Source organism: Lotus japonicus, chromosome 3 (assembly GCF_012489685.1).
Source record: "Lotus japonicus ecotype B-129 chromosome 3, LjGifu_v1.2".
NCBI lineage: Eukaryota > Viridiplantae > Streptophyta > Magnoliopsida > Fabales > Fabaceae > Lotus > Lotus japonicus.
Window position 1 is genome coordinate 16265874 of NC_080043.1, and position 69989 is coordinate 16335862.

At 36.4% G+C, this 69989-nt stretch overlaps 9 protein-coding genes across 10 annotated transcripts in view; 3 read left to right on the forward strand and 6 right to left on the reverse strand.

Moving 5' to 3' along the window:
- The first annotated feature begins 237 nt into the window (after window positions 1-237).
- LOC130748573 (uncharacterized) lies at window positions 238-6893 on the forward strand. 2 transcript variants are annotated; one of them, XM_057601797.1, is made up of 22 exons: window positions 238-593; window positions 991-1126; window positions 1584-1663; window positions 1905-1991; window positions 2083-2133; window positions 2227-2344; window positions 2434-2490; window positions 2603-2667; window positions 2999-3082; window positions 3175-3225; window positions 3312-3374; window positions 3559-3605; window positions 3781-3850; window positions 3954-4016; window positions 4299-4388; window positions 4473-4511; window positions 4665-4892; window positions 4977-5062; window positions 5267-5315; window positions 5398-5478; window positions 5570-5663; window positions 6171-6893. In XM_057601797.1, the coding sequence occupies exons 2-22, from the start codon at window positions 1009-1011 to the stop codon at window positions 6374-6376; spliced, it is 1827 nt and encodes a 608-aa protein (XP_057457780.1). In that variant the 5' UTR covers window positions 238-593; window positions 991-1008; the 3' UTR covers window positions 6377-6893. The 2 variants fall into 2 exon arrangements, with proteins under 2 accessions (XP_057457780.1, XP_057457781.1); XM_057601798.1 differs by lacking the exon at window positions 238-593 and adding an exon at window positions 748-896.
- A 1087-nt stretch (window positions 6894-7980) lies between these two features.
- Window positions 7981-19473, reverse strand: LOC130748572 (ABC transporter D family member 2, chloroplastic). Its single transcript, XM_057601796.1, has 10 exons — window positions 19011-19473; window positions 18532-18763; window positions 18167-18234; window positions 17234-17560; window positions 16939-17103; window positions 13005-13233; window positions 11848-12086; window positions 9886-10207; window positions 8863-9131; window positions 7981-8353 (listed from the first exon to the last, which is right to left on the reverse strand). Exons 1-10 carry the CDS (start codon window positions 19254-19256, stop codon window positions 8180-8182), a joined length of 2271 nt encoding a protein of 756 aa, XP_057457779.1. The 5' UTR covers window positions 19257-19473; the 3' UTR covers window positions 7981-8179.
- Window positions 19474-19953: 480 nt separating this feature from the next.
- On the forward strand, window positions 19954-20394 carry LOC130743680 (uncharacterized). Its single transcript, XM_057595911.1, has one exon. It carries the CDS (start codon window positions 19954-19956, stop codon window positions 20392-20394), a length of 441 nt encoding a protein of 146 aa, XP_057451894.1.
- Window positions 20395-22130: 1736 nt separating this feature from the next.
- On the reverse strand, window positions 22131-22633 carry LOC130748924 (uncharacterized). The gene has a single exon (XM_057602174.1). It carries the CDS (start codon window positions 22569-22571, stop codon window positions 22335-22337), a length of 237 nt encoding a protein of 78 aa, XP_057458157.1. The 5' UTR covers window positions 22572-22633; the 3' UTR covers window positions 22131-22334.
- A 1403-nt stretch (window positions 22634-24036) lies between these two features.
- LOC130749535 (uncharacterized) lies at window positions 24037-27761 on the reverse strand. Its single transcript, XM_057602910.1, has 5 exons — window positions 27536-27761; window positions 27240-27374; window positions 27083-27120; window positions 26920-26986; window positions 24037-24678 (listed from the first exon to the last, which is right to left on the reverse strand). The coding sequence occupies exons 1-5, from the start codon at window positions 27725-27727 to the stop codon at window positions 24277-24279; spliced, it is 834 nt and encodes a 277-aa protein (XP_057458893.1). The 5' UTR covers window positions 27728-27761; the 3' UTR covers window positions 24037-24276.
- A 16195-nt stretch (window positions 27762-43956) lies between these two features.
- LOC130745287 (isocitrate dehydrogenase [NADP]-like) lies at window positions 43957-50415 on the forward strand. Its single transcript, XM_057597460.1, has 15 exons — window positions 43957-44204; window positions 45271-45314; window positions 45391-45500; window positions 47096-47133; window positions 47273-47350; window positions 47443-47496; window positions 47580-47681; window positions 47858-47949; window positions 48049-48152; window positions 48389-48457; window positions 48542-48657; window positions 48816-48850; window positions 48960-49102; window positions 49879-50001; window positions 50102-50415. Exons 1-15 carry the CDS (start codon window positions 44156-44158, stop codon window positions 50193-50195), a joined length of 1251 nt encoding a protein of 416 aa, XP_057453443.1. The 5' UTR covers window positions 43957-44155; the 3' UTR covers window positions 50196-50415.
- An 899-nt stretch (window positions 50416-51314) lies between these two features.
- Window positions 51315-54710, reverse strand: LOC130745286 (serine/threonine-protein kinase RHS3). The gene is made up of 5 exons (XM_057597458.1): window positions 54503-54710; window positions 54095-54173; window positions 53263-53747; window positions 52730-53065; window positions 51315-52367 (listed from the first exon to the last, which is right to left on the reverse strand). Exons 2-5 carry the CDS (start codon window positions 54134-54136, stop codon window positions 51485-51487), a joined length of 1746 nt encoding a protein of 581 aa, XP_057453441.1. The 5' UTR covers window positions 54137-54173; window positions 54503-54710; the 3' UTR covers window positions 51315-51484.
- Window positions 54711-57592: 2882 nt separating this feature from the next.
- LOC130743681 (uncharacterized mitochondrial protein AtMg00810-like) lies at window positions 57593-58618 on the reverse strand. The gene has a single exon (XM_057595912.1). The coding sequence runs from the start codon at window positions 58616-58618 to the stop codon at window positions 57593-57595; it is 1026 nt and encodes a 341-aa protein (XP_057451895.1).
- A 10147-nt stretch (window positions 58619-68765) lies between these two features.
- The window catches only part of LOC130749203 (ATP-citrate synthase alpha chain protein 2-like), a 4236-nt gene continuing 3012 nt past the window's right edge, over window positions 68766-69989 (reverse strand). The window contains exons 11-13 of the mRNA XM_057602524.1: window positions 69729-69845; window positions 69517-69633; window positions 68766-69122 (exon numbers count right to left, since the gene is read on the reverse strand). Coding sequence (XP_057458507.1) covers window positions 69051-69122; window positions 69517-69633; window positions 69729-69845 — 306 coding nt within the window. The 3' untranslated portion in view covers window positions 68766-69050. The remainder of the gene's footprint in view (window positions 69123-69516; window positions 69634-69728; window positions 69846-69989) is intronic.

Below are 69989 nucleotides of genomic sequence, written 5' to 3' on the forward strand. Positions count from 1 at the left end.
ACTTCTGGGGACCGCGAGCCTAATTAAATTCATCCAGGGACGATTCTGAAGTCGGTGGAAACTTCCAAGGACCAATGTGACCATTTACCCGAATTTATATATTTTTTCATTTCATTGACCTAATCCAACAACAACTAACCATAAAAGAAGGAGGGTATTTTTAATTTCCATTTTATACATATATTTTTTTTTTTTTGTGTTATGAATTTTGGTTCTTTTTAAAGTTGAAAGATGAAGCCATTTTCTTCCATGTTCACCCGCCGCCTGTAAGAACAAGAGGGACAAGGTTAGAGAGAGAGAGAGAGAGAGTGAAGAAGAAGAAGTTGCATTCTTTTCACCAAACCAAAAGCCATAATCTTCATCATCTTCATTCAAAGATTTTCTCTTCTCTTGTTGTTACAAACAAACACAATCCTAATCTTATTGTCTCCATTTGATTGAACCATTTCTAGACCAAGCAAGAGGGTACTTTTCTCAACTTGTTGAAGGGTCTATAAAAAGAAAAACCCTTTTGAGGCTAGACAAAGAGCTCCAAAGGGTACCCAGAAAAGCAGTAAAGGAAGAACCTTGTAAACCCCGTCATTGTGAACAAGGTTCCTCATTATCCCCTCCCTTTGTGGTGTGGTGGGGTACTAGAAAGTTCCCACTTTTTTCTGTTATTTTGCTAATTTTTTTTCTCTCTTATGATATCTATGTAATGTCTGTTATTACTTACTGTCATTCACAACCTATCTGGCTATATCTGTCTACCTATCTTATCCAAACCACTCTCTATTTTTCTGTTTCTTACTAGAAACCGTCACTCTCTACTGTGTTTTTGGACTGTTGTTGTCATCATTCATAGTTTTATCAGAGCATAAAAACGTGTTGTGGGTCTTATTACAAGTACTTAAGTGGTGTGTGTGCTGTTTTTATGGTACTAGGTTGTGTTGTTGTTGTTGTTTTCGCTTAGTACTCACAGCTGTGGTTTGTGCATTTTGTCTGGGACAGACTAGCAGCAAAGAAGAAATGAAGTATGTGTTGGTGACTGGTGGTGTTGTCAGTGGACTTGGCAAAGGAGTCACTGCAAGTAGTATTGGACTACTCCTTCAGGCCTGTGGTCTTCGAGTTACTTCTATCAAGATTGGTATTTTACTTCTTCTTTGGATTCAAGTCTCACCCTTTCAATCTCATTTTCCCTTTATGAGAATGCATTTTTATGCAATTTTATTGGTATTAATAAATTACCACTCCATCTCTTTCAGCCCTTTATGGGAATGCATTTTTATTGATTATGTAAGGTTTCATTTTAATGTAAATCTTCTTATTGAACAAGAAAAAAAGGGGGTTTTTCATGTATGATATACACTGGACTTGTTTGCTCTTTTTATTTAATTTATTCTTTCTTTGATTTTTCTTGACTGATTTTGGAGGATTCCTGATCCACGTGCATTTTGTTCATTTCTCATCAATGTTTTCTTCTTTTTTATTGATACAAAAAGGAGCAGTTCCAATTTTGTGCTCAGTATTTCTCTTCCAATCTAATGAGCAATCCAAATTCTGTCTTTCTATTTGTTTTAATTGTGTTTACCTATCATTTACAGATCCTTACCTGAATACTGATGCCGGTACAATGTCTCCATTTGAGCACGGGGAGGTGTTTGTCTTAGATGATGGCGGTGAGGTAAAAAGATTAGTTTTTCTACCATGTAGATGTTGTCTTTCACACTTTTTGGTGACATGCCATCAACCATGTTATGGACCTGCTTATGTTTTATTTTATCCCTCCTTTTCAATTTTTTTTCCATTTTACTTGAAAGTACTGCGAAATATATCTTTTGTTTGTTCAGAGTTGAATAACTGCAATCTTTTAATCTAAGTTCTAGTTTGTAAATTATATTTTATTTTATTTTTCTGTGTTGAAGGTTGACCTTGATCTTGGAAACTATGAGCGTTTCTTGGACCTCAAATTAACTCGTGACAATAATATCACTACTGGAAAAATATATCAGGTGAACAAACTGCCTTTACATGTATACTTTGTTTTTTTTTCCTAGCCATGCCTCACGTTTCTTACTAGATTTTTATTATGAATGCTTTTAGTTTGTCATTGAGAAGGAGAGAAGAGGAGATTATCTTGGAAAGACTGTTCAGGTATGTCTAATCATTCTGATTTATCTTCTTTCAAAGGCATTTGTAATTGGAGTTGGTGCCTTGGTTTTTATTTTGTCTTTGCTTTTTTTGTAGGTTGTTCCACACATAACAGATGCCATCCAAGAGTGGATAGAGCGCGTAGCCAAGATACCAGTTGATGGAAAAGAAGGACCAGCTGATGTTTGTGTCATTGAATTGGGTGGGACTATAGGTAAGTTAATTTTGATATGATCTGAACTCTGGAACTCTATAACTTCTAAAATGTAAATCCTTTATTTAAATTGGTTCTTCTTAATGCAGGGGATATTGAGTCCATGCCTTTTATTGAAGCGCTAGGCCAATTTTCATACCGCGTAGGTAATGCTCGTATGCTTTTCGGCTTTCAAACTTCGTACCTTTGTAACTTATACAAACCAATTCAATAATTGGTAGTAAATCAATCTTGCTAATCATATATTTTTTTTTGTAGGCTCTGGCAACTTCTGTTTGGTTCATGTCAGCCTGGTTCCTATTCTCAATGTTGTTGGTGAACCGGTATATTCAAGAACATGTCATCAGTACAACATTTCTATTGTATTTTCTTATTAGAAATAAATTAGAAACATAATTTATTCAAGCAATGCAAATATAAAAATCAACTTATGTCTCTTTTAATTGGACCAGACTAAATAAACTTGTTGAGAAGTCCCACATGGACTAGAAATATGGCCAAGATAACCTATATATGGGAAAGCAATCCTCACCTCTAAAGCTAGCTTTTGGGGTAGAGTTAGGTTTCCCAAATTCTAATAAAATTGAATGGAGTGCTATTGTTGCGCCTTTGCTTGCAGTATGATCATTACTGATTTGAAGTTTTAACCTGCAGAAAACAAAACCAACTCAGCACAGTGTTCGTCAACTTAGAGGATTAGGTTTGGTCCCTAATCTTCTTGCTTGTCGCTGTTCAAAGGTTTGTCTGTTTTGTTTTTTTACTTTTTGATATTCTGTTTGTTCCATGTAATAATGATAAATAATCCATGTTTTACTCATCTTTTTCACCAGGAACTTGATGACAATGTTAAGGCAAAACTTTCTCAATTTTGCCATGTGCCGGTAATATGCCATTAAGTTTACTACTTTGACTTTGCTTATTACAAAATCCTTACATATATTCTTAAAACAAACTTTTGTATCTGCAGTTGTCAAACATTCTTACTCTTCATGATGTTCCAAATATTTGGCACATTCCTTTGCTTTTGAAAGTAAGTAATTCTTCAGTATTTTTGAAACTCCATTCTATGAATGTCTTCTAGGATTGCTCGAACCTTATTATGACGTTCAATTTATTTAATTGTTCAATTTTCTGTAACTTTTCATGAAAACTTGAATTGCATGCTTTTCCATGAAGTGGTTTGTAAGATCCTGATTTTTTTCTTTAACAAATAGGACCAGAAGGGGCATGAGGCGATCCTGAAAGCATTAGACCTGATAGGGTTTGTTTGACAAACTTATTCTTATTTTTATTTGGTGCATAACCCTCTCCATTTCCCATGAAAACCCTGATTTATTAAGGTTTCATGTGCTGAAAATGTATTATTGGTTATGTTATAACTTATAGGTGTTAGCTCACAAGTTTCTATCTTTAAGCTAGTGCCTTGTTTTTTGCAGTGTTGCTAAAGAGCCTAGTTTGAAGGAATGGACCGCCAGGACAAAAGTTTATGACAAATGTCATGAAAGTGTGAGTACACAGATCTAAAGAAATAAAAATCATGTTATGGATTGATACTGATATCTCTGTATAGTGGCAAGAGTTGAGCTTACAACTGTTATTCGTTTCACAGGTTAGAATTGCGATGGTAGGAAAATACACTGGCCTTTCAGATGCATATCTTTCTGTTCTGAAGGTAACACACTCTTAAGTTAGTGTTGCATAATAATTTGCAATTACTCTGCATTTTCTGCCACTGCCACAGTTGCACCCCTAATGTCTGAATCTGTTAAAAAAAGGCATTTTGAACTCTCTGATCAAAATATTAATATCTGATCCCCCAACATATACCACAGGCCAGTGTTATCAAATATCAGCCATGGCAGGTTCTTATTGCGGCTTTTTGGCCCACCGCCATGGCTGATATCCCGCCATTAACAACCTTGCCGCCGGTTAATATATTTGTTTTTTCATATAGGCACTTCTGCATGCTGCGGTTGCTCACAATCGTAAACTTATTGTGGACTGGGTTCCAGCTGGGGATCTTGAAGATGCTACTAACAAAGAGGTGGATCTTTCAGCGTACTGCATATGTTAGTTAACTTTCAGGTTTTAATTTATGTCAACCCCCTAACAAATAGTGTAACTGCAGGATCCTAACGCACATAAAACTGCTTGGAGTCTTTTGAAGGTATTTTTCTTACTCTAGGGTCTGAATGTCTTTCTTCAATTTTCCTTTTGTGATGCTAATATATATATATATATATATATATATATATATATATATAACTGTATTAAATGCGAGATTTTTAACTGGTGTTCCGTAAATGGACTCTCCTTGCAGGGTGCAAATGGGGTTCTAGTTCCAGGAGGTTTTGGTGATAGAGGAGTGCAAGGGAAAATCCTTGCAGCTAAGTATGCTCGAGAACATAATGTTCCATATCTGGGCATTTGCTTGGGGATGCAAATTGCTGTGATTGAGTTTGCTCGATCTGTTCTGGGTCTGCACGATGCTACTAGCACAGAATTTGATCCCGAAACGAAGACCCCTTGTGTCATATTTATGCCAGAAGTATGTTCTATGCTCGTGGACTGTATGAGTTAATTATATTGTTCCTTTAGAGAACCTAGTTAAATTGGTTTGTATTATATGTAGGGCTCAAAGACACATATGGGAGGAACTATGCGTCTTGGTTCAAGGAGAACTTACTTCCAAGTTGCTAGCTGCAAATCTGCTAAATTGTAAGAATCTTAACCAAGCTCAAGCTTGCTTACACATAAACCTGCTTGTACACTTGGATTTGTTTCATTGAAGATATGAATCTTTACGGAACCTTTTTTTTTTATCATATGTATAATACAATTTTAATTCAAAATGTTAACTTATGTATCTCCATTGCACATTATATTGCTTACCTTTGATCTATCATTTGGAATTCCTGATAGGTATGGTAATGTAAGCTTTGTTGATGAGCGACATCGGCACAGATATGAGGTAAATTGAGTTTGTATGCAGGAACTTTCTCTAGGGTAGAGATGCAACCATAGTCACTAACAGTTATTTTTATGCTGTACAGGTTAATCCTGACATGATATCAGAGCTAGAGAGTGCCGGTCTATCTTTTGTTGGAAAAGATGAAACTGAGCGGCGGATGGAGGTGTGTATTAACTTGAAACTGCAATGGCTTGAATGTTAATATTTATCTGAAATTGATGATTATAATTTGGTAATCATGGGCATGTGTGCAGATAATAGAACTGCCTAGCCATCCCTTTTTTATTGGCGTTCAGTTTCACCCTGAGTTCAAGTCTAGACCAGGGAAACCTTCTCCACTCTTTTCAGGTATTTTTTTTCTTGACAGTCATTACCCATCTTTTTCAATTCAAATTCATTTATTAATGTTGTCATTGCTATCACAAAATCTAATGATTGGTATTGATTAACCTTTTTCTGTGGGATGAACTATTATACTTTGCCCTTCAAATTTGTGACTGGGTTCCTGTTGGCATGAAATTCGCTGCATTGGCCGACCCTCTTTCCTTCTCTCTATCAGAAATCAGAATAAGTCATTATTGCATGATTAAGTGCATCACTTTTACAGCACGAGAACTAATGCGTAATGCAGTTTTAAATGACAAATTTTGCTTTTCTCTTTCCTCTCTGAATGATTAGAATTATCAACAAAATGTGTCCAGAAGATTCTATCTGTGTAACTTAGAATCATCTTTTGATTTAGCCAAAATGATGATGCAACAAATGTAGAAAGTATTGAGTCCTTTTGTGTTTAGAAAGTTATAACATTGCTCTCACTTTTACCCTAAATATATAATTGCCTCATTGACAAAACAGGATTAATAGCAGCAGCATGTGAAGAAAGGAGGACAGTTATGGTGCAGCCAAGTAATGGCCATGCCAAGTTAGCTAGTGGAATACGCAATGGTCACTCGCCAATTCGTAAAGCACATCAAAATGGAAATGGCTTCAAATCATCCAAAGGTTCTTTAAACAGTGTATATGCCAATGGCAATGGGGTGTACGTGGAAGGTAGTTGTTAGTCATCGTGCATGTTTGGGTACACGGTTGATTTTCACACTGGAAGGAGTAATGATTCTGTGAGAAGCTAGCAAAATTAATTCTGCAAAATCTGAACGTGATTCCAAACATGCTGCTAATCATCTATGTTCGCTGCGTAAGAATAATAGTGGTATGGTTATATCCAACTCCAAGGACATTCTTTGTTGTCCTCGGTTGCCCTGTACAGTTAGTGAGTGGCTAGGTCTTTTAGCTAGGGGTTGTTTGTCTCCAGCGTGAAACAAATTTTGAGTCTAACAACAGCTTTTGTGTTTCCTAGTACGGTTGTGCTAGCCATCACTAGTTTCACATTTGTCAAATGTTGGCCAAAACTATACTCACTTGCTCATGCCGAATATTTGGGCTTTGGTGGCTTTTTCTTGCTTTTTAGGATTTTTGTTTAAGTATACAGGTTGAAGGTGAAAATTTACTGGTTTATTTTCTGAGTGGCTGTCAATGTAAAACTCTTATGAACATTGAAGTTGAATTTTGTTTGGTGCATGTGTTTTGTTCTTGTTTATTTTGTACTTAAATGATTAATGAAGTTCCAGATAACACCCCCACCACCTAACTCCTCCCTTAACACTGGTTATGGGAAGAAAAAAAGTTCTAAAAAGAGAATATGAAAAGTGGGAAGGGAGAAGGAAGAAAATGTGGGTCTCATCCACTTGATTATGATTATATATTTTTTGGGTACCAAAGTAAAAATGGAATAAACTTTTTGTACTTAAGTAGAAAGGGAATTGGATTTTCCCATTTGATGTTTACTCTTCACCAAAGCAAGGAATAACGAGTTCAGACAAATGAAGTACATTATGGCGAGAAGCAACAGATAAATCAGATTTTTTGCAACGGTTTTACTACAAATAGGCTTTTCCCATCTTTAGCAAGAGAGACCAAATAGGGATGACCTCGACTTAATTGAAGATAAGTTGCAAAGGAAGCTGGCATTTTGGAAAATTGCACTTCTTAACAAACCAGCCCGGGTCACTAGTTATTTTTTGTGTTGCATGTTGTCAATATCCACATTCTGCGATAACATCAACTCCACTATCCCTAGTTTTATTTGGAAGAGAAGAATCACATGCGAGTATACGTCTAAAATGGGGTATGAGTGGCTGCTAGAGAGGCATATCATATGCCTCAAACCTCCAAATCCAATGACTCCACTGGAATTGGATTTTGCTTCCTTCTTTGGCTTGCAAACCATAAACCCCTTCATACGAATCATCTTAGACATAGAAGAGGTATGGCATAGTCAAATAAGTTCCCTTGCTATAATGAACATTCTGGTACAACTCCTCATTGACTTAAAGACTACATCCATGCTAAAAGAACTTGGCAACTTATGGGAACTGACACTGATACCTCATCTTTCAACTGCGACGACCATAGATTCACTGTGGCTTTAACAAATTCTGGCTAATTCAATTAATCTCCACCTTATAACTGGTGGATATGGAGAGCTTGAAATAATGAGTGCATGAAAAAATCATCTTCCCCAGAAACAAAGCTGGTAGCAAGAATCTTTTCACTATCTCAGGTTGTAAGGAGTTAGGACTACTCATAGAGGAGATGACCATACTCCTCAAACAAAATTATGCAAGCTAAATTAATACGAGATCTCTCAAAGATGTATGATTTCAAAATTTTAAGAAGTGAAAACTAGCCTCTGAACTTACAAAAGAAAAATATGTCAATAATTCTAACAACCTTTGTATAGAACTTATGTTATAGCAGCTAGTTGCAGTGGAAAATGTACAGATTGGCATCCACATACATCAAAACTATTTTAAAGAGGGTTCACGACTACTGGGTTCAATGCACCAATTTGGTCGTTCATCTTTAGAATCAAGTGTGGATATGCGTAGGACCTTGCTGTGGTAGTCATATAAGGTTGATCGATGGCCAACACTGATGTATGTTATGCCAGCTGCTGCAATCTTTTGGTACAAATGAACCTGTAAACAAAAGCACAAGAAAATGAACTTCAGCAACCACATGAATAGATATTTAATCATGACATTGATAAAAGTTCATGCAAGATTGCTAAGCTAAAGTACAAACCAGTGTTAAAAATATAATATAAAACCATTCATGTGTCGTCACCCAACAACTTAAGCTTTTGAAATAGTTGGTTAATGACATGGTATCAGAGTCTCTATAATCCCCATATTTTCTAATAAAAAGTTGAATTTCAAGCAAAGGGTAGGTGAACCTGCACATTGTCTAAACTTCAAGCCCAATACCGTTCATGTGTCAGAAATATAATATAAAACTATTCATTAGTCTTCACCCAACAACTTAACTTTTGGGATAGTTGGTTCATGGTAACCAGTATATCCCAAATGTCTACATTATTATAAGAAATAATAAACACCAGATTGGAGAAGCATGGTCAATTCAATTAAGACCTTCCATATATACATGACATTCAAACGTGAGATATGAGCTTGGAATTCAAGAATACCTCATTATCTTCATCAAGTGCACTTGTAGATTCATCCAATAAGATCAATTGAGGTTTTGACAGCAAAAGACGAGCAAATGCAAGGCGCTGCTGCTCTCCCAGAGAAAGAACACTGGACCATTCATGTGTTGAATCCAAGCTGAAACGAGCCAATAAATAGCCAAGACGAACATCCTCTAAGACCTTTATCAGCTCATCGGAAGTTGGCTTCATATGCACATCACTCATATTATCTGAGTTTGGATTGTTTGTCAAGAAAGGAAGCACATCTGCAGACCAATATTTTACACTCAATCAGTACATCTTACTACCCATAATTCCAGCCAATCACTAATAATATAACACGGATTAAATCAGGTAGAAAATTCTCAACCTAATCAGATAAAATAAGTTTTTATTTGACATAGTTACGTGGTTATTTCAGCTCTTCAATGATAATTTGGTAAGACAATACCCTTAAGAAAGAAGTTGCAACCTAAGTCAATACTCTGAATTGATCATTTTGATTGCATTTGTTCACTTGATTGTCTGAATTCTTTTCAAAGGGGAAGGGAGGGCGGGCATACATAAGAACATGTATTCATGTTGGACCTGGGTACTCGGCAACACAAGGAATCAATTTAATGCTAGTATGAACTATAACCAACCAAGATCTATATTTCATGCATAACAATCATATATTTTCATATTTCATGCATATAAATTATCTTTCTATTTAAGTGTTTCTTTTGATCAGATTTTTTTACCCTCATGCATGTCCAAGCATTATAAATCCACCAACAAAAAACTACAGAGCATTTCTGGCATTCTTGCAGGAAAAAAATATACTTCCTGATCATTTCAGTATCTCATATGTCAGACCTAAAATTTCAGTAGTACTATTGTCTCAACAATTGTAATATAGCAAATGAGTTGTCAATGGACAGCACAACAAATGACATCAGTATATAATTAAAAAAAAGGCGTGAGTTTGGATGAGAATTATAAACAGTATATGTGGAAAAGAAACTAGAAAACACATACTTTTTTCACTAGCACTGTCTGATACGGAAACTAAACCATCTGCCCAAGTTGGATAAAGTAATTGTTGACGGAGTGTGCCGAGAACCATATATGGCTTTTGAGGAAGGAAAAAAATACTAGACTTTCTGCTTATGGATTTTCCACGGTCATCATATGTGTCATTAGAAGTTTTTATGACAGGAGTATCCACATCTGAACAAATGGATTGCTCAGGATCTACTCCACCTTTTACATAGTACGTGACCTTTCCAGTTCCAGTTTTCCATAGACCAGCCATAGCTCTTAACAAAGAAGTCTTGCCACTTCCACTTGGTCCCATTACCTGCGTAAATTGGTTATATTTATAAATGCATTTACACAACTTACAGTCCTGTGAACTGAGTGATATAGAAGAACAAAAACTTACTTTTATTCAAGAATAGTAATGAAAGGGTTTGCCTATCATGTGCAAATGTTTTATTGTGTAAACTTTCACAACTAAAATTTCCCCTTAGCTGGTTTTTCTTTATTTTTAAAATTAAAAGAATACATTTTTACTTTTTCCACATCACTTTAAGATATTATAGTATGGTCCAATATTAATATTATTTGATTTAGGTCCCCTAATCAACCAAACCTTTCATCTTCATCCTTCTTCATCATCATCCTCCTTCTTTCTTCTTCTTCTTCTTCTTCTTCTTCTTCTTCTTTTTCTTCTTCTTCTTCTTCTTCTTCTTCAAACAATACCCTTAACCACCCTATCCTCCTCCAAAAACAACCTACAAATCAAACAACAGCACACCCAGAAAAAGTCAGATCCTGAGATCTGGGCAAAGGCTCGACGGTGATTTCCCTTCCCGGCGTGGGTCTGAACAATTCGATGGTGGCATCACCTTCAAACCCCATCATCATCAAAGAACCCAAACCTAGAACAACCTGCAGCCCACCTTCCTCTGCCAAACCACCATTGCCTTCACCAACAAGCAACAATGCCTGCTCCCTCGTCTTGGCCCATGTTCTCCAGCTTCTGCAGGATTACAACAAGCTTCTTCGATCTGGATGTTGGGGCTGTGATCGGGACGGCCAAATAATGGGGCCTCTATTGTGGCGTGATGTTGCTGGTTTGGTGAAGATGAAGCTCTCAGCCGCCACGAGGCACAGCACGGCGAGCACGGTTCTCGCCGCCGTCGCAGTCCACATCGATCCCTCCTTCTCGCGCTCCAACCGACACACCGCTGCAGCCACCGCGTGAAGCTTCTATGGATGTTGAATGTGGGTTTGCGTGTGGGTTTTGGTCTCTGTGTCTTTCTCGATCTGGAATTCTGGATGGATTTTTTCAGATATGGTTTTCTTTTGTTTCTCTTTCTTGATCTCTTGGAACTTTTCCTTCTCCTTTTCTCCCTTATTCGTTGTTCTGCTGGCTGATTTCTCCCATTGCTGGATCGTTTATGTTGGTGATAGAGGAGGAAGAAGAAGGGGAAAAGGGAGCTTGATTTAGATTCTGGATTTGGGGAGTTGGGATGGTGGTGTTGGATTTTGCATGGGAGAAGTTCTGAGTTTTTTTAGGGGTTGAGATTCTGGATTTTTCCTGGGAGATGAAGATGATGAAGTTGGTGATGAAGATGATGATGAGGATAAATGAGGAAGATGAATATTGACATGATGAAGTTGATTAGTTTATTAAGGAATTAGATTAATTTAGTTAATTAGGAAATTATCTCGGGGTACTTTACGTGATATTAGCTATGTTAGATTAAACCAGGGAAACCCACTACAAGGGGTCAGATCCTCTTTTTGTACATTTGCACAAAAGAAATTTGTGCAGGATAGGGGGACCTGTAATGAAACTACAATAAAAGTCAAAGAACTCTCAAACCAGTCATTAACTATTACTAACTGTTATGTTAACTAATCCTCACCAACAGTTACCTGTCATATGAACCTAAACTATTATACGTGAGTAGGGCACTGTGGACGTCTTACCAGTAAATTATCCTTTTCCTTGATTGACAATGACAAGTCTCTGATAAGTGTGGATTCGCTTGGTGTTTTCAGAATCAAATTTTCTATCTCCAGTAACGTTTCATATTTTTCTGGTGGAGTGGATCCATTAGACTCCAGTGTAGTTGAACTCCTGATATCTTTGTATGTAATCTCTATGTCTTCCAAAGTATCAGAGAGAGATTTGGAGTTGCTTCTGTCCAAAATATCATCAAACTCACCTGCATATCCAATACAGAAACAGAAAGATATCATAACACGGCAGAACATACTTACTTTCTGCAATACAAACTTCACCGCACATAAGGACAGATGATAGAGAAAGAAATTGGTATATAATAATACAAGAGAAAAAAGTAAGAGTTATCAATCTATTGAACTAGATCAAAAATAAAATGAAGAGATAGATTTTATTGTAGAAATAGCACTGATTAGTATCAATGTGATCCAGAAAGAGGCCAATAAGATACAACAGCACTCCCGCCATGCATAATTTCCATCCTATTCTTTATATACACTGTCCAATATTTTTTTAGAAAGCAAAATGTATATTGATTAAAGAAGGTACATGTACAAAGCCCTTCTCAAAAAGGAAGCATGTTCCAGCAAAACAATAACAGCCCAAAGACACTAGATTAGAACAGCCAAAACACGCAAAAATAAAGAGAGAAAGCAAGCCCCAATATACATTGTCCAATATAGTAAATAACGGTTTCCCCGTACACTGTCCACCGTAGTAAACTGTTGAACTTTCTGTTGACACAGTTGTCAACTTGTTGCATCTGTTCTAACTTCTAACTAGAAAATTATATTTCAGCAAAATACTTAATACAATCGAAGAAATTGACTATGCAAGTGCATACCATCTGATGTATCTAAAAAGGAGAAATTCAGGGTGGACATTATACATAGAAAAGGACAATTCTAGTTGTCTCACAAATAACCTCTTTATTACTATGTAACATCTTCTTTTCTTTTCTGGAATCTTTTATTAGTGTCTATGTAAACAAAACCACAAAATATCTTAAAATGGATCTCTTTTCTGCAGAGTAAAGCTTCATTAATTTATGCTCATATCTTTCATAAGATTCACATATATTAAAATGTAAAGGTAAGATGAAGAAACCAGAATGCTGTACCTAACCGATTAATAACAGCAGAAAAAGCACTTATAGCTTGAAACTGGTACACAATGAGGGAAAAGTCACTAAGGATATGATTAAAAGCAGAGACTGACTGATTGATGACACCAAACTCGATTTTTCCAGAGAAATACATGGGAGCAACAACAGCAGCAGGAAGAACTTGAATGCCATAGCGGTAGCCACTGGTGAAAAAGTCCAGATTTCTAGAAGAAATCAACAGTTTCTGTAAAGTAAGAAATAATCTGTTAACAACATTCATTATCATGTTACTGTAAGTCAGAGGATGAAACTACATTACATAAATAACAACAGTTGGCTATCGAATAAAGTTACTGATTCGCAAAACCTGGTCAGTCCACCTAGATATGCCTATAATATAATAATTGTTCTGAGCTTTCAAATGTAATATTCTGTCAACTACCTCAATATTGAAGTTAAGATAATTCATACTGATCCAGTTTTTTCAATCACAAAAGAGAAAACAGAGAGAACATCTTGGTTTTACATTAAATGCAGCTTACCGTATGACATTGATTAAGAGGGAGGGATATATGCAATTAGAGAAATACAAGAAACACATTCCTTCTTATTGGCTGAAATTCATGAGCATCATGATTTAATGAGACTCATGAATTTCATCCAACAATAATCGAAGAGTGTATTTCTCGCATACCTCATGCAATAAAAACTCAAGCAACCGAGTAAATTGGACTGAATATAAATAGGGTAACATCTTGTGTCAAAATTGTTTTAATCAAGAAAAAAGTAAACATAAATGTTAGAAATATAATGTAAAGCCATTCATGTGTTTGTTACTCGACAACGTAAGCTTTTGGAATAGTTGGTTCATGACATGGTATCAAAGCCTCTATGACACTTGAATTTGATGAAAAATATTAATCTGTATTTCATTGATTAATACTTGACTGAAAACTACAATATATATAGACTAACAAAGAGATAAAAACAAACTAAATCTATCTAAACCTATCTCTATTTAAATAGATATAATCTCTATTTAAATAGATACTAATCTAAGATAGAGAAACAAATCTAAACTATATCTCTATGAGATAACACTAATAATAAACTATATCTAAGAGATATTCAACATTCCCCCTCAAGCTAAAGCTTACTTAGCTTTAAGCTTGTAACAAATCTAACCCAAGAAGAAAATTATCTTAATAGATATCCCTTAATAATGACGGTCTTGGCGAATCTCTGAATTGAATAACCTTTCAAACTTCTAGTAAATCCATGGGCCGGCAAAAGACAACTTCTTATACTTCAAATTGAATCGTCTTTCGAACTTCTGCTAAATCCATGGGCAGGCAAAAGACAACTTCTCATACTTGATCTGGCTGAAATTGATGCAAGACAAAAAACCAATTCTTCTGGAATGTAGTAGGGTAGCTGAGCCAGCAAACAAGGGCGAAAAACCAGCAACAATACGCCCGAAAACAAAACAAGGCTGAAGCAACAACTCATCAACAATAACCACACAGAAATAAAACATACTTGAGGTCGATCGATTGATGGCTTCTAAGACAAACAATGGTGTCAACTTTGACACAGACAACTCTCAAACATTAGAGAGTGGGCCAGCGCAACTCACAGTTGAAGCCCTAAAACCAGAACCAATAACTCTCAACTAGAGAGTGGGCCAGCGCAACTTGCAGCTGAAGCCCTAAACCAGAAAACCTAACAACTAGAAAACCAAACAATCGAGACGAAACAAACGAAGGTGACATTGTCACCTTCAAAACCAAATTGCATAAAGTCAGCCAAGAGCAGTATAATAAGAGCATCTCGAACAATGAGACGCAAACAACAACTCAAGTCTCAAAAACCAATGCGGAACCTGAGCTTCAAAACAGAGTTAAAACTCTAAACCAAACCAAACCAAACTAAACCAAACCAAACCAAACCAAACCAAACTTGGCCAACAATGAGAGATGACACGAGAAACGTCCAAACAGGGTCAAAACAGCAAACCCACAAACCAAACAGGGAGAGGACGACTGGATGATCACAACTGTGACGGCACAACACACGTCAAAACAGAGGATCCTTAAAACCAAACCTGGCTGATACACAAAGAGGACCAGCTAGAACAAAGCAGCGGAGAGAGCAGCGCGTGGACTTTACACGCAGAGAGATGGGAGGCACGTGAGGGCGCGTGCCTTGAAATCCGACGGTGGTGGCTGACCGTAGTCTCTAATAACACTTCCCCTCAAGCTAGAGCATATATGTCATATGCATAGCTTGTAACAAATATTATTAACTCAAGAAGCCACTGCTGCCGGAGAGAGAAATTCACACAACACTTCCCCTCAAGCTAAAGCATATATATCATATGCATAGCTTGTAACAAATATAATTAACTCGAGAAGAGAAGCTACTGCCACACAATGCAATGCGGTAATCAGAAATTGTAGATACTTGAAATTCCACTTCAGCGCCTACTCCCAACGAGTAGGTAAAGACTTTGCCTTTTCAAACAATAGCAGCTTCAATGTTGGACTCTAAGAAAGAGTTGCAGTGCACATCAGATGCATACATCCATTCAACAGAAGAAATATTACCGGAGTAACCCAACACACTAATTGAGAACTTGACTGGACCAAAGAGCCACGTGGTGCTTCATTCTGGCATCATCAGAAACTTCTAATATCACCATCCCAACGCTGCAAACACAAAGTACACTATTGCTGTCATTTTCTCAAACACTTCATATTCAACAAATCAAAGTGGTGGTCAAGGTGCTACAATCACGTGAATTCCACACAACCAGTATTGTGATGAATCAATAATCCATGAAATCCACAGAATATATGAATTGATAAATCACCATTGGCATTCCATATTTCCACTTCATGTAACCAATACTCTCGCTGGCAGTGAAGAATTATTATGTCATTCCAATCCAGAATTCTTGAGTAAACAATTGTTGAATCAATTCCCACAATTTCTTCCAATCACGCGACTGCATTAAAGGAAGGAAAATCTGGAGAAAACGACATCTGGAACAGAACCAGGAAAAGAGGGCGAGCATATCTGTCCAAGCGTTGTCGAAAACGGAGCGCGCTGATGACGAGCTCCTGAGTAGATCTCACTCGCCTACAAAGAGGTGGCGCGTGACGGAAAATCTGGTGGCGGCGCTTCGGGGAAAAACGTAGATCCTTGTGTTGCGACTCCAATGTACATGTCTCCTATCAATTAGGATTAGCTTCGAAAAACGCCCGTGGAAGGATGTTGACGGGGGCTGCTAAGAAACAAGGGTCACTAAGGTTCCAAGACGAGGGAGCCATAATCATAAAGAAATGAGGCCGTAAGAAAACGGCTATAACTAACAAGCGGAAGCGAAGTACGAAAAATAAATCCAAAGAGATTTGGAAAGTAGCCATGAGGGGGGACGAGCCCCCCTCACAGCGGTTGCGCCAATAGGATCGAAACTCGCTCTGATACCAACTTGAATTTGATGAAAAATATTAATCTGTATTTCATTGATTAATACTTGACTGAAAACTACAATATATATAGACTAACAAAGAGATAAAAACAAACTAAATCTATCTAAACCTATCTCTATTTAAATAGATATAATCTCTATTTAAATAGATACTAATCTAAGATAGAGAAACAAATCTAAACTATATCTCTATGAGATAACACTAATAATAAACTATATCTTAAGAGATATTCAACAATGACCAAGTTCGGTCCTTGTTCCCTCAATTATTCTAATAAAAAGGTTCAATTTCAGCACAAGTAGGTTGGCATGCGTGTTGTCCACACTTAAGCCCAATGGGCTCTTGCATCAGAGGACGTGTTAGAGGGATAATATAAAACCATTCATGTATTCATTACCCAACAGCTTAAAGTTTTGAGATAGTTGGTTCATAATTATAAAGAAGAAATATCTTACAGATAGATTTTCAAAAGCACTTTTGAAGCGCTGCAGAAGAAGTTGCATTTCACTTTGTTCACCACCATAGAAAGCAATTGATTCAGCATTTTCCCGCACCCTTACAAGTCCATAACGAAAGTCTGCTTCCTTTTTCTCTTGCAAGAAATTTAAAGTCACCAGTCCCTGTCAATTTCACAGTTTCCAGTTAATAAAAATGGAACTATCTTAAAGTTCCTCTTAGTTATTGGTATGGGAAGGTAGATTTTCTTCACAAATTAAATTATCACTAAGAAAAGAATGATCGACTCATTACCTTTCCAAGGTAAACACTGATAGCTGTCCCACCAATAGAGTATATGAGAAGAACAACAAAGAGGGGAGGATAGATTCCATACAAGATGTTACTGAATGAGATTAAGTCTACAGCAGCATTAAAGAGTGTCAGGGAGAAAGAAATGGCTGTCCCAGTGAAAGAACTTAGATCATCAACAATTCTCTGGTCTGGATTATCAATAATTGACTGCGACTGAAGTTTATAGAATGTCTGGTTCTTCAGATAGCGGTCCATGTAATACCTTGTCATCCAAGACCTCCATCTCAAAGAAAGAGTTTCTCGTGCATAATCTCTCAATACAAAAAACTGGAACACAATGATGAACAAGGTCAGACACACACGCAGAAGATTGGAATAAGGTACATACCAAACAAACAAAAAAACAGAAAGGTATCCATAGAGCTACATACAACATTTTGAAACCAAAAGTTTTCCATCCTTTGATAGAAAAGTTAAGAAAAAGAACAAGAGAAATACATGGAACATCAGCGCAATTGTTTAGAGACTTACGTATAGCCCTGTTGAAAGCTGTTTCAAAACCAACTAAGCTCTTAACTAAGAGAGCTTCATGAAAATTGCTATTGAACAAAGGTAATTAAGATCCCATACATTATTTTCCTGTTTATTTGGGCTAATATCTTCAGTTATTCAGTATTAAATCCATGAAAATGGTAATTACTTCCTGAAATACCAAATGAAGGAAAAACAATTATAATGTCCAAGTCCTCATATGATGGATAAAGCCCCAAAAACATGGAAAAATATATTCATATATGACTGACTTAATTCACTTTTTAACTCTTCCAGTCTTTTCTCTTTCCAAATACAAGGGCAATACCCATTATTATTATCAGAAGAACTAAAGCAAAGTCTAGCAGAGCTATACCTAAGAAAGTGCAGCAATGTGCTCACCGGGATTCCTCCAGCAAAGGCACCCAAGTAGTAAAGTAGTTGCTTTGAAAATTGCTCTTGATCCTTGTCTTGCATTAATAAACTTAAACATGTTCAGTTTCTGGTTGCCACTTCATATTAGTAAATAATTAATTGAATAACAACAACAGAAAATTTCATATACAAGCCTGCAAAACTATGTATGCCCAACTTCAAGGTAAATAGAAAATAAAGTAATGCTACTAATCATACACTATTTTCAACACACACTTTAACACATTGCTTAGAAAATAATCCATTTTCAAAACTACATTGATTTTTTTAGAATATAAACCTGTAATGAGTGTGCTACAAATTGAACTAAAAAGTGTGTTACTAGAACTTACTGGCAAGTGAATTGTAGAAGTCTCTCCCCAAGAAACTGAAGCCAACACTGATTCCAGTAGTAGCCAGAGTGAGAGCAAAAACACCAGCAAGCTGCAGTCTTGCTTGAGTCTTGTCATCTGAAGACCAATAAGGAGCTGCCACTTTCCAGAATCTTCTAAAAAGTGTCTGCAGATCAGGACTCTCACCCTCTGCAACCACACCATCACTTCCTTCTCCCTTTTGCTTCTGTTCCTGCACTTCCCAACACAGTTTTCCAATTTATTAACACCACCCCATCAACCAAACCCTTCACAAAATCTAAACTTGTTGCCTAACATACCTCATAGAGGTTATTTTACCCCATTCTAGTGGACCAAAACAATGATTTATAAAAAAAATTATAAAAAAATTTAAAAATGCAAACTTTCTAACTCATTTATCATAAACATTGATTGATTAACAACCCCAATGAACAGAAAAAGTAAAAGGAAAAGAAAACCTTATCTGGGTCAGGTGGCAATGGAGCTGGTGATGTTGCAGAATTGGAGACAAATGTGCTCCATTTCCTTCTTCTGAAAATTCTTCCATTTCCAGTGGAAACAGGCATGATGGGCAGTTGGGAAAATGGGGTAAGCACACTCAAACCAAGATGAAGCTGGACATGGTGATGGAATGAAGGGTTGGATTTATAGGCGGAGGAAATGATAAAATGAGGGTGTGTTACATGTTGAGTCAGCAAATTCATTGTTTTTTTTTTATATATATTTTTCCTTTCTGGGTGTTCACAGTTTGGTTCAACAAACTATGAAATATGCATAACCAACAACATTCTTTGTGGCTATGGCTACTGAAAATGAGGCATTTCTTTCGAGTGTACTGGCAAGTTACAGTGTTAGTTGTGTTGCGAATTGTGAGTTTGTATGTGTATTGATTGAGTGATGATGGTGCAGTGGTCTTAGTGAAGAGGAAAATTTGGAGCCGCATATATAATAGTTGAATTATCCGGACGTTAGGATTTGCTTGCGATCCACATGTTGCCACGCAAAGAATGGAATCCTGTGGAAGCATGTAATCTTAAGAGGTTAACTTAAATCTTAATCTTAATTAACAAACAAGTAAAGCTGAAAGTGCGATGAAAATGGCTAGCATCTGAGTAGCGTACTATAGTACCTATTCTCATACCCACAAGTACCTATTTCCATTGTTCCATACCCAACTGGATAGTAAAATGAATGTCATGTACCTCTAAATACTTATATGTTCGTACTCATTATCCGCAATAATCAAAATTTTGGCCCCATTTGAGGTAGTTTTTGGCTTTATTTTTTAAAATTAAAGAAAAAAACTAGTTTTCAGTTTTTGTTTTTTTGTGTTTTTAAAAACTTGTCAACTTTGTAAATTCACAATAGTCAAACAATTATCAACTTTGTGAATCCACGACAATGAGTGGTAGCAGCGACATGAAAATAGAGGGGTCATATAACAACGATGATAGAGTTTCGATGTTACCTAACAGCGGTGACGTTAGCAGTTATGATGGTGGAGGGTGGTGGTGGCAGAAAACTATGGTGGAGGCTGATGGTGGAAGCAGCGAGAACTATGGTGGAGGTGGCAGTAGTGGTCGTGTTGGGGATAGTGTCGCCAGTGGAGGTGGTAGTGCCAACATCAATAGCGGCGGTGGTGACAGTGGAAGTGGTTGTAGCGACAGTGAAGGTGTGGTGGTGGAGAGGGTGTTACCTGGTGGTCAAGATGATGATGGCCGTGGTAGCAACGTGGTGGTTATGGCAGGCGGTGGTGGTGGTGGAGGTGGTGGTTGCAATGGAGTCGGCGGTGGTGGTGGAGGTGAAAGTGGTGGCGTTGGAGGGTGGTGGGAGCAGCAGTAGAGCCGGTGGCGATGGTGGAGGTGGTGGTGGCCCAGGTGACAATGGTGAAGGGTGTAAAGGCAGTGGTGGAGGTGGTAGTGGCGGTGAAGGGTGGTGGTGGCGGCGAAAGATGGTGGTTGTAGTAGCGACAACTATGGTGGAGGTGGCGACAGTGGTCGTGTTGGGGGTGGTGACGTAAGTGGAGGTGGTGGTTGCCAACGTCAATGGCGGTGGTGGTGACGGTGGAGGTGGTTGTAGTGGAAATGAAGGTGTGATCGTGGAGAGGTTGTTACCCGGTGGTCGTGATGATGATGGTGGTGGCAGTGGCGTGGTGAATGTCAAACATACTTCAAGAGTGTGATTTCTAAGGATTGAAAGAAAAAATTTAAACACAAGTCGAGGCTAAATTTAATTTTGAATTAGCTTTGATGGATTTTAGCTACGGTTGCGCATACACACTTCACCATGGGATCTGAACCCATCCCATCACACAAGGTCAACCTTAACTTCTGACGACACATTTTTTGTTCCAAAATTCACTTTTAAACTATGGAGCACGGACTCCGACACAACACGACCCTGCGACACAGCTAAAATCCCAAAAGCAAGAGATTGGGATATTGCATGCTTTGATGTTTTCTTTGTAAAAAGAAAATCTATCTACTTGTTTTTACCCTCTTATTTTTTTTTTTTTGATAGGCAATAAGAATTATATTGAATAGAAGTACAAGGGGTACTTCAACCCAATACAAAGGAGAGAAGAGACAGGTAAAGAACTAACAAATACAGACAAAGATCCTACAACAACAAAACTACCCCACCTAATACTTCCAAGAAAATAGACTTCACAAAAAAAGCCTCATTAAAACCTTGCTAGGATAAAACCCCCTTGGGAAAACCTAGCAAGGAAAAAGAGTACCAATTTTACAAAGCCAAGAGAGTATCTTCAAGGAAGCTTACAAAAAATTCTAATAAACCACCCTAAACTCAGCTGCCAAGTCTTGCATCCAATTCAGTTCATAGCTTAGTAATTTTTTCATACTATACTCCACTCTTAAAATTATCTATTTTTTAAAAAAATACTAGTGTCAAGAAATGTCCAGCAAGATCGAAGAAGTGTCGGCTTAAATGTCTGAGCCGAAAAATACCTTTTTAATTAGACACACCGCGAAAAAGTATCTGACATGTGTCGTGTAGATGTCGTATAAGTGTCAATGTTATGTCGGTGACATGTGTCGTGTAGATGTCGTATAAGTGTCAATGTCATGTCGGGCACCTCCCGCTCCCGGTGTCCGAACCGGCACCTCCCGGGAGGTGTCCGTGCTTTATAGCTTTTAAACAATCAGTGTTGACACAAAGCCAACACTAATGCACAGAATTTAGCATCTTCTTGTGGCGGGACACATTTGCAAACATACTATAGTGAAGGCTTCAGCGCCCTGCTTACAATTGTTCAAGGGCTATTGACTCTAGATGGGACGTGGGATGAGGATACACCGCACGTGTGCCCTCAATCAGGGTTGGTTGTGAGGATGTAGGGAGGTTGTTTTCTGGGCTACTGGTTGAGTTTTCAATTAATCAATCATCCAGTTGCAAACGGTCATTTGTCCAAAAATTTACTTATCTTTGACAACCTGGTGTCACCAATGGACATATCACATATTTTACAGGACAAGAACTTTAAAAGGTTGTATCATGTCACAATAAAATATCAGGAAAGAAATTAAAGCCAGTGAATCAACTATCAAGGGATTGAGTGAATAACAACTTGCTATATATATCATTAACCACTTCATCATTACATCCCATTATTCCATAAAACTTTCACCACATAGATAATTACACAGGAAGCATCATACTACAGTTTCATCCGCAAAAATCCTAACAGAAAACACAGAAAGATAAAGTGACTCAGGAATTACATAAGCACCATGCATATATATATGTGGTAGGTTAATTAATTAGCCAGTGCCTGTAACACCAAGGTCTTGCTTATTCTCATCTTTACCAGCACCAAACACTGGACCACCTTTGCCTGCAGGATCATTGACCTTCTCCTGCAACTTATCGACTTGAATGCTACCTTGATCCTCCTTTGAACGCAGGTCAGTCCTTGTTCGATTTGCTCCTCCTTCTACTGATTCATATGTGGTTGCTGTCAATGACTCCTTTGGTTGTGCTCCTTGTGCCCCTGACATCTTTTGTGATCTCCTTGTTCTTACTTCTTAGCCTTTCACCTTTTGTGCCTTACAATTTTTAACACTTCTTATGCAATTTTATAGTACATCCAATCTAACTATATTTATATAAAGAGTTGCAAACTGGCGGAAATGCAACTTCTACCGAGATCAACCCACGTGGAATGTAAGCATGCCATGGAGTTACACGTGTGCTAATAACTAGTGCCAAGTGGCGCCAGTGTTTTTATTTTTTGCCACGTTTCAACCTTTTTTATATAGAACTTTTGTAGTTTTTGTGTTCTTTGGAACATCATATTATCCTTGAGGCAAATTGTTATAGGGGGCTTTTATAGGTATGACCGCAAACAAAGGCATAAAAGGGAGAAAAAAAATTATGGGTTAAATATATTTCTTAAGTCATGTAAAATTAGGGTCATTTGAATCTCATCCATCTAAAAAAAATTATAGTAATTTTTAATTTCTAACATTTTTTAAATAGGAGAAATTAGTCATTATCAAACTCTTAATGGCGATTTTTGTGCAATAATGACGATTTTTAGCCGTCACAACATATTTATTTCAAGTTTTATTGGCGGTTAAACGGCCACGAAATGAACTGAGTGACTAATTTCATAAATTTTATTAATGTCACATTTTTTTAGAGAATCAAAACTAATTCTTACATATTTTATATTTTATAGGAACTAAAATATATTTAACCCAAAATCTATTCACATTCCATTAAGTGTGAAAAGAGAAAGGAAAGTAAATATGTGGTATTTGATATAATTGAAAGAGGAGAAAAATAGATAGAAAATGACTATCAAGTGCATAGATCAACTGGGTTGATCTAGCTTAAGTAAAAAGTTTTGAGTTTGAGTCCCTATGGATGCAACTGCGTTAAATAATTGACAGGGTGAATTTTTGTGCCCATAATGGTCCTACTCGGCTTGAAATTGCGTGAGCAATTCAACTAACCAAAATAAATGTCCTCGAATGATAGCTCAAGTTGTAAGAGCTAGAAAAACATATAGGTTGAGTAAGGGAATGTCTAGGGAATAATTCCCAGAGGTGAAATTTGACTGATAAAAAAAATAATCAAAATAAATAAATAGAAAATGAGATGTAAATGAAGTAGAAATGATAAAGATGTGAAATATTTTTGTCGAGCCCTTCAGTAATTACTAATTAGAATAACGAAGAGCGTTGACATATAGATATAACACTTGGTCTCTTAAGCAAAGTGGTTAGGCTCAGATTCCAACTCTTAGATTCCAACTCTTGTTAATGGAAAAAAACTCATTAATCAATATCAATCTCTTACCACTTAGGTACTAACAACTGTAGATACCTTTCTTGCTATAAGGAATTACTAATGAGAATAAAATGTTGTCAGCATCCCTAGTCAATATGGTAGTTGTAACATAACAATACCTTGATGACCAGGGTTCAAATGCTGACAAGAACAAGAGGAAAGAAAATGTCAAAGCAAATGAGGTATTATATAATACCTCTCTTTTCTTTTTATCACTCCAGTATTTTACCAATTCACAATATGTCCACTCCAATAATCTCTAAGTTTCGAAAGAAATTAGTCTAGGGAACACCCTTGGTGTATACAGAAAAAGAAAAACTGACTCCTTTCCAATTCACTATGGTTTTCAATTTAATAATCTATGTGGTGTAAGATGTAACATAAAAGTTTTCATCAAAAATCAAGACTTTATATGAAATTATACACACCTAAACCAACTAAAACACCTAGTAAAGCACCAGCTATGACTTCAACCTCGGTATGACCAACAGCTTCTTTTAATGGAAGTAGACCATCAGCAACCAACTTTGAGATTTCTTCTGCATCTGCTGATAAGCCAGAAGATAGTAGCTCCGTATCAGTTTGCCTTATTTTGCTTCCAGAACTAACTAATAGCCGTGCGTTTCCCTGTTGTGGTACTTCTTTGGACAAAATGGACTTCTCAATGCCTTCTACTTTCGGTGGCTTTGATAATCCCGGTTGGGAGTTGATCAAACCTTCTCTGTCTTTGGAAAGTGAAGAGTTTACATGCATCTTGAGCAGTAGTTTGTTTAGTGTCCTGGCATGAATCCCTACTTCTCTTCTTACACCCTGCAAATCGCAGAAGCCACGATCTCATAAATCAGTTAAACAGGTTACATTTATGACAAAACCAACCAAGTTCTGTAAACAGGACAGAGTAACCAAAAACAAACTGATTTTAAGCTCAAACATGCAATATAGGCTCATGCTAGTATGTATATGGGACATAGTAGATTATGACCAATATGTGCTAGGGATTACTCCAGATTGTCAATAAGATGTCCATTAAAGGCTTTCAAGCTTCTAATAATGAAATATCACATCGTGATTCAGGTGAATGGTTGCTAAATGAGAAGAACTAGAGACAGCACTGACAATCAGACCTACTTGCAAGCTACATCAAATCAAGTTCTCAATCATCTTTAAGACTTCTAACATAATCTGAACACTCAAGCTACCTACATGACTATCATTCCTGGACGGTGTTGTCCTACCCATTGAATTACTGGCTGAATTAACCAAGTCTTCGCATATCCCCTGCTTCTTGAGTGCCCATGTACCTCTGGTTTTGAGCTTTTCGCCGACAACTCCATCAGAATCTTCTGCCCCAACTTCAAAATCCTCATGGCTTTTCGTACTGATCGGGGTTAGTGTAATCGAACTGACTTCTTCAGAGAACTACAAATACCCCCCAAGAAGATACACAAGGTCGAATGATTATCCACAACAAGCTCTTCCTAACAATTTATTGAAAGCCTCCAAATACTACCCAAAGGAACTGGTTTGTTTCAACTCTATCAGTTCTAATATCATAATTCCTATCTCCAAATATGCACCCTGGATCATAGAGAAGCTGTTTCCAGTTCAAAACTCTTTGTTGTGTAATGCCAAATGACTTCCCTTCATGAATATTCTCGAAAATTAATTTTACTTCTCTTTCTGTTCTAGCATGAGGAGGATTCATGAGTAAAATTTACCAGGATTTCAACCAGGCGCAAACTCAGGATTTCACCCTGAGTTTTTTCAAACTAACATGCCTAGCAAGCATCTTGAGTCTGCCTACAAAAACAGTAGCTTCACCGCTTCACCTTTTGTGGATCTGGAATCTCCTCTAATACTAAGTATTGCTCAAACCGTATAGCCACTAACTAAACTTAATATAGCTACCGCCTCCAACTAACTCCAACAACCCTCTAATAGACACCAACTGACTTATGTGCTTATTTGGGCCTCATCACAAGCTAGCCGAGCCGCTCCTACTATCATAGACAGTTTTAATCAAGGGTCTGTTATCATACTCTCAAAAATATTAAATCGTCTTCCTTAGCTAATCCAAGGAATGAACCCTAAGCAGACTCAGAACGGTTTCTATTTTCAGCCTTTTAGGGATGCTTAATACAGATAAAAAGAAAGACCTAAAATCATTAGAAAAGGGCATTCTACAATGTAAAGAGCTAGTCTCAGATCTCCATTGACCACACATACACAGCCAAGTTGCTACAATCAAATAAAGCCTCCTTGAATCATTGGTTTGACCAGCATAGACTGTTCAAAAGAGAGGTACCCTTTTTATATTATTATTTAAGCCTGATTCAAGTCACAGCCTTCACGATGCAACTAGTTCCCTTCAATAGCAATTCACTGACTGTATGAGGGGTTAATATTCTCTTGTTTTGTTGCAAAGCCTAATAACAACTTTCTTACACAACTATTCAAAAGAGTAAAATTTCCCTAACTCGAGTCTTATTAACCCATTCAAACGAGACTTAAAGCGTAGTATCAAACTAATACCTCTAGAAAACCTTTTTGAATCAAATTATCTTTTACTAATCTTAAGCAACCAATCCAAATTTATTAGGTCCACCATTTTATTGAAGTACTGAACTATTCCAAACAAAAAGTTTCATGCCTAAAGGCAAGCGCATTGGTTATCAGTGCTGGTAGGCAGCTCTTAAATTAAATCTATCATTGCAGATTAGCTTGAAAGATGAAAAGTTCATGATCAAAGTGATGCAAGTGACTTGTATTTACTTTGGGGGATTGACAACGACACCTAGTAGATTAGTAGATATGAATTCTAATCTTGCCTAAGCCTCCTCCAAAATGTTTGAAACAATATATGGAGTGCCACGAAATTTGTCAAATAGACCCCAGGAAGTGGGGTTTTATTCTAAGTAAGTACAGTTCAAATATAATGGTTAAAAAGGACCCAACAAAAGACATTCATCGGATGAGAATACATGAATGGAAGTAAGGTAAGTAATATGTACTTAGATGAAAAGCACAATCTTTAATAGAAGAATATCATACCTGAGCATCGTACATAGTGAGACCAGCATACACAACACTAAGACCAAAAATGGGATCTGAGAAGCCTCTGCATTTGGATATTAAACAATTACAAATAACACAAGAGAATTCAGAGAAATTCCATGAGCCAAACACCAAGCTGAAACAACTAAATTATCTTTACCTCTCAAGGCCAAGGATTGTTGCAGCAGCCACTGTTGCCTATCCAAGGGAAAATGCATAGAACTTTGTGAGAAAGATATTGAAAACTCAGTTGATGAAAATCAATAACTCAAGTGGCATACATGAAAATAGGATTAACTAACTGATTAAGGCCATACAGAAGAGTGTGATGATGGGAACCCTCCAGCTTGAATAAGAGACTTGACATCAAACTCCTTCCCATATAGAAAAACAGAAGCAAATGGCTTAGAAAGCTGCCCAATTGCCATAGAAGTACTAGCTGCAACCAAAACCTTAACAGCAGAAGATCACAGAAGACAAAACAAATCCCAGTTCAGCATATAAAACAGCAAAACAAAAAGTGGGGTTGTCAACTAGAGCAAAAAAAATCAAAACTTGAGGCCAACCCATGATTTATAGAGACATATAAACAAGAAATTTCCAAATGGGGTACCTTGTTATTGCCAATTTGAGCGATGTTATCAAAGAAACCAGCACCAAGAGAAGAAACTCTGAAGGTGGAAGGTTTGGCTCTTCTAGGAGAATGGAGGGAGAGTTGTTGGTGGTGGTGAAGAAGTGGGTGACCAAAGAAAAAGGTGGTCTGAGAGAGAGGATTGGAACAGAAGCTGGATTGCTGGAACATCATTCTCTCTCACTCTCATTGTCAATGTCTCAGTGTCAGTGTCTAAATGGAAAGAAACCATTTTATTTATTTTTACTACAATTGATATAAATCTTTTGACAACACCTTTATTGTAAAAAAGTTATTTTCACATATCATTTTCACTTCCATGAAACATGGAAAAAATGGATAAATGTGGTTTATGTCATTAAAAAAATAAAAAATTACACATCACTAATACCTACATGTCACCATGCTACATAATCAATGAAGGACTAAAGCCTCACATGCCAAAATCAGTGAAAATTTAATTAATGAACTAATATTAATATAATTTAGGTAACAAACATATTTAACCCTAATGTTAAATTTTTTCTCTCCAGCAAATAGAGTGGAATTGAAAAGTATACAAGTACGGTATAATTTTGACTTTTTTCTCAACCTGAGTATGTAACTTTTTTTTTAAACAGAATATGTATCATTAATAAAAATGACAAAAAAACCATGAGAATAACTCTCTCATGACAAAGGAGTAGACCATGTTGAGCATGTAACTTTTACTATTTCATATTGGGTGAATGGTCACTTTCGTCCCTATTGTTTCACGCGTCGGACATTTTAATCCTTATTCTATGAAAATGTCGCATGTAGTCCCTAATGTTGCAAATCGTCAATCATGTTGGTCCCTGCCTCTGCTACCGTTAGTGAACGTTAACAGAAATGGTGATTTGGCACGTTAAGTGTCACAGTGGACTTGCCACGTGGATTAATTGTTGGGGAAATTTTTTGGAAAACATAGAAGCTTCAATTTAGTTCCCGACCAAAATTCCCAAATCTGAAAAGTTTAAGTTTCTTCATTATCTTCTTCCTCCTCACTCCCACCCAAGCTAATGCTATGGCTAATCCTCTACGTTACTCTCTTGTACTTCCTCTACACTTTCAACCTAGTTTCCAATAATCATTCAAGGTCTCAAATTACATTGTGCAAATCATCAAAATTTTGCAAATCAAAATCACTGTACCATAACTAGAAAAGAAAATGTTAAATGTTGATTTTTTATGCTTGTTGGATCAAACCCAGAAGACCATTTGAGTTTTTTCAGAAGAAACACTCACCCAGATGTTAAAATGATGATCAGGGACAATGAAATTGATGGAAGAGACAAAAGGATTGAATTTTCCACGAAAATAAAAAAAAAAAAAAACTCAAAATATAAACCAAAGATACAGACAAGGTGAGAATCGAAGATGGAAAATTGAGAATGGGAAGAATCAAATGTGAGAGGAAATAACAATATCTCATCCTTCCTCCCACTACCACTCATCGCCACTTACCACCAAACCCATCTTCATCTTCCCCTTTTCCCTCTTGGCTGTGAACAACAACCCAAGCTCCTTCATTTTTCTTGTAACAAAACCCACAAAATTTGTGCTCTCAAAAACCTAGTAACAAAATCCAATTTCTGAAACCCACCCACTCCATCCCCTTTCTACACATATATTCGTCCAGATCCATGAAGCCATCACACCTCTTAGGAAACGTGGCAACCGACGTGATTTCGACCCAGCCCCAAATTGTAGCAACCCATGAACCCGCTAAGGTCCTGGTGCCAAGACGGTGCCTTTTTCACCCTCCTCTGCCACTGCATCGTCTTTATCAGACTCAAAAATCCGGGTTGTTAAAAGTTGGATTTTGATTTAGGTTGTATGGTCTTGGTGGTGGGAGAGAGGAGGAAGAATGATGGAGATTGAAACTTTTCAGATTTGGAGCTTTTGGTCGGGGACTAAATTGAAGCTTCTATGTTTTCCAAAAATTTCCCAACATTTAAATCCACGTGCCAAGTCTTCTGGGGCACTTAACGTGTCAAATCACTCTTCCTATTAACGTTCACTAACGGTAGCAGAGGGAGGGACCAACGTGATTGACGATTTGCAACATTAGGGACTACGAGCAACATTTTCATAGAATAGGGACTAAAATGCCCGACGCGTGAAACAATAGGGACGAAAGTGACCATTCACCCATTTCATATTGGATTAAACAATGAAGACCCTTTCAAAAAAAACTCAAGATTTGTAGTTATCGATATTTTAAAGGTTTCACTTACTCAATAATAGTTATTTTAAAGTTTTGCTAATATTCAAAGGATCCCTTTAAGACATTCACTTATATTATTATCAATTTTAACTCTTGTGAATATAAAAAATAAACTTTTTGGTCAGCTTTTTGCTCTTAGTGCGTTGACTTGACTGTAAGGTAAAAAATTAGTTTCACAACTATCAACTATAGAAATAAATATACTAAAACAAACAATATATGTTAATCATTAGTGTGTTTAATTAATTGTCTCATGCTTATGTTTTTGTCGAATTTGTTTTCATATCATATTCATGTTTTTCATAATGCAATCAGCAAAGACATATCTTATAAATAAACTCACACTATATTCAATTTCATAGTTTATCACATGATTGAATGAGGCCCAACTTCTCACTACATGATGGTGGGTGGCAATCTTGTGATGTGATGGTATATAGGTGATACATGTGATGACACTCTGACTTCAAGTTAAGAGAGATCATCGGGGCTTATATGGATAAGAGTGAATAATTGTTACTTTGGGTTACTTGGTGCCTCGTCCTTGTCGGGATAACCATTTGATCTCTGTGTATTTCTTCCTTGGCATTGACCCTTTAGAAAAGTGGATGCTTTTTTACCGAACTTTTATTTGTAATATGATCAAAATCCGTTAAAAGACTTCAATGGAAAGTGTTCATAAGGCCTAGTCTATGTTGAATATTATACTTTAAAGAAATAATTTAATTTATATGCACTGACAATTTAAAGAGTTTCACAGATGCATTTAATTATATCAATATTTTTCCGTTTTAAATATTCTTACAGTCAAATTTAATTATGATGACATGACAAATTAATGAATTCTTAATAGATAATTTTTGCACAGTCGGTGCATAGTAACTAAACTCTAAAAGAAACTTGTGCTAGTGCTAGGATAAAATTTCTTTGTCAAATGTCACTTATATTAAGGTAGCGTTTGGTAGACATGTGAGAAGGGAACATAATGGAACATATGAGATATGTTCATGTTTGTCATGTTTTTTATATGAAACGAAACAGGACAAAAATCTCATGGAACAAAACATTTTTGTTCCCTGAAAAATGGTGGAACGGAAGAGAACGGAACAAGACACTCTATTAAAATATTTCAAATGACACAATTTTTCTGGAATCACACACGGTATTGAGAATTCAATCACCTCACTTATTTCTTTTGCTGTGAATGTATCATTCCCTACTCACGTAATTAGTGATTCTTTCCTTCATTTATGTGTGAAAACAAAATCAAAAATCAAAACTTTGTAATTGTAGGATCGATTCAATTTTCTGACCTTCTGATCGGATTCTTTTTGTGATGGAAATTTTAGTCAATTGCACATTAATTCCATTATACCATTGTATGTTTTGGAAATATTGATACTATACTATTATGGTAGGGTTATATATGTAAAAAATTATATGGTTTTATTCTGATTGTGTTGGGTTTACCAAATGGAGTGCACAAAATATTTTTGTCTCGTTCTATTTCGTTCTGATCCGTACTATTCTGTCATGTCCAGTTCTGTTACCAAATGCTACCTAAGATTGCTATCCTTGGATGCTCACTTAATCATTTTAAGGCAAAAAAAAACCAAACTTTTATTTGTAATGTGATTAAAATCCGTTAAGAGATTTCAATAGAAAGTGATCATTAAGTATAGTTTATTACCAAATTTTTAACTTAGAAGAGAGAATTTAATTTACATGTATTATCTATGTGAAGAGTTTTACAAAAGCATTTAATTATATAATTTTGCCCATTTTAAATATCCTTACCGTTAAATCTAATCACGACGACATAACCAGTGGATGAATTTTAATTAGATAATTCTTACACAATCGACACATAGTAGAAAAACTCTGAAAGAAACTTGCGCATGTGCTAGGATAAAATATCTTTGTCAAAACCATCAGAGTCCTCTCTCACCCTCGCTCCTTTCTCTCTCGGCCTTGCAAACATGGTGGTTTATCAGGACATCCTCTCTGGTGATGAACTTCTCTCAGAATCTTTTGTATGGAAGGAAATTCAGGACAAAAGATTGTGGGAAGTTGAAGGAAAGACTGTTGTTAAAGGTGGAGAATATGAGATTGTTGATGACCAAGTTGTTAAGGTTGTTGATATTGTGGACACATTTAAACTCCAGGAACAACTTTCTCTTAACTGCACACAACTTCTTGTATTCTTTGCGAATCATGTCAAGAAGTTGAGACCTAAACTTGACAAGGTGGATGATTTCAACAAGTACTTTCATGGAGCAATTAAATACTAGATCAATCTCAAGAATCTTAAGTTTTTGTTGGGGGAGAAAGCATGAAGATGAATGTTATGTCTTTGCCTACCAGAGGGGCTACTAAACTTACATTTCTGTATTTGGCAGATGCTTTGAAGAAAATGAATGGCTAAGGGGTTTGTAGCTTCATCTCGGCCGTTGAGAAATTTTGTATATTTTATTCTCAAAAAATAATATTTTTTCTGTTCATTAGGTATCTATAACTATTTTTAAATTTTTTTTGAAACATGATTTATATAAAAGGCCTAGAGAGTAGGAAAATGAGAGATGGCCTAAGCTTCCCTTCCACCCCTTCTGTTTCCGAGGGGGCCAAACGTCTTATTAGACCACTCTTGGAGAAAGACTCCTCAAAAAGTTTTTCCCTACAAAATATAATGGAGGATCCTTGGATAATGGAGAAGGCAACTTCACTGGTCGAAGATGACAAACCAGACCCACTACGTGATGTATTCTATTATCCCAACGACCCTATGAAAGAATTCCCCGTGTGCCCTCTAAACCCGCTGGACTTCGTTAACACCCGGCTTAGAAGACCTAGAGAGTAGAAAATCTCGAAACCTGATATAAACCACAAGTTTAGTTAGTTTTTCACGAAGGATAATTGTTTAACCTTCAATTTCTGCATCTGTTTTGTGAAGGTGTGTTTCTGCATCTGTGTCAACTGAATTTCATTTGAAACTTTCCATAAGAAATTTCGAATATATTCTTATGGACAATTGCTATTTAGAATTGTTTTTCAACCACAGTCACATGAATCTGCTTAAAGACAAAATAAAGGAATGAGGCTAGACCAGTAGATCAAAAGCACCCTCCCAATTTCTGACTTGTTTTGTTGAAGGAGTTGGTATTTTCTTCCTTGGAGCTTGTAAAGCTGGTATGACAATCGTTTATTGTCCCAATCCATCTCATGATCCTTCATTTGAAGATTCAGGTGACGGTAAGGAGGCTGACCCTGAAATTCAATATGAGGTGTTTACTAGAGCCCTTATTAGCGTGATTAAAAACTATAAGGGGAAGATTGAGAACCGTTGGTTAGCCACTAAAATGCTAGGTAAAGTACACAAATCAGTCACTGACGTGCTTCAATTATTTATGATGAAGTCATCAAACTTCTTGATTTTCTAGATTGAAGATTGCGTATGGATTTATTCTACAAGCGTTCTTAGGTTTCTTAGGATAACCATGATTACAACATGTTAACATACAAAATGATAATTAAGTATTTTTAAGATAGTAATGTTTTGATAAGTTTAGGCAAAATGATGTTAGTATTCTATTTTCTAGTGTAAGATAATATACACAATGATTTTTTTTTGAGAGCAAAGCATGTTATATATTAATAAAGGGAAGAGTGGGTAAAACCACCCAAACAATAGTACAAGAGACATAAGCCGACCACGGGCAAATACAAAGAAACCAAAAACGCAATACAGTAAGGAAAGATAGGAAAGCTAAAAACTATTGCAACATTGAAAACAAAAGAACATTAGAACATCACTAAAAAACAACATAAAACAAAAGATATCAGCCTAAATACCCACAAAAACAAAACGCAGCAGCATTCCACGAGTCTATTATGCATCACAGATAAGAAAAAACCATGACAGAATTGAAGACAACAAGGTATCATGATAGGAAAATTAATTCCTTGAGTCTGAGCACCACTAGAGCATGTTACTTCTGTTACAACCAGCCTTGGCAAGTTTGTCAGCCATGCCATTTGCCTCTCATTTCTCTGTTCACCCCGGCCCCCTAACTTTGATTCCTGCAAGAGAACCACTTCAGGACTCATCTTCTTCAATGCATCCCAAATCGCTCTTCTCTTCTCTGCACTACTAGGACCCCGAGCGTTCCAAGTAATCCACCTGCGTTGCATTATGAATGGCTCAAACGGATGCTTCTGATTTCCGCCTCTAGACCATGAATTGCTTGTTCACATGTGCCTTCAAAATCGAGCCCCAAGACCTTTCCTATACACAATGATAATTAAGTATATTAATGATAATAATGTTAGTATTCTATTTTCAAAAAAAATCGGCCTTATAATACAAAACACCAAAAAAACCAGAGGAACCTTATACAAGACGGAAGAAGGGAGGCCAACCGCGCAAGGAGTTTTACAAATGCATTCAATGATATTACAATATTTCAAATGACAAATTAATCATAGGTTTGCTCTCTCATTTTTCTTATCCAACTCTTCACTTTTCTCTTTTTTTCGAGTCATCTCTCTCGATCATCTTCTACTGCATACACAATTTTTCTGGAATCACGCAAAGTATTGAGAATTAAGAATTCGATCACTTCACTTGTTTCTTTTGCTGTGAATATATATCTTTGTTTGTACCATTCTCTATTCACATAATTAGTAATTCTTTCATTCATTTCTTTGTGAAAATAAAATAAAATCTTTGTAATTGTAGGAACGATTAAATTTTCTGATCTTCTGATCGAATTCTTTTTGTGATAAATTTTTTTAGTCAATTGCATAGTAATTCCATTATGCCATTGTATGTTTCGGCAATATTGATACTATACTATAATGGTAGTGGTATATATGTAATAATTATATGGTTTTGTTTTGATTGTGTTGTATTTACCAAATACAATGCACAAAATATGACTAAACAAGTATGGGGATCCACCTCATCTCTAATCACTTAGTCACTCACTTCAAGTCTTGGTCATAAAATATCTTAGAAAACTTTTCCCACGATTCGGCTCGTTTAGGACCTGCAAACACTATTTGTGGAAAAAAAAATTGATTAAAGTATTAGAATGATAACATAGCAAGTTTGTAAAACAACCATCACAAATTTATGAGACCCACGTGTTGGCCTGGGTCATTTCAAGTGAAACTTGAGCATGACAATCGTATTTATCTGGTGTTTGAAAAAACAAATTTCAACCTCTTTGATCTGATCCATCATCATCGGCACAATAATCATAGTTCTCTATGGCTTTCTCGTTTTCAACCTACAACCAAATTGTTGACAATAATATGGTATTGAAATTAATGTTTTAATATGTTAATCAAAATTAAAACATTCATTATACTAATTTCATGCTTTAAAAACAGGGATATTGTTGTCGCAGTGACATACCTTGAAGATAAAGGCTTTCAGCACAAAAATTTGAAGGAGGAAAACATACTTATTTGTTATGAGGATTTGGTGTATGGTTGTTGTGCTCGGATATCTAACTTTTGTCGTGGTAAGCCTTTTGAGTCATTTGGTATCCATTTTTTTATTTAGCATATATCTTTAGTTTATTTTAAGTATATTCATTTTCTTTGCTGCAGTTGACTCAAGGGGAACAGCTGGTTGGAGGGCTCCAGAGCTCAGAGCTGGGCATGCTGATTTACGGTTTGTAGATGTGTATGCTTTAGGATTGATTATTTACTATTGCCTATCACATGGAGGACAACCTTTTTGGGATAAAAGTTTCAAAAGATTTATTATTGAGGGACTCCATTCCTTGCGTGAATGTGACGATAATGCTGCTGTGAATTTAAAGAATCTTGATTTAAACATGCAAGGTGAAGCTTTACATCATGTTTGTGAGCTGTTAAGACATAATCCTACTAGAAGGTATGTCATTATTCTAATTTTTAGATTGTTCTTTTCATTCATGTTTGTCCTTATATATTGTCTTTGTTGTGCAGGATAGGTGCAAAAAGAGTATTGTCACACCCTCTGTTCTGGTGCTCAGCAAAGAAAATGAACTTTTTAGTCAAAGCTAGTAATAGGATGGGCAGGCCAGATGAATTATCTTCTGAAGTCATAGCTTTAGAGATGAATCGAGATTGGGTCTATAGAGGTGGGGAGACATGGACCAGATTCTTCCCACGTGATCATGTAACAAAACTGAGTGGCGGTATTAATCATAATCTCTGAAGCCTGAACCAATTACTAAGGCTTATGCGGAACGTGTTTCAGCATAGTGATTCATACCAGGTGTTTTTATACTATAATTTTATTTTTTTAAAATGATGTTGATAGTGACTAAATAGTTTAATTTCATTTTAATGAAATTTTTAGAATCTAATATGACTATTATTAATTCTTTGTTTTTCAGGGTATTATTGGAGCTTCAAAGGATAGACAATATAACTATTTTGCAACAAGATTACCCAACTTCTTCATAGCAGTATATAATCTTGTTTGTGAAGAATGATTTTTTGAAGATTGTTTTCATATGTACCTTCATAACAACAATCCTAGCCAATGTAAAGGGTGGGAAACACTGTGATGGACATGTATAGGATGCTCCGATTTGGTTTTGCAGTGCTTATTTTGTTAATACATATGCACTTATGTTATTTGGTTAATACATGTTATTTTGGATCTATTTATATTATTGGGTCATTCATATCTCCTCACCAAAATGATACATGCATTTATGTTAATTGGTACATGCACTTATGTTATTTTCTTACTTTGCTAAATGATGGTTAATTTTTTTATAACACGAAAATAATTATTATTGGGAATCAATAAGATTAAGAAAAGAATAAAACCTAAACAATTAACAATAAATATAAAAAATCTGACACTAGTGTCACAAACTTGATTATTTTCATAATCTTCATAGTCTTGTTGATTCACAATAAATCACATGTCTTTTATTTTGCTCACCAAATGGAGGTTTTTTTTCTTTGAAATTCAAATGGAGGTTAATATCTTGTTAAAAGCTTGTCAAGGCTCAAGTTTCACGTGAAATTAGCAAAGTTTCACGTGAAAAGCTAGTGAAGGCTCAAGTTTCACGTGAAAAGCTTGTCAAGGCTCAAGTATTACTAATTGTGACCGGTAATTAACCAATTGAGACTGTACAACCATGTCATAAAACTAGGTATATGAAAGCTCCAACTGATTAACTATATAACCTGATACGAACGTATATGAAAATTGTAACGACAATACAACTTTAAAAGACTTAAGTGTTTCTAAAACAGAACGCAATCAACAAACACAATCCACAAAAGCTAATTACTCCAAAAACCTTACGCTCCATCAACCCTTACCTTCTTGCTTACTTCGAGAATCCTTATCCCTCTTGAGGTGGGTTTTGATAAGGTCATTTTGAGGGGAATCATAGTTTGCCCTGACTTGTCAATTCTCGATAGCATGCTGCACTACTGTGTGCTGTGTGTGCAGTCTGGTTTCATTTTCCTCTAACATACCGAATAGTGAATTGTGTGCCTTGGTCTGCACACTATTTCTTCACTCTGCTAATTATGACCAAGAGTTTCATGACATGAGTATCCTCGGGTGGACCCAAAACGTTGTTGATACAATTAACGACAACATAATTGTCGTAGAAAAGAGTGATTTTTCGTTGATTCTTGAACATCACATACTTCAGCCTTCCTTGTTCGCAAGCTTTCGCCTCCCCGTACTGGATCTTCCACTTCTTCGAGACCTTTTGGTCGAAACCGTGAAGCTACTCGTCATCTTCACCCGGAGAACCCCACCCAACCACAACTTCTCATTCTTCTGCTCTGAGGCATCAACATTCAATGTGTAGCCTTCTTCTACTTTTTGCCAGCAGGCTTGGACTGGGGTAGCGGCGACAAAAAAGAAACGCCTCATTGTCGCCCTTGAAGCCAACAGGTTTGAAAATATTTTTACCACACAAATATTAAAATCAAAATTCTCATAATCAAACACACATCATTATAAATAAGGACAACGTCAATTTTCCGCTAAAATAATATTCGATAAATAGTAAGGGTTTTTACAGTGGCGTTCCATTTTCGACCGTTTCACAAGACCCTACTCCTCCTCCGAAGAGTTCTCATCATCATCCGAAAGGTCTCCCTCAGAAAAACCAGAAACCTAATACACATTATACAAGGCAGAAAACAAAACGGTGGGAAACCACATAAAGTGTTTTACAAATGCATTCAATTATATCAATTTGTTTTTCCAAATTAAATATTTTACAATAAAATATAGTTACCAAAACATGCAAAATTGACAAATTCTAATTATATAATATATACACTATTGGGGCATTGTAACTAAACTCAGAAATAAACTTGCGCAAATGCTAGACCAACACAAATCTTTGTCAAAAGTCACTTATATTAAGATTATTATCTTTGGATGCCATTTAATCATTTTAAGACAAAAAGAACCAAATTTGTATTTGTAATTTGATCAAAATCCGGTAATAGATTTTAATGGGAAAGTGTTCAACTTGTATAGTCTATGCATAATTCTAAACTAGGAAGAAAAAATTCAATTTATATGCAGTTCTCATTTAAATTCATTTAGGCTTGGATGCAACTATGTTAACATAGCTGAAGATGATTGTCGGGCTTAAATGGTTTGAGATGATAAGATATGCTGCTAGTGTACAAGCTAAAAAGGATAGATGTAAGGTTATCTTGAGACGAAAGATTGGACCAAATTTGTCTATTGTCCCAAGTACTTGTGATATTATTTCTGGGATGCTCTTCTCTAAATTCTTCCTTGTTATAAGGTTCCAGACGTTTTGGTTGTCAGTATATGCATGCACATTAGTGTAGCCCAAGGAAAGAATGTAGTCCAGGCTTTTTTGGTCCCCATCCCTCCCGCTTCCAGCACTTGAGTTTTTCTAACTATCCCAAGTTGTATGATAAAGCCATTTAGATAATTCCCCCTCGCATCACGGATTACCCGTGCACAACATCCTAATCCATTCGGCAGTACACTTGCATCTGTATGCCAGAAAATGAGTTCCTCTTTCTTTCCATCAAAACAAAAGAAGTTACAATAAGAACACATGTTTTTTTTCAGTCCATGAAGGTAATCAATTCAGTCCAGGAAGCTTTATGTCTTGGGTGTGCTTTAGAGGAGGAAATTGTGTTCCATATTCTATTTTCTTGTGCTTCTACCTGGACAGTTTGGGTTGAATGTTGTAAGTGGTTGGGAATTGTGGCAGCAATTCCTAGTACAATCGAGGTCATTTTCTGCAGCATGCTTCTTTGAGGAGTTCAAAATTGCAGGTTTAGGCTTTGGGGGCAATTTGGGGTACTGTCTTATGGTGTGCTTGGAGCTGCAGGAATGACATTATTTCTCGAAATGGTTCTTACAATGCAAAATAACTCTTGGAATCTATACAATTTAAAAGCTAGAAATGGTTGAGAGCTAAATGCACTGTCTGCATTCTTTCTAATGGGTAATTGGTATGTTGAGATGGAGGATTGAGATCTGCTGCATCTGTTAGCATTTGTTACAATTATGCTTGACTTGTCTTAATTTCTGAAGTATTTACTGTATTGGTACTTTCTTTCTTGTATTATGGGTAGAGCACCCCTTGTACTCCCATTAATACAATTCTTTGCTTATAAAACAATAAACTCATTCAATTATATCAAAAAAATCCATTTTAAATATTCTTATTTTTTTAATCCCAATCTTCCCATCGCTGTGTGGTGAAGGAGGATTCAGAGAAATGTCGAGGGTTGGGAAAACTAACAGTGTGTGGAGAAAAACAAAGGGGAAATGGATTAAGGTTTAGAGGCATTACTGGGTTTGGGTTTGGTTATGCTCTTTCTCCTTATCACTCTGTGTGGAGAAAGGGGATTCATAGAAATGTCGAGGGTTGGGAAAACTAATAGTGTGTGGGAAAAAACAAAGTCAAACTTAATTACAACAACATGACAAATTGATGAATTATGATTAGATGACTTTTACACTATTGGCGCATAGTAGTTAAACTCTGAAAGAACTTGCAAAGTGCTAGGCCAAAATTTATCTCTGTCAAAAGTCACTTATATTAACATTATTGTCTTTGTACACTCACTTAGTCATTTTAAGACAAAAATAGCCAAACTTGTAGTTGTAATGTGATCAAAATCCGCTAACATATTTCAATGGAAAGTGTTCATTATGTACAAAGTATATTATACCTAATTTTATGCTTGAAAGAAAAATTAATTTTAATTTTTTGAAATAGAGATGTGTTTCTTATGTGAGTCATGTGAGAGTTGTTTTGGATCTTTTAATCTCAACCTTTAATTTTGATCTAAAGGTTAAAAATCATTCATCTCATTCTCACATAAGAAACACATCTCTTACTAGATAAGCTCTCATATATAGGATGTATCATGTGGGAATAAAGCTTTTATTTGAGAATGAGAGAAGTTATTTTGAGCCATTAAATCTAATCATGAACGGTCAAGATTAAAATAAGAAGTCTATGTGAATTTTTTAAAAAGTCAATGTCATTTTTAATTGATCATGTGACAATCACATGATAATTAAATTCTTTAAATATTGATCGTTCATAATTAGATGTAATGGCTCATAATGATTCTCTCACTCTCAGATAAAAGCTTCATTCTCATATGATACATCGTGTGTGTATATATATATATAATTGATGATCGAAATTTATATTGTATTTTTCCCTTTATTTTCTAGTCTCTTCATTAATTTTTCTTAACTTTGTAGTTCTTAATTAGAGTCTTTAGTTACATTTATGTCTTTTGGTATTTTAGAGTCATCATTTGCATAATAGTCCCTTTTGAGTCTTTTATTGCACTTTTAGTCCTTAGAATTGAGTCTTTTTGCATTGTGGTCATTGGTCTAGCGTGCTAGAGGAATTAAGGGTAAAATGACAATTAATTATTCTAACTTGTGATGAATATTCAGCTGACCCTCCATGGCTTGATGATCATTATTTGATGTTTTGTGGTTAGAAAGATGACTTGATGGTGTGTTTAGTGTGCAACTCACATTTATGGCTCTCCAAGGAGGAATGTAGCATTGTCCATGGAATATTTTGCTGAAGAATTGCAAGAGTTGATGATGATAAAAGACCAAGAGGTTTCAAAACTGAATAATAAAGAAGAAAAGAATTGTTGAAAGGACTTGAAGGGCATTTAATAGGGAGTTTTGAGCTAAGGAATGAAGAGAAGATGTTGTCAGCGAGGTTTTGAGCTAAATATGTGCACGCACATGCGTGCCTAGTCAGTAGCTTGGCACATTTGCACGCACGTGGGTGCAGAAGTGGCATGCACATGCATGCCTGCTCGACAAATTTTTCCTATAAAAAGGACTTTTGTATTTTAGTTTCATATCTTAGTTTTTCGAAATAATAGCTTGTGTAAGGTATTTTTGGAGCCTCTCTAAGGCTTCTTCTCAGGTTTTCCTTAGCCATGTTTGGCTAAGTTTCTTTTAGCATTTGGGATGTGGATCTCTAACTTGTTTATGTTTGAGTTTATGAGTTTTATATCGAATAAGGTTTTCTTCTGTTGTTACTTTTGGTTGTCTTGCATTTTGTAAAAAACAACCTGATGTCGAAGCAGATGTTGTGACATGTACCTATGTGTAGCACAGGACATCAGTCCATGACTTGGAGTGCTAATGTGTGCCCTGAAAATCTAGTGAAGATTTTATTGTGATTACTTACGGTTTAAGTAACTGTATACTGGTTGTTTATTGTGGGCTGATTTATTTTTTGAGGCAATCTCTGATTGAGGATATGTCTCTATTGTGTTAATGGTGATTGAACACAATCATCATTATGGAAGATTGCGTTTTGATTTGTTGTTGTTGGACTACTGCTTTAGCATCTAGAAACCCTAGCGTGGTTGCTGAAACTTATAAATATGAAGACCTAAAACGTGAAGACTACTGAAGCTTTTGAGAGAATCAGATCAAGTGTTTTAGGGTTGTGATTTGTGCTAGTCCTTGTGTTTGTTGTGAACAAACCTTGCTCATTGATTCTATAAGGAAAGGTTGTGTTCTGTGTTCTTGAGTGTTAAAACTCTGATTGTTGTTGTTCTTACCAATAACAGTGGCAGTGGTTGAGAGAAAGTGAGAGGGACTCTCATACTTAAGTCGATATACCAAGTAGAAATACACTGGGTAGATTAGGAAGAAAACTATGAGCTGTGGTGTTCATGAGTGTCTGTAGTTCCTATATCTTGAGATAGTGGATTTCCTTTCTTTGGGTGAAAACCCTCCAGACGTAGGTGAAGTTTCACCGAACTGGGTTAACAACTTTGGTGTTGTGCTTTGTTTATTTTATGCTTTTATTGTTCACTGTTATTCGATTGTCAAAGCAATTGTTGAAGCATCGCGTAGGACATCTGCCATACGGGAACTAGAATTTCATCTTCTATGAGTTCATGTTCCCTATTTCAATATTAGCTTGAATGCATGCAAGTTGTTTTACTTATTCTTTGAACAAATGAAAGTTTTGTTTAGAATAAGGGACTTGGGATGGGATTTATTAGTGCACATGCACCTTAGGAATGAGGGTGGGGACTAGTAGTTGATGGTCTGAACTGAGAACTTCATCTTTAATTAAGTTACTCACAGGTACCTGAGGATACAGACTAATGAAATTTAATTGAAAGATTTACTTGACTTGAGGAATCAACACTTAAACTAGGCTAGATCGACAATATAATGAACTCCATGAAATTCCATATACTCTATTTTATGTGAAGCATGACGTGTTTTGGTGAAGCTGAACCCAAATGTTTGCTCTTAACATAATCTCTTCTTTGATTCTACAAACTAAGTTCTTTACGAATCAAACTTATAATTTGTCTTTACTTTCTTTTGTTCTAAACAACTTTTACCTGTGTGAATTGGTATTTCCCCAATCCTTGTGGTTTGACAATCTTTTATACTACTTCGAGCGTACCGCATACTTGCGGATATCGTATCAATAACATTGGAAAAACCAAACAAAACTTATACAAGGTGGAAAAAAAGGAGGAAACCCGCGTAAAGAGTTTTACAAATGCACTCAAGTTTTCCATTTTGAATATTTTTACAGTAAAATGTAGTTACGACAACATGAAAAATTAATGAATTTTAATTATATAACTCTTACAGTGTCGAGGAATAATAATTAAACTCAAATAGAAACTTTGGCAAGGGCTAGGACAAAATTTATCTCTATCAAAAGTAACTTATATTAAGGTTATCATCTTTGGACGCCCACTTACCCATTAGGGTGGACCTTTATTTTTTGTGCACCGGGGCTCCAAAGGTCTATTAAACTTTGCACTTGGGGTATTTGAGAATTTACCCCTTTTTCTTCCTTCTTCAGAATGGGCACCACTCTACCTCTCCTCCTCATTGTCACCCTTCGAACCCACAATCTTCCACCATTAGCTAGCCCCAGCCCCTTTGTTATTTGGAGCTCCGCCCTCGACTATAGACGCAACGTGACCTACTTTAAACTTGTCGTCGATGTCTCCACCACTTTCAGTTGCTCCATCCCACCGAAAGCTTATGCACCACCATCGTTCACCCAACATTCATCTTTCTCTTTCTTTCTCTCTCTGAAAAAATCAAATCAGGAGGATGAAAGGATGCAAGTAGTGACGCGATGCTAGATCGATGCGCGGTGGGAGGATGAAAGTGAACAATTATTTTCTCCACGCTTCTTCCACTGTCGCAGTTGAAGAGATTGTAGGGTTGGAGCACGAGAACATAGTGAAGAGATTCGACCCAGCTCTTAAGCATAACATATTCTGGTTTTGCGGCGACTCTCAGACTAATCAACAACTACACATGCAGTTCCTTCTCCTTGAACAAGTTCAGTTTTTTAAGGTGCATGGCAAATCTTTGTTGCAATGGGAACTCGTCGACGTGGTTGATGCCGAAGGGGAAGTAGAACGAGAGCAGGAGCAAGAAAGGGCAGCAACAACAACATTCACGATTGTGTCTTTTTTGTGTCCTTCCTTCTCCCGCCGATGCTATACGCAACTTCTTGGAAGAATTTGTGATCAATTTACTTTTTTACCCTTTTGTTATTTAATCAATCTTAACCATTAATTTTAAGAATATTATAGAAATCTTAAATGTAATGATGTTAAATCATTGGTGTGCATCGATGGAAAAAAAAAATCAAAGTCCATCCTAAGCACAATTTGGGGAAAAAATCGGTTAACAGTTTTCAATGGAAAGTGTTCATTAAATATATAGAGAATCCAAGATTCTTATACTCTACATTGTTTTCTCAGGCAACACTCCGATTTTCTGTGAAGTTCTTGTTCCTCTTTCACCTCAATCAATCAACACAGAAGAAATGGAGTTTCGGAAGATAAAGGTTGACAACCCCATCGTCGAAATGGACGGTATGTTATGTGCCCACTTTGCATCTCTCACTCTATTGTGCGTGTGCTTTCTATCGGCGGATTGTGATAATTGTTAACTGATCAGAGATGAAAAAGTTTTGTGCTTTAAGCATCTTCAGGAACTTAACTCAAATGGGTGTTTCATTTTTTTCTTAAATTCAGTGTTTTGTATATCATGATTGAGAATTTGAGTTTTGGGGTTATTAGCATTCAACTTTTGTCTTCTGCATCATTTGATGTTTAATTTGGCTGGGGGATGTTTCATTGAATTGAGATAGAGCCATGGGAGAGAGGAGAAGAGCTCTTGGGAGAGAAAAAGGGAGAAGCAATGTAAGGGGGGTCATATTATTCAACTGATATGAAATAAGGAGATCCATGTATATGAACATAGTAGCAATAGAACCTAACAAAATAACTATAACAACTGAATTGAAACTTACAGACTAACTATCTAACTGTAGTCCCCGAAGGATAGCTCAAGTGGTAAGAGCTAGGGACATAAGGGTTGGGTGGGATGAAGGGTGAAGGTCCAGGGTTCGTACCTTGAGGAGGACTAATTTACTAACATTACTAACAACTAACATTTGCCTATCAAAAAAAAAAAACTATCTTACTGTAACACACTTGCTATGCTTAATACCCCAAGAAGCTGGTGGTGAATGGTGTGATATACCAAATCAGAGCCAGCTCGAGAATAAAGAAAACCATTGAAGGCATAAAAGCCCTGAGTGGAGCTCGGATACTATCTCAGTAAATTGAGATGGAGCCATGAGAAGGACAGAAGAGCTCTTGGGAGAGAAAAAAACGAGAAGCAGTCCAAGGAGGATCCATATTGTTCAACTGATATAAAATTAGGAGACATCGTACAAGTATATTTCTGCAGTAGCAATGGAACCTAATAAACAAACTATAACAACTGGACTGAAACTAACTCACAGATTTGGCTAAAAGAATAATAACTAACTAATTCTAATACACTTGATGTGCCTAATAATATGTATTAGAGAACATCTTTTGACTTTCACTTTTTTTTCTCTGAACAATCGTTCATTGTTTGCACATGCAGGAGATGAAATGACACGAGTAATTTGGAAATTGATAAAAGATAAGGTAGGATGTCTTCTTGAACTAGTCTATTCAATCAGTTATACTTATGATTTAATTTTCTAACTTCTACTTTTTGCAGCTTATTTTCCCATTTTTGGAGCTCGATATTAAGTATTTTGACCTTGGCCTTCCTCATCGGGATGCCACTAATGATAGAGTTACCATTGAAAGTGCTGAAGCTACACTCAAGTATGTGCTCTAATATTTTCCTAAGTGGCATCTTTGCATATCTTTGATCTTCCGATTGTGTATCATTTTGTTGTTGTTATCTGTGTCACTCTTTCTGCCTTCAATTTTATTTATTTCTTCCATGATTATTATTAAGATCAACAACAGAAGTACTATTAAGTCTCGAAAGGAGTCCACCCTTGTCATGTTTATTTCTTCACCCAAAAGAGCTTGAAGTATTCAGTACATAGTCATGCTGTTTTTTCACGTATTTGGATTTCAGCTAAGATATCCCATTTATCTAAATATTTTGGAGATATCTTTGTCGGCCAAAATTTCCATGAAATTGTGGATAGATTATGCAATGGTTGCTCTAATGGTTGAAATATTGTTTTTCATCCAATGGTGCATCTGTTTTTTAGCATTTGATAACTAAATTCAGATTTAAATGCCTCCACAGTGTTAGTTCAACAGTAGATAAACCATTATTCTTCATCAAAGCTTGAAATTGGTGCCATGGGGTTTCCCTCTTGATGTGTGTGTGTTTGTGATATTGTTTTTCATCCAATGGTGCATCTGTTTTTTAGCATTTGATAACTAAATTCAGATTTAAATGCCTCCACAGTGTTAGTTCAACAGTAGATAAACCATTATTCTTCATCAAAGCTTGAAATTGGTGCCATGGGGTTTCCCTCTTGATGTGTGTGTGTTTGTGTGTGTGGCATGTGCTACTATAACAGGGTGTAGCCTTCCCTCCCACTAGTAGTGGCGCACTGTAGCTGAACGGCCTTCTTTTATATTTAATGATAAAAGGATTATTTAAAATGGAGATGAAACAATAACACCCAAGCCTTTTCCTACTAGGTGGGATTCGCTACATGAATCAAATGAAAATATATGAGTGTTCTCTCCAAGCACCCAAACCACTTAAGACAGGTCACTGCCATCTTTTCTACGATGGAAGCTACCTCAACTTTCGCCCTAATGATTTCATTCATAATCGTATCTTGTTTGTGTAACCACTTAACCATCGTGACATTCTCAAGTCTAAATTGCCTTGTATAATCCTAATGTCGTGTCTTGTGCAACATTTTAATGATTTAGACAGATAAGAACTAAATATTTAATATTCTAAATATTGTACTGACAATGCTATAGATTACTGAATTGTTCGAGAGATCGAAGTTAGAACAAAAGAAAGAATGCTCAAACAAGAGCTAATAGTTGGTTCATGACATGGTATGACAGCTTTGTGACTAAAGGGTCTAAAGTTCGATCCTTGTTTGTTGCCCCATTACTCTAATAAAAAAGTTGAATTTCAGCACATGGTAGGTGGGTCTGTACATTGTCCACACTACAAGCCCAATGAGCTCTTGCATGAGGGGGGTGTTAGAATATAATATAAAAACCATTCATGGTCTTCGCCCAAAGCTTTTAGAATAGTTGGTTCATGACAAAACTCAACTATTTTTTATTTTGAATGTTATTATTTTTCAAATTCCGTGGAGTAGAAAAGCTGTCATTGTTTTTGTTTCTGTATTAATTTTTAAACAAGATTCTCTTATGTGCTGAGGCCGCTTAATATCACCACGGGATTTGCTTCCCTTTCATTGTAGGTATAATGTAGCTATCAAGTGTGCAACTATAACTCCAGGTATTCATATTTTTCCTGATCAGGAATGATGATTACATGCCTTTCCAGTTTCCATGTCAAATTAACTCAAGGCTTTGTACTAACATGTTGCCTATGTGTTATAATTAAAATTCACATCCAAAGGTTTTATTTTTCATAGATGAAGCTCGTGTCAAGGAGTTTAACTTGAAACAAATGTGGAAGAGCCCAAATGGGACAATTCGTAACATTTTAAATGGTAACTAAACTTTCTGATGGTTCTTGTAACCCTGCTTTATGTTCCGGTTATTCAGCTGACATCTTTGGGAACATTCAATCTATGTCCTACAGGTACAGTTTTTAGAGAACCGATTATCTGCAAAAATGTTCCTCGTCTTGTTTCAGGTTCATAAAAAACTAGCACTTATTTGATATTTGAATTTTACTTTATGATAGCAAGTGTTAATTACTATCTGGCTATGATTCAGGCTGGACAAAGCCAATATGCATTGGAAGACATGCATTCGGTGACCAATATCGGGCAACTGATACAATTATAAGAGGACCAGGAAAGCTAAAATTGGTGTTTGGTAAAGTCACTATCCAGTCAACTGTTTCTCATGACTGAATTAGATCTCAAATACAGTCTTGATGAAGCTGCAAAATTTCTCCACAAAAGCCGAAAGCTTTTCTGTGAATTCATAATAGACCAAAGAGGTCTACAAAATTTTGAAGTATCTTACAGAATTTAGTTGTTCATTTACAGAACCTAGTGGACATGAAGAAATTAAAGATCTAGAAGTTTATAACTTCGATGGTGCTGGAGGTGTAGCTTTGTCCATGTATAATACTGATGAGGTTTGCATCTTGATGACCCTTCTTTTTTGTATTCTTCCGTGAAAATTATTTTAACTACCCCGGCATTTATAATATTATGCTGTGTTGTTCTGGAAACAGTCCATTCAAGCTTTTGCTGAGGCCTCGATGAACATTGCTTACCAGAAAAAATGGCCTCTCTATCTTAGCACTAAAAATACCATTCTCAAGAAATATGATGGAAGGTATGCTGATATAGTTGTGGTTCATTCTTCTTTATACTTTACTTCTCATTGATTCTAATTGAGATAGAGCCTGTTTGGATACGGACTTATTGGGGATTATCTACTAGAAAAAGCACTAGATAAGTTCCAATAAGTGTTCTTTGGTTCGCATCCAAATGGGTTCATACTATTATAATTGTAGTTGATCAGACCCCCTCCCCCCCAAAACTCATTTTTAACTCTTTGCTTTTGTGAAGATTCAAGGACATTTTCCAGGAAGTTTTTGACACACAATGGAGTCAAAAGTTCAAAGCTGCAGGGATATGGTTAGACCATTAGATGAATTTCTTATCATACTGGTCAAAACCATTTCCATAAGTAGATTGATAACTCACAATCTTGATTCCCAGGTATGAACACCGTCTTATAGATGATATGGTTGCGTATTCTCTTAAAAGTGATGGAGGTTATGTATGGGCCTGCAAGAATTATGATGGGGATGTGCAAAGTGATTTCATAGCTCAAGGTAAATTTCTAAGCACTCTTATGACCTTCACTTAGTTTTTAGTTCTTGAAAGTCTTTTTTCCTTCCGTTAAAAAAGTGGATGGGCCAAGATTTTCAGAAATTCATGGCCAACCAATTTGTTGCTTAATATGATCTGAAGAATAGTTTCCATTGAACAGGATTTGGTTCTCTTGGCTTGATGTCATCAATACTGGTATTGCATTGTTTCAGTTTTCTCGTCATGCATGTCCTTATTTTGTTTCTATCTGTCCTTTTGGTTACATCTCTAGCATGGATGTTGAAGAAGCTAAATTTGGTAACAGGTTTGTCCAGATGGGAAAACCATTGAATCAGAGGCAGCCCATGGCACTGTTACCCGTCATTATCGAGTTCATCAGAAGGGAGGTGAAACCAGCACAAACAGTATTGCTTCAATTTTTGCCTGGTCGCGAGGTCTTGCACATAGGTAAGTATTGAAATTGAAACCCATCTGATTAATTTTCTGCACTCTAGATTCCATAGAATCAGATCTTTTTCCATTATAGGTTTATAGCTCATAATGTAGATGGTAGGCTAAGTAGATTAAGGTGTTGGTTTATGCTTTTTCTAAGAAAGAAATTTATTTAAAAAAAATGTTTAAAAAGAGCACTATAATTAGAATTTTTTTTAAGAAAGTAAAAACCTAAGACAAAGATGTCTTATAGTCCTCCCAAGATAAAGATGTCTTTAATTAAGAAACAATTTAAGGTTCTATAATAATTTGATAAGCTTAAAAATTTACTGTTCTATGTTTTTCCAAAATGGATTCTCGCAATTGATTTAAGTCCATGTCTTTTTCTAGCAGAATCCTAGAAAAAGAGTGACTGGTCATTATAAATGTAGAATTGGTAATTTATACATGGCTCAATGGTACAACTGCAGTTGAGGATTCAAGTCCATGTCTTTTTCACCAGAGCCTATTTGGTTTGAGAAAACACTCTTTTCTTTTTATTTTTGTGAAAAATAGCCTGTTTTTAATTTTTTACCTAGTTTAAAATATTTATAAATTATTTTAACTGTTTACTATACAATTTTTTAACACAAAAATGTCAAAAAATAAAGTGAAAATATGATGACACATTTGTAATCATTAATGATAAGATATAGAAAACTTTTGTTGGGAAGCTTATTCAAGCACAAATAAACTGTATCATAAAAATACTTTTTTTCAAAGCTTTTGCAACCGCACCCTTATCTTTGCAGGGCAAAGTTGGATGGAAATGCTAGATTGTCGGACTTTACTGAGAAACTGGAAACAGCATGCATTGGAACAGTTGAATTGGGAAAGATGACAAAGGATCTCGCGCTTCTTGTTCATGGACCTAAGTAATTTCTGGAACTTGGATAGTTCTTTCTGAATGCTATATATCTATTTAGCTGTTTATGCCTTTTAAATTAAGACTTCTTGCTATTTATCTTTTTGAAGGGTTTATAGATCCCAGTATTTCAATACTGAAGAGTTCATTGATGCCGTAGCGGATCAGCTGAGAACAAGATTATCTACACAAGCGAAGCTATAAAGTTCAAGATGAATGTGTCCAATAAAAAATAAGCTCAAAGGTTTCCAGCTATCATTTTATTGCTAATGCCTTTGGATTAAAACTATAGATTCATCTTTACCCAGAGTTTCAAATTGTTGTTACACCTGCGGCGAAGCCAGAATTTTTGTTTAAAGGAGACCAAGACTAAAGAGTATATTACTTAGTAAAAAATTATAAAATAGCCCATGCAAATTTGATATATAGCTCTTAATGGAGCCTCAAATTGCCTGTTTTAATGTTTATTTTCTGGTTCTTGGGGCAATTTCTTGGAAGGTTTTGGTGGATGTGGTGAGAAGCTTGCTCCCAGGTTGTGCTTAGGGGTCGGCTCTTTGCCAGTGGTAATGGGTCTCCTTGCTTGTTGGGGGGAGTCGTCTTCCCTTGTCCTGGAGCAGGTGGTGGGTGGTTGTGTTTTTGACATAGGTTCTGTTTTGCAGTTTGAGTCTTTTTCTAGTTCTCTTCTTGCTCTTGGAAGAGGTGACGTCGGAAGGAGAAGGTGGAGTGGCGGGACTAGAGTTCTCCGTAAATACCAGAGAGGAGGACGGGACAAGGAAAGGAGGAGGAGGAGGAGAAGGGGGGGTGTTGTCGTCGCGTAGGGAGGGAGGCGTGACGACCATCAAAGAAAAACCTTCAAAGAAAATGAAACTGTGTTTTGCTAGCTTCTTCATTTTTGAAAAAATGAGAGCCTCCCAAATGAATAAATCAACCCGTGAGGGACCTCTGTGTTAGGGGACAACTTTCCCAATTCAAGTCACACTGTCCTGTACTTCATATCACAATTTCTACTCAAGAGCACACCCTGCATCGAATTACCTTTCAAGTAGAGAACTACCTGCAATGCAACTTCCCAATACATACTCTGGTTTAGGTTGTTGTATGGACTGGGACAAAATGTGAACACAACATGACAGTTTTGATCTAATGAAAAAAAGATAAATGAAGCATCCTACCAACTTGCTATACTAATCAGGATGAGAAAATTCGAAGTCCTTGGAAACGATGAAATTAGCATTACATTATCACATATATTTCCTAATATGACTTCCCTCATACCCAAACTCTTGTATAAATTGTCAAAAAATATTCTGAAAACTGAAATCTTTTTAAGCTATAGTACTACTCTCAAACAAAAATCATGTTTTTTTATTGAATATACAAGTCTGTTATGTTTACAATTTTTAGTTCTCTTAGATGCCTTAAAATTTTCTTTTGGTGAAAAAGCAATACTTTGTACAACATATTCATTTCGAATAAGTATGTTTCTATCACTGCTAAAAATACTCAAAATCTACATAGGAATCAGGTTTGCTTTTGCTGTTTTTATCACTAGCAACATCTGCAATCTTCTTATCAGCTGCTGGTGGTGGTGGAGTTGGGTCTTTGCTAGCATACTTGGAAAAGTCTATGGCTTCTGGTACATGTGGAGGTACTGCACATCTAACTAGAGCCCAGTTCACTCCCTCAAAAAATGGGTGTTGTTTTATCTCAGTAGCTCCTCTTTTATATGCAATTCTCTTTTGAGGCTCTTTCACTAATAACCCTCTAATAAGATCACGAGCGTTAGAACTCACTTGGGGACCGTCGGGAAACCTCAATGGTTGCCCAACAACATTGAAAAGTGTAGCTTTGTAACCTGAACCTTTAAAAGGGGTTGTTCCATGCAACAACTCATACAAGAAGATCCCAAAAGTCCACCAATCCACTGCACTACCATGTCCCTCTCCTTTGATGATCTCAGGAGCAAGATATTCATGTGTTCCTACAAATGACATGGAGCGGACATTGGTGGGTTCTGCCATCAGCTCAGGAAGACGAACTCCCCCAACTAGTACACCAAAATCTGATTTCGCCTTGCGGTTCTTCTTCGATGGCAAAATGCGGGGGAAGAATCCTGATGATGTTGGAGCACTGCCTTGTGCTAGTTGCTCATCACCTAACATGTTCCCAGAATCGCCACTACCACTATTTCCTGTATTGGTAGATGAAGACTTGACGAGTGTAGGACATACCGAGCAGCGAAGCGATAAATCAAAATCTGAGAGCATGATGTGCCCTTCATCTCTGACTAAAAGATTCTCTGGCTTTAAGTCTCTGTATACAATTCCAAGCATGTGCAGGTACTCAAGTGCTAACAAAACCTCTGAAGCATAAAACCTATCACAATAAATTTTAACCTGAGATTCTTGATAAATTGTAAAATCAAATGGCTAAGTGGCTAACAGATAGGGGGAAACAGTTATTGTTAATGGGATAATGTTTAATAGCATGTTTAGATCATGGATACCCACCAATTAGAGTTTTCTATAAAGTTAAGAAAATATAAGTGAGGTGGTTACAAGTTTTCATGGATACCCTTTTAGCTGATATATCAAAATTTCGTTGGTCGGACAGATAAATGAGACATAGTTTGGTTGGGGATAAAATATTTTGATCCAAAATTTCTTGGAAAAATTATGTGGAAAATGTGGAAGCATGGAAGGAAAGAATAGTAAATGCAGCAACCAAATTCCACATACCTTGCAGCTTCTTCAGGGAAACACTTGTTTGGTTGCTTCTGTCGAAGAGAATGAAGATCACCCCCGCTACAGAACTCCATGACCAAGCAGTAAAACTTGTCAGTTTCGAAGTAAGAGTATAAAGTGGGCAAGAAGGGGTGATCAAGAAGTCCTAGAATCTCCTTTTCTGTCTGTGCTCTCAGGAGCTTGTTTCTGCTTATAAGAGCTGCCTTATCCATCACTTTCATGGCAAAGTGAGCATTAGTCCCTCTAAGTTCTGTAAGATACACACTTCCAATGTCCCCATAACCAATGCGCTTGAGAAGCCTAAAATGGCTGAGATTGAGAGCACCACCCCTGGTAACAAGGTATTGATTAGGTTTTGTGACATGTTACTGAGATACTGGTGCATATATTGATGAGATTTTGTGACATATTATTGATATATTGGTGCAGATATTGATCACACATTTGTGACATTGATGCAGTTGTGATAATATTGAATATTATATATATCATAATATCATATATGTTGTAATCTTATAATATCTCACCTGGAAACCCTGTTAATTGCATCCCACCTTACATCACCACCTGTGTGTGGCCTCATGGTTGCACTAGTACTCTCTAAACTGTCGCTGCGAGAGCTAGTCCCACTTCCCAGTCCTTGACTGGTACTCTTTGCATGGGTAGAGGCTCCCTTTGAAAGTCCTGTTGGAAATACTGGTTTGGGAGAGGTAGGATCAGAACTTGGAGGCAATTTTTTCTTTGGACTTAGGCGTTGTTGAACACCAAAATCAGAAATGTTTCTGTTTGTTGGTGCTAATTTTGGAGGATTTGGTTTACTTGCCGACTTTGCATCAGTTTTAGAAGCATGATCCATATGTTCAGAATCCCTTGTTGAATTATCAGTCTTGGAGAATCCATTTTCAGCTTGATTCCAGCTCATGGGATGAGTTGGTGAATTATTTTCTGAACTTGCACAACTATGAACTTTATCGTACTGCTTATGAGGCTTGTCTGAAAAGTTGTTATTCATCTGCATTTACGGATGACAAAGTATTTATCATTTCTTACAATCACTAAGTGCATCTTTAGATACACGGTAAAAAATCACGGTGAAATCAAAATATTGGTGGACGGTCACAAAAGCTAAGGAAATTGCTTGTCACCATATGATTTGGATCAACTTTTATTTCATCATAATCAATTTTGGAATGCACTAGCTAAGATTCTCTCTATATTTGATTCTTACAGAAGGGTTTCCAAACAAAAGAATGCATGTCATAGTTTTCTGTAGAAGCCATGGTTGTATATGTGTTATGATTGATTTTGGTAAGCAATTATGAATACATTTGGAATGAATTACAATGATGAAAATCTTACGTCTTGTGATTCCGGCATTTTGAAAGGCTTTGACTCCATCATCAATGGACAACACAGTAACACCCCTCAAGAGGAATTTCTGCGGAGAAAAATAAAATAAACTCATGAAAATTAGTAATGGGAATCATTGATTTCATGAGAATAAATAGCCTTATCATTGAACATTGCGATACCATATGATATAAATGTCAAAAGCTTCATAAAGAACCAAAAACTAAGTTCATGGTATCCACGTAGAATCTAATGCAGAGATTCAAAGTCATAGTGTAAGTATAATTATTATTTTTATGATTGGAAACCAAATCATTATTAATATACATAACAAAGATACTTGAACAACCCCATTGAGGCATATATACATTATAGATTGATGAGATCAGGCATGAGAAAAGAGAATTCAGGACAAACCTGAAAGTCAGAAGGGGCATGAATCCTGATAACTCATCAGGCTATCTAAGAGGTAACAATAATGTTTGTCAAAGAATATAACCGCATTCCATGCAAGAAGAGAAGAGAAGAGAGAAATGTAAGGGAGAAAAGAGGAAGGCAGTTAGTTTAGGCAGGAAATGACATGTGGGTATTGAAAATGAGCTGGTTCCTAATTGGGCCACCACACATCATACAAGACACTTAGATATCTTGAGGGGAGGGAATTGTGGAGCAAGGGGTAGAAGATAGCAATATAATTACCACAATTAGGAAAAACCAATTATTTAAATATAGAAAAATGGTAAATCAAAACTATATGAAAAATCTATGTGATCTTAGGGAGTACAAGTGCTTCATATAATAGAATGATGAGGAGAGGAAATAGTCACTAGTATGAATGGGTAGGCGTCATATTCTCTTTGAATGGAAATGTGGGTTTAATTGCCTCCCTCTCATATCTGCCCACTCCTACTGTGTCCTTATATTGACACTAATTAACATCAATATAGGTTGTCACCACCATTCCTTAGCTCCAACATAGGAAAACCAGGTTTCTCATAATGCCATTTGATTTTTTTCTGTGAATAATGCAATTTGAATTGGAGTTACCACAATGGCCTGTTTTAATATTTAGATGGGGGAGAAAGGTTGGTTATTAGTTGGAAACTGAAAAACAACAAAGTTTTAGTCTATCTAGTGTAGGCAAACTAGGCCTACGTAAGTGTGAGAAAACAAGTTTGTGAAAACTGAAAAGTCATTCATTAGGAGGGATGATTATAGATTCTAGAACAAGATTAGTCTTCAGATTTAGGAATTTAATATTGCGGGGGCAACATATAAAATAAACTTAAACTTGTAGTATTAAAACATAATATGCTTATGCTACTATTAAAAATTGAATACACATCATAATTATTATATAAGACCTTTTCATATTTTAAAAACATTGTGTAGATAAGATTTACACTTACATGTAGCAACTGGGATCGTGGTGGGACGACGCTAAAAATTAGAATTCAGGAGTCACCAGCAATATTTTTAAAGCGGAAAAAATATCAGAAAACTCATAAGAATTGATTTTCTAAATCATATATGGATTCAGGAGTCGATTACTCGTGAGAAATTACTAGCACCCCACACGACGCTCGTTTATAAAAATTACTTCTAATTAATTGTGTAGAATATTATAGAATTTTATTTGTTTTATCCCAAGGAAATATTTCAATATTTTATAATATGTTTCCCTATTTAACATAATAGATAAAAATGATTATTTACAAATTCGATCATGAAAAGCTTTTGAGGTTTGCGCCTATATATCCCTCTCTATGTGGTGGGATCTTCAAGGCCACGTGGTTCTTAAGGTTTAAATTGATTTTTGTTTGGGGTGCAGGAATTGATTCTCGGTCACAGACATCAAGACAACATAATTATGAGAGAAAATCTTGAGAAAGCTTGAAGAAGCTTGACTCGAGAGGCTTGAAAAAGGTGGAGCTTGACTTTGAAGAGCTTAAAGAAACTGAAGATTGATTTTGAAAGGTTTGAAGAAGTCAAAGATTGACTTTGAAAGGCTTGAAGAAGTATTTTGGGAGTTTAAAAAAACTATCTATTTTTGGATTTTTAGTGGGAAGTATTTAGGATTTTTTATATTATATTTTAATACGTTTTAATAAAATATAAAAATTGAAAGTTTTATAATAAAAATTAGGTGAATATTTTGTGTTTTAATTTTTTATATCAAATATATATTTTAAGAGATTGTTATCTCATCTTATTATTTCCTATTGTCTCCTAAGGATTTTTATAAAAATATAAATATGTTGATAAAAACAAAGAACTTATGTGAAGAATTAATGTTTTTGATATGACCAAGACCTTTTTTTTGTTACATGTGGAAAGAAATATATACAGACCAATTAATTTTGTTTTAATATATGTTTTCTATTTCTATTATTTTTTTAAATTAAATACAATCTAGTTAATGCCTAAATCAACAACAAATCTAATTATGCTTAATATTGGTGTTTCTTTTCGAGATAGCAATGTGGTCGGCATGGACATGGTGGCACGTGATGCCAACACTTAGGTGATGGTGGGCGGCTGCAACCTCATACCCATTCACAATTCTATCGCTTGCAGAGGCGGCGTGTCTGAGGTGGAGCATAAGGTTGAGCATGACTTGGGCTTTTGTTGTGTGTGTTTCGAGACAGGTTGTCTTAGCTTTATAGCAGTGGAAAAGGGGAGCGATGCTCGTATTTGGGTTCTGTTAGTTTATCATTTGTTAGAAACTCAATGATGTATTTGCTTCGTTGCCTTCTAGCTTTTGATTAATACAGTTTCATTTTTTTTAAATTAAAAAACAACAAATCCCTATCCTAAAATTGAAAAGAGAAGCACAGCTGCAAGACGACAAGTGGAGGAGAAATAGAGTAAAGGAAGAAAAGGGGAAGAGAGAGAAACAGAAATTGAAACGAGTAATCCAGGATAGTGATAATTTAATTTCTGTATGACTCAGGGAAGTGGTTAATCCAGACATTTGATTGGTTGTGATGATGTTTTTCGTATTTAGCACTTAAATACATTTAAAGAGCATACAAAACAAGTAAAGAAGAAGGTATATGAGCAAAAGTTGCATGACCAAGTTCACAAATAGAATCATACTAGCAAGTAGCATGAAAGCATTTGCGTATTGTGCTAGACAAATCAAGAAAAGAGACAAATTAAACAAGTTAAAAGTGCTAAGAGAAATAGAAAAGATGAAGAGAGAACATAAGAGAAAGATGTGCTAGGGTTTCATTGGAGGTAAATAATTGTCTAAGAGTATTACAATAAGAGACAAAGCAAAGTTTAAATAGGTCAAGAGTAAAAGACTATACTACCCATAAAACATAAATAATTAAATAAGACAATATTATCTAACATCCCCCCTCAAACTCACGATGCATCAACTGGAACAGGAAGCATCGAGAGTTTGCCAATCAAGAAACGAAAACGCCTAGCAGAATGAGACTTAGTAAACAAGTCAGCAAGCTGCATGGAGGAGGACACAAATGGCAAGGTGATAGTCCCCTACTGAAAATGATGTCTAGTGAAATGACAATCAATCTCAATGTGCTTGGTGCGTTCATGAAAGACTGAGTTGCGAGTGATCTGGATGACACTCATATTATCACAATACATAGGAGTAGGTGCAGTGAGAGAAACACCCATGGATTCAAGTAGCCATCGCAACCAAACAATTTCTGCAGTAGTGGATGCCATGGCACGATATTCAGCTTCAGTAGAAGATCGAGAGACAACAACTTGCTTCTTCCTTTTCCAAGAAATAAGAGAATCTCCGAGGAAAATGCAAAAACCAGTGGTAGATTTCCTATCAGAGGGTGAACCAGCCCAATCAGCATCAGAGTAAGCACGCAGCTCCAATGAGGAAGAAGAAGGGAATAAAAGGCTTTGAAACTGAGTGTCTCGAAGATAACGAAGAATGCGAAGAACAGCTGCCCAATGAACTGTAGTAGGGGAGGAAACAAACTGACTAACAACATGCACTGCATAGGCAATGTCGGGTCTAGTAATGGTAAGATACACCAAGCTGCCAACAAGAGTGCGATACAAAGTATGATCTTCCAAAGGAACACCATCAGAGGAGTTATATCGAGTATTCAGTTCAAGAGGAGTGTCAACTGTTCGAGTATCAGCGAGACGAGCTTGTGCAAGAATGGTGGAAATGTACTTTGATTGAGAGAGGAGATAACCTCGAGGGGAATAGTCAACCTCAATTCCCAGAAAGTAACGAAGAGTACCCAAATCCTTCATCTCAAATTGTTTAGCCAATTGAAGTTTCAAATTCGTAATCCCAACAACATCATCCCCAGTAATAATCATATCATCAACATAAAGAGAGAGCAAAATACGACTATGAGGAGAGCATTTGACAAACAATGCAGAGTCATGGGGGCTGGAGGTGAAACCAAGGGATTCAATCACAATGGAAAACTTCTCAAACCAAGCACGAGGGGCTTGCTTAAGCCCGTAGATAGCCTTCTTCAACTTGCAAACTTCACCTGGATTATGAGAAACACCTGGTGGAGGAACCATATAAACCTATTCCTGTAGATCACCATTCAAGAAGTCATTTTTAACATCTAGTTGGGAAATATGCTACTGACGAACAGACGCAACTGCAATGAGGGTCCGAATAGTGGTCATTTTAGCAACAGGAGCAAAGGTTTCTTCATAATCCATACCATACTGCTGAGAAAACCCCTTAGCAACCAAACGAGCTTTGTATCTCTCAATTGACCCATCAGACTTGGTTTTGATCTTATAAACCCAACGAGAACCAATTGCAGTTTTTCCTGGTGGAATAGAGACAAGTTCCCAAGTATTTGTCTTATGTAGAGCAGAGAGTTCTTCTTCCATAGCCTGCTGCCAACAAGCATACAGAATTGCCTCTTTATAGGAGGAGGGCTCAGACAAGCTATGAATGGAGGTTAAAAATGAAGCAAATGAAGTGGAATAGAGAGAATAAAAAAAATCAGGCTTTTGAGTGGACTTACGGTCACGGTGAGGACGATGAGGTTGAGGATCTACAATCTCAGAAGTTGCTTGGGGAGGCATGGGGGCAGATGAAGCTTCGGGAGTAGCAGAACTACTAGTGTCGACCCTGCAAAGCTCAACATGAGAGTTAGTTTGACTATGGGGAACAAGGGGAGCATCTGTGATGGCCGAATCTGTAGAAAAGGGATCAATGCGAATGAGATCAGATTTGGTAAGGTCATGTGTACTAGAAGGAACAGTGTAAAAAGGAATATGTTCAAGAAACACGACATGGCGAGAGACATACAATTTTTTACTTGTAGGGTCATAACAACGATAACCTTTTTTACCATCACCATAACCAAGAAAGACACAAATTGATGAACGAGATGACAACTTACTACGTTCTACATGCGGACGAAGAACAAAGCAAGTAGAACCAAAGACTCGCAATGTAGAATAATCAGGAGCATAACCATATAATTTTTCAAAAGGGGACAAACCTGAAGTGAGAGAGGTAGGGATTCTGTTAATAACATGAACAGAAGTGAGGACAGCTTCCCCCCAAAACTCACTAGGAACAGAAGCGGACAGGAGAAGAGAACGAGCAGTTTCAACAATATGACGATGTTTTCTTTCAGCAACTCCATTATGTTCAGGAGTATCGGTACAAGACGTCTGATGAGAAGTACCATCAGATGCAAGGAGTTCAGTAAACTTTTTAGAAGTATACTCACCGCCTAAATCACATCGAAAGCACTTAATAACAGCATTATGTTGAGTTTTAACCATAGCACGAAACATATGATAGACAGTTATAAAATCAGAACGATGTTTCATAAGATAAACCCAACAGTAACGAGTGCAATCATCAATGAAAGATACATAATATCTAGAACTACCTTTAGTAGCAATTGGGGATGGACCCCATACATCAGAATGAATTAAGTCAAAAGGTGCAACAGAAATTGAGACACTTTTACTAAAGGGCAAAGCAGAAAACTTAGCAAGTTTGCAACCACAACAATCAGAAATATCATTAGCTTGCAACTTTCCTAAAGCTCCTGTAGAAACTAAGTATTTCAAACGGGAGAAAGAAACATGACCAAGACGAGAATGCCATAAATAAAACTTAGAAGAGGACGGAGTCAAACGAAAGGACGACAAGTCTGCACTAGTAGCTGCAACATCTGGACTTCGTAGCTCTTCCAAAACATAAAGTCCCCCATATCTACGGCCTGTCCCAATCAGCCTCTGAGACCGCAAATCCTGCACATAACAATAGGTGGAAGAAAAAGAAAGTAAGCACCCAGAATCACATAACTAACTTATGGAAATAAGACCCACACATAATTTAGGAATGTAATAGACATCTGGAATAGATAAACGAGATGTGGAAACAGAACCAATTCCTGCTACAGGTAAAGGTGTGCCATCAGTTGTTACAATAGGTACAGTTGAAACAGGGTGTATGGACACAAATGATTTGAGATCAGGTGACATGTGATGACATGCTCCAGAGTCAAGGATCCACAAGGATGGAAAAATACCTGAGGGACTGGTGGAGGACAAACCTATGTTGGACTCGGCAGAAGATTGTGCAGCAGACATAACAGACATGGAATATGAGTGATTGGAAGACGGTACAGGCATGGCTGACGATTGTGCAGCAAGAAATTTGTTGAATTGTGCAGCAAGATCATCTAAGGAAGGACCAGAAACAGATTGGCTCTCATCAAACACAGGAGTAACTGCATTAGTATTAGGTGTCGGAGGCCTGAAGTTCTTAAAGTTGCTTTGGTTGAACTGACTCGGAGGCTTCCATTGAGAGGATTGTTGTGTTTGTTGTGCCTTGTTCACCAGTTTTGGGCATTGGGCTTTCCAATGCCCTTTGTGCTTACAAAAGCTACATTCATCAAGACCAACTTTTCCATGAGATTTTCCTTTAAAAGGAGGGGCAGCAAGAACAGAAGAATTTGGACTTTGAAGAATTCCTCTGTCAACCTTTCCTTTATCAGATTGGGACTTAAAGCGAACTTCTTCAGCTATCAATTCACTAACAACTGAATCAACAGATGGAAGAGGATTACGATGCAGAATCGACCCACGTATCCCCTCAAAATCATTTCAAAGAGCCATTAGAAATTGAACTAGACGTTGTTCCTCTCTACGTTTACTGTACGGTGCAAAAGCGCTCAGTTCTGCAGATTCAGTGAGGGCCAACTGATCCCAGAGGTCAGACATAGCAAAATAGAACTCTTGAATGCTCATGTCATCTTGTTGGAGAGCTCGAATGTCAATTTCCAGCTGATATTGTTTGGCAAAATTGGACTGCGCATACAACTTTTTCAAATAATCCCAAACCTCCTTCGCTGTTTTAAATTTTGCTAACTGAAAGCCAATAGACTGCATAACAGAATTATTAATCCAAGTAATAATCTTTGAGTTATTTGCTTCCCAAGATTCGAGCTCCGTTTCATATTTTCCATCTTTCTTGTCTTTTGGTGTTTGAAAAGTGCCAGAAACATAACCCCACATTCTTTTGCCTTTCAAAAAATTCTTCAGTACATAGCTCCAATATGGATAATTTTTACCATTCAATTGCACACTAATTGCTTGAAGTGAATCATCTTTTTCACCAGCCATTGCAAATAGAGACAAAGAAATACAAATAAAAAGAAAGTGACCTTAACAGCAACTATATCAAAGGAACTAAGAGTCACAGCAACTCCATCGATTACCGCAGCAAGGATAGCAAAGGGATGAGATGTTTGCTTTGAGGTCAAACCATATAAGAAAACATGTGGTACGTGGAGCACAAAATCATCAACGAAGGAGCACAAAATTATCAACACGTGGGGGAGCACTAAATCAAGAGTATATCATGTGGTGGAGCACAAAATCAAGAGTATATCACGTGGATCAACCAGCTCTGTGATACCATGTTAAGAGAAATAGAAAAGATGAAGAGAGAACATAAGGGAAAGATGTGCTAGGGTTTCATTGGAGGAAAACAATTGTCTAAGAGTATTACAATAAGAGACAAAACAAAGTTTAAATAGGTCAAGAGTAAAAGACTATACTACCCATAAAACATAAATAATTAAATAAGAAAATATTATCTAACAAAAAGCATACTAACTAGCATGTAATTAAGCATGTATATGTATTGTACTAAACAAATCAAGTAAAGGGACAAGGGTTACTAACTTGGATGATGTAAAGTGATCTTTCACAGGGTGTTACTCTTTTTTTCTCGCACGTATTAATGTATTATGATCATTCTTTTTAGTTCTTTCTCGAATTTTGAATGTGCCTCTACCATAAAAATATTCCTTTGTTTATAGACATTCATATAGGGTTTGATGCTCCTAACTATTTATGATTCTAATTTATTCTTGATTTTATTTCCTTAAATTCATCATTTCCTAATTTTAATTTATTTCAGTTTCAAAAATAATTTATTTTTGAATTTTTATAATAAAATCTGACCAAAATTATTTTCTAGATTTTTCTAATTTCATTATTATTATTTAGGCTTATCTTTTGATCATTCTCTAGGTTTATTTTATCAAGAATCATCTAATTTATTCCGTTTTCAAATCTTTAGGTTTATTTTGTTGTTATTATTTATATTTTTATTTTATTAAATTTTCGGATTTATTATTCTATTATTATTGAATTTTTGAATTTTTTAGTTTGTTTTTATTAGGATTTAAGTTATTTTATTTTTAGTTGATAAGTTTTATTTTGAATTAGTATCTTTTGAATGTTAGAAACCAAAACAGAGTAAAAAAGAAACCAAAAAGTATCTTTTTAATGTTTTATTTTGATTTTGATTTATTTTGCATAAATAAAAGAAACAAAAGGAATAGATATTAGAACGTGAGTGCAGCAGCTGTGGGAATAAAAAGAAGACGAAGAACAATTGCGATTTTACCATTGATTCCTTAGGTAACTCTTCTACTTTTCTTTCTTGAAATCATTATCATTATGAGTAGCTAAACTCCCAAGCGCTAAGGATTGAGGTAGTTTTTCTTTGAAACATATGTGGTGGAACAGTTTCAGTTATAATTATGGATTCACTTTTCAGTCATGAACTTCTTCTCTGTTTTAATTGAATCTTTCTATAATTTTATTGCAATAGTTTATCATGCTATGTTCTATACAATTACGAAATTAGTAGAATTTAGAGATTTAATGAGAAATTGAGCAAGGGTCTTTGCACCTTAGGATAGAGATAACAAATTGTTTGCGTTTACCTGAACTGAATTGAACTTTTTCTATGATTAATTAGGATTAGATACTAAATGAATTAACTATCACTAATTAATTGAAAGTGACATTTATGCAAGGAATTAATAAGTGGACATTTAGACTTATTAGCACCTTGATAATTAATTGAATTCATAATTATAATTGATAGAGGAGATACATAGGGGGAGGGTTAACGAAATCGGGATCCCTAGCGCGCTTTTAAATGAAATTTACTTTAACGTGTTATTCACTTTCTTTTATTTTATTATAGTTAAGTTTCGTACCAACAACCAATTATATTTTATTTTTATTTTTATTTATACGTCATTTCATTCCAAATTTAGTTAATTTAGAGCATAAACATAAAGTGGCCGGAAGTTGAGTCATTTGATGTTGTCCTTGCTCCAACAAGAAGCTATCACAAAAAGTGGATGCTATGGTGCAGCGGATGGAAAGTAGTCAGAAGAACTCTGAATATTTTGCATTTGATGAAGATGTGAAGGCTATGGGCAACCCTATCAACAACCTCTATCCAAATACTTACAATCCGAGTTGGAGGAATCACCCAAACTTCTCGTGAAAAGATCAAAGGGAGTCATTATCTCAAGACCAAGAAAGTGGGAAAAAGAGTCTTGAAAAGATCGTGGGAGAACTAGCCCAAGCCACTAGCAAGTTCCAGATATCGACATAGAGCTTCATCAATGAGTATAGGAACAACTACAAGAATCAGAAGGCTTCTATCAAGAATCAGGAGAACCAGGTGGGACATATTTCTAAGCAACTCACTGAACGACCTCCAGGTATGTTTCCTAGTAACACTATTCCTAATCCTAGAGAAAATTGTTCTACTATTACATTAAGGAGAAGAATACTTTGAGTTGGAGAAAAGAAAAAGAGATCAAGAACAGTGTAAATAAGAAAAATAAGAGAGAAAAAAGGTGAGTTAAAAAATAATAATTCTGTAGAAGTCCATTTTCCCGTTTCTTCCCACTACTATAGTAAAAAGGAGATTGGAGAAGCAATTCACAAAGATTGTTTCTAGGTTCAAGAAGCTACGAGTGGACCTCCCATTTTCTGAAGTCTTGGAGAATATGCCTCAATATGAAAGTTTACGAAGGAGATTTTGTCGAAGAAAATGAGACTAAGTGAGGAGGATGGGACTGTTGTGCTGATTGATGAGTGTAGTGTTATTCTACAAATGAAGCTACCACACAAACTGAAAGATCTAGGGAGTTTCACTCTACCTGTTAATTTTGGTGCTTTGAAGTAAGTGAGAGCTTTATGTGATTTGGGGGTGAGCATTAACTTAATGCCCCTAGCCATGTTTGAGCGACTTGATTTTGGAGAAGTGAATCCAACAATGATGATGCTTCAACTGGCGGACTGCTCCATCATGACTCCTTAAGGAGTTGTTGAAGATGTGTTGGTGAGTAGGAGAGTTTGAGTGCCCAGTGAATTTTGTAATAATTGATGAGGACGAGGACTCCAAGTTACCACTGATCTTGGGAAGACCGTTCCTAGTCACATCACAATAAAAAATTAATGTGGGAAAAGGAACAATGTTTTTGAGGGTAGTTGATGAGAAGATCATTTTCACCATCATTGGCCTCAAGTGAAGCCAATTGAGAAGAATGATACATTCTTGGTGGAGATGTTGGAGGAGTGGAGCGATGAGAAGCTGAAGCAATTCTTCTCCACACAAAAAGCTAGAGCACCAAAGAAGGAGGAAGAGAACCCGAAGAGCAACCAATCTGAACCAGCTCTTCCTGCAAGCGTGGTTGACAATATTGAATGGAAGAAAGAGAAAGTGGATGGAGGATGCTTCCTGCCAACATGGAGCAGAAGTAGGAGAAAGCAAAAAAAAAAAAAGGATGCTTCCTATGGAAGCCAAAGTGTAAGAAATATGAGAACCATCATATCCCTTTTAACTCTGATGTGAATGATTGTGTGCGTGTTTTAAGGTTGCTTGTAAGAATATGGTGAGTCTATGTGCTCAGTTCAAAAGATCTTGGAAGTGTAATGCATTACGGGATAAACCCCAGATAGAATTCTTAGTTTAGTGAAGTCCAACAAAGATTGTAAAATTATGTTTTTTGGGAGACAATCGAAGTATATAAAAAAACCAAAAAGATTTTCCTTTTCAGTTTGAGTCTTTATTTTATGTTGAGTGTTAGGGTTCTCATGAGTTATTTGAGTTATAATTATGGTATTTTTAATACTGTGCTCATTTTTTGCAAGGAATGAGAATTTTACATGATTGAAATTGAGCCGAAGTCCCAATTGACGGAGTCCTGATACTATCGCCTTTTGCACCCATATTGAGTACAGAGAATTTTCCTTAACCGATTATCTCTCAAGTAATTACATGATCATTCAATTTATATTTAGTTGCATCTTGTAAATTGCATGATCATGTAAATACCGGAGATATATTTGGTTTAGAAAAACTCTTTGTACTCAATATGGGTGCAAAAGGTAATAGTACCAGGAATCTGTCACTTGGGTCCTCCAACTCAATTTCAATCATGTAAAATTCTCAGTCCTTACAAAAATGAGCACACTATTAAAAATACCACAATTATAGCTCAAATAACTCATGAGAACACTAACACTCAACATAAATGAAAGACTCGAACTAAAAAGGAATTTTTTTTTGGTTTTCTTTTTTATATTCTTGGATTGTCTCCCAAAAAGCACAATTTTATAGTATTTTTTGGACTTCACCGAACTAAGAATTCTAGGCGGGGTTTACCCCGTAGTGAATTTCACTTCCGAGATCTTTGAACTCAACACATAGACTCACCATATTCTGACAAGAAACTTCAAAAGCATGCGCACAATCAATCACTTTAGAGTTAAAAGGGATAAGAGGTTTCTCATCTTTCTTACGCTTTGGCTTCCATAGGAATCATCCTCCTTTCGCTTTCTCCTGTTTCTACTCCATGTTGGCAAGGAAGAATCCTCATTCCACTTTCTATTTCTTCCGTCCTATATTGTCAACCATGCTTGCAAGAAGAACTGGTTCAGATTGGTTGCTCTTCGGGTTGTCCTCCTCCTTCTTTGGTGCTCTAGCTTTTTGTGTGGGGAAGAACTGTTTTAGCTTCTCATCGCTCCACTCCTACAACATCTCAACCAAGAATGCATCATTCTTCTCAATGGGCTTCACCTTCAAGCCAAGGATGGTGAAAGTGAGCTTCTCATCAGCTACCCTCAAAGACATCATTCATTTTCCCACATTAATTTTTGCTTGTGATGTGGCTAGGAACGTTCTTCCCAAGATCAATGGTATCTTGGAGTCCTCCTCCGCATCAATTATTACAAAATTCACTGGGAACTCAAACTCTCCTACTCTCACCAACACATCTTCAACAACTCCCCAAGGAGTCACAATGGAGCGGTCCGCCAGTTGAAGCATCACCATTGTTGGCTTCAGTTCTCCAACATCAAGTCGCTCAAACATGGCTAGGGGCATTAAGTTAATGTTCTCCCCCAAATCACATAACGCTCTTTCTTTCTTCAGAGCACCAAAATTAAGAGGTAGAGTAAAACTCCCTAGATCTTTCAGTTTGGGTGATAGCTTTCATTGTATAATAGCACTGCACTCCTTAGTCAGTACAACGGTTTCATCCTCCTCACCCAGTCTCTTTTTTCTTCGATAGATGCTCCTTCATAAACTTTTTATATTGAGGCGTGTTCTCCATAAACTCGCAGCTTCTTGAACAAAGAAACAAACTTGGAGAATTGTTTCTCCAGTATCATTTTTGCTATATTAGTGGAAAAACGGGAAAATGGACTTCTACGTAATTATTATTTTTAGCTCACATTTTCTCTCTCCCCTTTCTTTTCTCTCTTTGTTTTCATCATTGCTCTCATTTTTCTGTCTTTCATTGTTCTTACTCTCTTTTTCTTTTCTCTCACTCAAACTTATTTCACTCCTAATGTAATAGCATAACAATTTTCTATAGAATTAGTAAGTCTTTCAGCGAGTTGCTTATAAATTTGTCCCACCTGGTTCTCCTTATTCTTGATAGGAGCCTTCTGATTCTTGTAGTTTTTCCTAGACTCATTGATGAAGCTCTTCGTCGACATCTGGAACTTGCTAGTGGCTTGGGCTAGTTCTCCCACGATCTCTTCATGACTCTTCTTCCCACTTTCTTGGTCTTAAGATGGTGACTGCCTTTGATCTTTCCACGAGAAGTTTGGGTGACTCCTCCAACCCGGATTGTAAGTATTTTGATAGGGGTTGTTAATAGGATTACCCATCGCCTTCACCTCTTCATCGAATGGAACATCTTCAGAATTCTTCTGCCTACTTTCCATTCGTTGCACCATAGCATCCACTTTTTGGGATAGCTTCTTATTGGAGCAAGGACGACATCAAATGACTTAAGTTCAAGAACTTCTTCTCGGTTCTCCTTGTCATAATTTGACTGTGAAGCTCTAGAAGCCAAGTTGCTGATGATCTCAAGGGTGTAGGAAATGACTCAAATGCACTATAAGTTATTGTGTCCAACTTATCTCTCGTTTACTTGTTCAATGATGAGTATAATTTATCCACTTGTTTACCAGTAGAGATTTTATGATCTGGACACTTCCTTAGAAGCCCCTAGAGCCGCTCTCAAACCTCATACAAATTTTCAAATTTGTGTTGTTTAAAGGCATAAGTTTCCTGCTTTGCCTTCCTGATGTGTGGTTGGGAAGAACTTGGTGAAAAAAATTTCTGCCAAGTCCTCCCATGACAAGATATTATTAGGAGGTTGTGACCTCAGCTAGTCTACAACATCATCCCTCAGTGTATAGTGAAAGAGAATCATTCGGACATTATCTAAGTTGACATCACGCATTTTCAGAGACTCACAGTGTCTGGTGAATCTATCCATGTGAGCATGTGGATCATCAGTTGACTCATTGTATTTTTTTTGTATATCGAAAATATAAACTACAGTAAACTACATCCCTTCAGAGTTGATCCTTGGACCTCCCCCTCCCCAACTGATATGTCCACCAAATATGTCCACCCTACCCTTTTTTTTTAAAAACCCTGAACTACCCTACGGAACTTAAAGTTTCGTATCAAATGAAGTTGAAAAGGCATTTATCTTTACATACTGAAACAAATACAGAATTTTATATCCCATATTAATACGGAACTTTAAATCCTGTATCGAATAAGTGGGGTGTCAAGCCCCATACCTAGGGTGGCAAACCCAAATCCCCTCTTATCACTTGAGCTATCTTTCAGGACAATAAAACTCATTGTTTAATAAAGTTTTGGTCTTTTAGTAATCATATGCTATTATTATTTGTATACTACTTATCACCAAATATGTCTGTAAGTTAACTCAGTCTTTGTTTTTTTATTACAAAGGGAAAAAACATTTGTTTACTTTTATTTTGATTTATTATAATAAATTAATCACAATTAATCAATCTTAAAGAATCTGTAAAATTAATCGATAACAAAATCCATTTATTTCAGTAAGAAAAATTGTAGCATCGAAAAACTTAAACAAGTTACACATATCACTTCATTGTGTCAAGAGTCAAGACTGCACGATCAGAATTATACATGATACAAAACACCCTTGATCACTTTATTAGATGACTAAAATAGTAACAACATATGCTCTAACTCACCTAATTTCACAGTTCTGAGAATAGGAAAGAGAATTGAGAATCAACAATCACTTGAAACTACAAATGAAAATGAAATAACTCGCCTAAGAATGGATATTTAAGCAGCAGCAGTGATGCACTGGATTGCTTGTTTGCATATACCAGTCATTGTTGCTTCGGGTCCATAAACCTGGAAAGAGACCATATTAGATAAGAGGAAGTTCCTCAAAACAAACTTGATGAACACAATAAGTTGGTTTTAAAACAACCTATTAGAATTTGGGTAAGGTCTTTATAAGGAATTATTGAATCATATCTCTGGTCAATGTGAGACTTCTCAACACACATGACCCCTAGGGCTGGACTGGACATATGCGGGTAGCCCATTAGCGGGTGGCCCAAGAAATGGGTCGATGATAAGCTCTGATACCATATTAGAATTAGGTTATGAGTTATGACTAACTCTACCCCAAAAACTAGTTTAAGGGTGAGGGTTGCATAACTCTTTTTAATGAATTATTTAGTTATATCTTTAGTCAACGTGGACTTCTCAACACAATCAATAAAGGTATCAGTTGTACCACCTCAATAGGGATGCCAATCTCCTCTCCAAGTGCCCGCATTTTCGCTAGGCCCTTCTGGTAGTTGGGACCTCCTCTCCTGACATAGAGGTGCATCTTTGCTTCTTTTAGCTTTTGTTCCTGGTTTGTAATAAAGCTCAATAATTTATTAACTCTGCTACAAGCAAATCATCGTTTGATATAACTGAGCATAGCTTCATTGTGATAAGGCTTACCTTCTCCTTCAAAGCTCGAATTATGCCACTGAATGTAGCAGCAACGTCGGTGAAGTTAGCTATTCCTCCCCCTATCACAAGTGCTCGCTTTTGGCCATCAGGATTTGCAGTTGCACACTGCAAAGAGATTATCATGGACATGTAACTAAAATCACTACAGTATCAGTTTCAAGTACCCTTACACACTCCAAAGAAAGAATGGCTCATCATGTTAAAGGAACAATATTGAATCTGCAAATCGGAAATGATTATACTGAAAAC

Excerpts from the sequence above, each read along its gene's own strand:
- LOC130743681 (XM_057595912.1), bottom strand. The coding sequence starts at position 58,618 with ATGGTTCCTCCACCAGGTGTTTCTCATAATCCAGGTGAAGTTTGCAAG.
- LOC130748573 (XM_057601797.1), top strand. The coding sequence starts at position 1,009 with ATGAAGTATGTGTTGGTGACTGGTGGTGTTGTCAGTGGACTTGGCAAA. Across the intron at positions 1,127-1,583 it reads AGTTACTTCTATCAAGATTG|ATCCTTACCTGAATACTGAT; the intron begins GTATTTTACTTC and ends TATCATTTACAG. Across the intron at positions 5,316-5,397 it reads GACATCGGCACAGATATGAG|GTTAATCCTGACATGATATC; the intron begins GTAAATTGAGTT and ends TATGCTGTACAG.
- LOC130745286 (XM_057597458.1), bottom strand. The coding sequence starts at position 54,136 with ATGATGGAGTCAAAGCCTTTCAAAATGCCGGAATCACAAGAC. Across the intron at positions 53,748-54,094 it reads AAATGCCGGAATCACAAGAC|ATGAATAACAACTTTTCAGA; the intron begins GTAAGATTTTCA and ends CCGTAAATGCAG. Across the intron at positions 53,066-53,262 it reads GCAATTAACAGGGTTTCCAG|GGGTGGTGCTCTCAATCTCA; the intron begins GTGAGATATTAT and ends CCTTGTTACCAG.
- LOC130748572 (XM_057601796.1), bottom strand. The coding sequence starts at position 19,256 with ATGAATTTGCTGACTCAACATGTAACACACCCTCATTTTATCATTTCC. Across the intron at positions 17,561-18,166 it reads CCTTTGCTGGAGGAATCCCG|TTTTTTGTATTGAGAGATTA; the intron begins GTGAGCACATTG and ends ATTGTGTTCCAG. Across the intron at positions 13,234-16,938 it reads GTGCTTTTGAAAATCTATCT|AAACTGTTGATTTCTTCTAG; the intron begins GTAAGATATTTC and ends CTTACTTTACAG.
- LOC130745287 (XM_057597460.1), top strand. The coding sequence starts at position 44,156 with ATGGAGTTTCGGAAGATAAAGGTTGACAACCCCATCGTCGAAATGGAC. Across the intron at positions 48,658-48,815 it reads AAGTGATTTCATAGCTCAAG|GATTTGGTTCTCTTGGCTTG; the intron begins GTAAATTTCTAA and ends TCCATTGAACAG. Across the intron at positions 50,002-50,101 it reads CTTCTTGTTCATGGACCTAA|GGTTTATAGATCCCAGTATT; the intron begins GTAATTTCTGGA and ends ATCTTTTTGAAG.
- LOC130748924 (XM_057602174.1), bottom strand. The coding sequence starts at position 22,571 with ATGTCAGGGGCACAAGGAGCACAACCAAAGGAGTCATTGACAGCAACC.
- LOC130749535 (XM_057602910.1), bottom strand. The coding sequence starts at position 27,727 with ATGATGTTCCAGCAATCCAGCTTCTGTTCCAATCCTCTCTCTCAGACC. Across the intron at positions 27,375-27,535 it reads CTCAAATTGGCAATAACAAG|GTTTTGGTTGCAGCTAGTAC; the intron begins GTACCCCATTTG and ends TCTGCTGTTAAG. Across the intron at positions 27,121-27,239 it reads TCCCATCATCACACTCTTCT|GCAACAGTGGCTGCTGCAAC; the intron begins GTATGGCCTTAA and ends TCCCTTGGATAG.
- LOC130743680 (XM_057595911.1), top strand. The coding sequence starts at position 19,954 with ATGAGTGGTAGCAGCGACATGAAAATAGAGGGGTCATATAACAACGAT.